This window comes from Fundulus heteroclitus, chromosome 3 (genome assembly GCF_011125445.2).
Source record: "Fundulus heteroclitus isolate FHET01 chromosome 3, MU-UCD_Fhet_4.1, whole genome shotgun sequence".
NCBI classification, from domain to species: Eukaryota; Metazoa; Chordata; class Actinopteri; order Cyprinodontiformes; family Fundulidae; genus Fundulus; species Fundulus heteroclitus.
In genome coordinates, this window is record NC_046363.1 from 21473463 (window position 1) to 21545551 (window position 72089).

Here is a 72089-nt window from a genome sequence, read left to right on the forward strand (position 1 = left end):
GCACGGGTATGCCCAATGGGGGAGAACATTTGTCATTCATCACAGGCGCTGGTGACAGCAAGCAAAGGAGTTTCTACCTCTATTTAAGGCTGTATATTCTTGCTGTGCCACTTAAGGTAACATAAAAACAACATGCAACGAGCAAGAGAGCTTCTGTCATGTATTTTCAAGCATAGAAAGATTCATTGGAGAAACACTGAAATGATGCTGTCAACCTAATTTTGAACATAAAATGCATTATTTTACTCAAAACTCTCTGGCTGTTGTAACGAATATCCTAAAAACACTTCTGGAAATAGTTTCTGAGCGGCCATAATTGACACCCGTGAATTATGACCAACAAGTGATAGTTTCACGGTTTGGATTGATGAGAAACACAACATGATGTACTTGACTTGCCTGACTGGTGAAAATAAGGAACAGGACGTGCTTTGTTTTAGTTGCATACGTTTAAGGGTCAAACGGGTAATGTTTCTGTATTTTCAGGGCTGGTTAGCATGCAGCACTGTTCGCGCGTTCAGTGAGTCTCTACACATTTAGAGGTTGCTGAGGAGCCAGCCAAAAACAAGCTTGGCTTACCTTTGACTGTTCACGCTGCGTCTTTACTTGTAGCTGCTGATATTCTGTGTCGTTATCCTAGGGTCAGACATGAACAGTGGAAAAGCAACACGGGTGTAGTTGCTTAATGTCAGCTTTCATCTGCAAGCCCACCACATGATCTGCAGCCCTGCCTGGTCTGCTTGTGTCTTCAATAGTTGGCCATGCAACTAGTAGTCCACAATAATTTATTAGTTTTGAATGCAGCTCAAAGCAATATGTGTTACAAGGTTTTAAAAAAAAAAAAAAAAAAAGAAAAACATTGTAAGCTGTCCAACTTGCAGAAGCTCGCGTTCAAATCAGGAATGAGAGAAAGTCTGTAGGCCACCTGTTTCTCACTCACTTCAGCTGCCCTCTTGGCATAATGCAGGCTTGTTCATGGCAGATTAACACCAGGACACATGAGGTGGCACTGCCAGCTGAACTTCAAAACAAGAGCGGGGGAACTGCCATTAATACACTTTGTGGCATCCTGTGCATTTAAATCACATGATCCCTCTGTGTAAAATGGTGATTTCCCACTTTGTCCGGAGAAATGCTCGGTCACGACGTTTAAGCACCCGGCGTGGGCACCGAAAATTCCCATCTGGTTGGGTAAGAAATTCTTACACTGCATTGGTGGTGTGTGTCATGTTCGGGCAACAGCATGCCTACGCTGTGCTGTTCTGTCAAAACCGTGAAGTAGCACCACGGATCTTGTCACAGAGCTGTTTCACAGCCTGGCCTGGACCCAAACCAGTCACACAACATGAAACTGGGCAGCTCATTCCTTATTTTAAAACCTGTGAATTATACTGTAACTCTCCCGCCCTCTTTTCTGACCCCGGTGACTTCTCAAACTTTTCCGAGCTTAAATATCAGAAACATAACATCACAATCATTTGATCATGCAGGGATTAACATCTTTAACAAGACAGAATGAGAAAAGAGATGTCTTCAAGTGGAGCGTTTCTAAACATTAGGCCATGATTCTATACTTTCATTTAAAACAACACTGAGGTTATAAAGTCTGTTGAATACAAATGTTAGACTTGCTAAGTTTGACAGAAATTATTTTCTCATATCTAATTTGTTGCTTAAAGCACTTGATAGCGCATATAATGATTTGTATCCTTGAACTTCTAGAGCAAATCATTTACCAGATTACTCCTTTCTTTCTTCAATCAATCAACAAAATATTGTTTTAACCAAGTAAAGCTCTTAGCATTAGATTTCATGTTTTGACACATACCGCATTCTCACTTCGGTGAACAGTGCCGTGCAAAGCTAATAATTCCCCTTGAACATTTTCATGTCGTAGGATTACAACCAACTTCAACACATCTTACGGGATTTCGTGTGATTGACGAACACAAAGCAGCTGTAAAGTAGAAGGAAAATTCTATAATTCACATCAACACCACCATGTTTTAAAGTTTAGATGTTGTGTTCAGTAGAATGGGCAGTGTTGGCTTTCTGCCACACAGGGTTTTGCATGTAGACCATAACCGTCTTTCATAAAATTGTTATGAATAGAAATGCATGCCGCACTGTTTAGAATTTCCTTTGTAGAACAAAAACATAATAATAATAATAGTGTTGAAAACAGAATATAATGTGTCCATTTCACAATTATGCATTATTGTGTTAGATTGAAAGGGCGTGAATACGGGAAGACAAGGAAACACGGTAGCTCCACCAATCACAAGCCTCGAGTTTGTTGCTTTTCCAACGCGCTCTGACCTGCTGCCCACTCGCCCCACCACATGGCCTGATCCCCGCACAGATGTTTCCCTCTGGGATTACCCCGTGATACGGCATGTAGTACAACAGACCGTGATCCCCTTTTAGCAGAGATGGCTCCCGAGGGCCTTTTCAGGGGCCCCTCATTTTTATTTTCTCACTATGAAGTGATAATGGGATGATTTTTAAGTTTTCTTCTGATGTTCTCCTATAGCAGTTATCCCTTAGGCTCTGTAATACCCCCACTGTCAGACTGGTCAGCATTAAATGCATATTTGTTGAAATTGTTATTCAGAGGTTATAATTTGGTGTAGGTTGGATTATTTTTTAAATACTGAGGTTATAAGGTGTCTCATTCGAGCCATTACTGCTGCCTTTCTGTGTTTCCCTGATGAGTGCTACCCAAGTTTCTGCCTTGTTCTGCCATAAGACAAATCTCAGCGGTCCACAGTCATAAACCACTAATTGCAACATTTCAGAAGATCTAAGCTTAAGCTGGAAAGGGTCTTTCGATGTGAACTTGGGGGGAAAAAGACCAAATAACGAGCCCTCGGGGTGTCATTTTGCCTCACATTGCAGTGGAGCAACACTTAAACACACGTCTAGTCCAACTAAGCTGCAGAGTGGCAGCGTAGATTTTTATGGGCTCTGCTTTTGGGCAGTGTGAAGGGGGAAGACACATAAAAGGGCAAGGTTAGATGAATCCAGGAAGCGATTCGGCATCCCGGGGATGCAAATCCTCCTCCGATGGGGACTTGTCCCTCCGTGGAGGAGGGCACAGAGTCACTGTGCTTCCTCAGTATCACCTATCAGTCAGGTCAATCAGTGGCTGAGATAAACCAACGACTAAAGCTGGAGGGCCTTTGAACCCAGCAGGCAGGAAACTCCCCGGGGTCTCTTATCTCATTAAACTTGAAAAGGATATTAATCCTGGAAAAGCTACGTTTGCAACATGGATGACAACAGGAGGAGACTGGCAGTTTTATCAAAACAGTCAGTTCAGTGGTAAAAACGCGGACTTTATCAATTCCTTTTAGTCATGGATTCCCTCACAAGAAAATAGTTAAAGCAAAAGCAATAAAACTGATTCATGCCTGTTTGAAGCTTTTAACACATTGTTTCATTTTAATTAGAAATTCTACTGTGCTTTATGTGGATTTCCTGTAAGGAGCAACACAAAATACTACAAAGTTATATAAAAAACACAGTTTTTCAAAACTACTTTTACAACTAAATATTCAAAAGTATGCTGTGAGATTTTTTTTACCCAGACCCCTTTATTATGATACCCTAAATAAAATCTGATGCTGCCAACAACAATTAGAAGTCATATTGTTAGTAAACGGAGTGCAATGGTGGTTAGTAAAAGCTGTTTATAAATATAGCTGTTCTTTGAAGGCCTTGGCGGTTTGTAAGAGATCAGTAGTGAACAAACAGCTTCATGAAGACCAAGGAAAAAAGCAGCCATGAGCATTTGAACACCTAACGCACCGCAGTTCATTTCATCAGCTGAAAACTACAAGAATGGGTCAAAATGCAGACCTTCAATAACATGGCTGCCCACTAAACTGGAAGACCAGGTTTAAGTTAGAATAGATGTCAAGAGGCCCCTGCTAACACTGGGGGAGCATCAGAGATCTTCAGCTCAGGAGGGAGAATGAAATGACTGGAAAGCTGTTAGTTGGACCCTAGGCTATTTATGGAAGAAAGTAAAAAAGAAAGCCATTGCTAAAAGAAAACCACAAAAAAAGTCCCATTTATAGTTTGGCACAGACCACAGAGAACACAGCAAAACATGTGAAAGAAGGTCCTCTGTTCACAAGAGAAACGTTCACTTTTTAGCCGGTATGCAAAATGCTGTTTGGTAAAAACAAAAAAATAACTTTGCACGTCACCTTAAGCACACAGTTCAAACAGCACGAGGCTGCTACAACCAAGTTTCACCGTGGAGAGACTTTTGTTCAACAGCAACTAAAAAGATGACAAGTTAGATGGAGATAAATACAGAGCAAAACTGTTAGAAGCACAAATGTTATGAGACTGGGGTGTTCATCTTCCAGCCAGACAGCAACTTTAAGATACAGCCCCGGGCTAACGTCGAGTGATTTAGATCGAAGCATATTCAAAGTGACCCACTCAAAGTAAATCTCAATCCAACCGAGAATCTGCAGCAGTACTTGGAAAAAAAATTAGTTTTGAGATGCTCTGCGTCTAATCTGATGGAGGTTGGGCTATTTTGTAACAAAGAATGGACAAAAAAAAAAATCCATTCCACAGATGTGAAAAGTTGGCAGAGACTTACCCCTGAAGAGTCGCAGGTATAACTGCAGCAAAACAATTGACTCAGAGATGTCATGACTCTCTTGTTGTTTGTGTTTTGTGCTGATTTAGATTTTCTATTTCGTGCCTTCTCAGTTCCCTACCTTAGTCCCCCCCGAGCTGTTTGATATTATTTTGATCAATACTCACCTGATTTTCATCCAGTTGATTTCTCAGTTATATTTTAGTTCCTAGTTTGTTTGGGGCTCGCTGGATTCTTCCATTGTTCCCCCGTTCACCTCCATGATTCCTTCTTGTAAGTTTCTTGTTTGCCATTAAAATGTCATTGTGTCATGGCTCTGCCTCATTGTTGCCACACTTTGGGCAACACGGCATGACAAAAGAGTCTAGACGCAAAAACGTAGCACACTTTTCTGATATTTGTTTGAAAAATTCTTTGAAATCTTATATTATTTCCTTCCTCTTCACAATTATGCGCTGCTTTGTGTCAGTCTATCGCATAAACTGCCAACGCGCTGAAGGTTGCGGTCATAATGTTGACAAAACGTTTAATAATTCGAAGAAGTATGCATAATTCGGAGAAGGCTTAGCAATTGTGGATCACGTTGTTTTTTAAGAATGAAATGGGTGTTTATGTGTCCAGAAGATAAAGGATTTGTTTTAATAGTGAAAGGCAGACATGAAAAAAGAAATCCAGTCCCCACAAACCAAACACAAAATCATTAACCACTGTCTTTCAGAGAAATGTATTTCACTCAAGCACAGCTAAAAGGGTCTCCCGTTTTACTAACAGAGCGGTACAATCCCACACCTCGATTACGGTTAGCCCATGGAAAGAAAAACAGCGAGTTTCTACAGCTAGATGCCAGACTCGCATGAATCCTGACAGGCACCGAAAGAGAGCTGGAAAATTTCCTCTATGTTCTCTGTCATACTCAACTTTGGTGGGCGACGCTCAGAAAAGTTCACCTGACAAATGACTTCCTAATTTACCTTAAATTGTGAGGTTTGCGCACATTTATACGTGTCACCCTCCAACATAAGCAAGACGACGACAGGCTAAACTAAACGGATGTGCTAAAAGCTACCATCAAGTTAATCCCTTCAAATTAGCTACACAGATTTCATAAAAAAAGACTTTCCCTCTAGAAGAAGATGGGTGAAAGTAGAAAGTGCTGCATGATACAAATTAACCTAGAAATGACTTCTCTTTTTAAAGAGTTAAATGTTTTTGCCATCAGGAAGATTTTCAAAACGTTTCCTTGTTTCAGACTCCAGAAAAACTAACACATTCAGGCCCAAAAGTAACCTCTCTGATGTGTACCTCGCTCCTCATCCAGTGACTACAAGAAAATATCTTTATTAAAATTAAATAATGCCATCTGACTGGCATTAATCTGAACTTTTCAGAGCACCCTAGACAGAGTTCAGACTTTAATCACACAAAGGAGTAGTCGAGGGAGCCAAAGATAAGGGTCATGGTAAAGAGGCCTGCCAACCTGAAACACGTGGAGGTAATCGCCAAAAATCAAGCATCAAAAGCCAATGGGGATCAGTACAAAGTTGTTGCCCATCCCCTTTAACAGACAGTCTTACATGCATAATATTTTGTAAGCATGCTTTTAAAGAATAGAGGATACGCTTTAAAAAGTTACAACATCAATCCTTCCATTGACTGTACTCACTAATAAATGCAGGGTGGCAGTGACAGGTTAATTGGGGGTCTGGTGTCTATACCCAGGGGTCAGAACAAACATCCTGCACACATTCACTTTAATTTAGAAAGATCAATTAACATAATAGACACGTTTTCTTCCTATAGGAGGAAGCTGGTGAACATGGAAGGAACCTACGAATGCATGGAGAGAGCATGCAAACCACATGCAGAAAGACCCCAGGGTGGGATTTCAACTGTTGTGCCATTACGCACGGTTTTACGTTGTTTAATGTTTAATAAATAACTCTAGGTCTGTTAGGTATTGTCTATATTAGCCCAAACAGCTGATATTAGGACAATAGTTGAATGGAGGATTTGAGCGCTGGCATTGCTTTAACAGCAAACTCTACACACATATAGAATAAAGGAGTGACAACTTCTCTTCAAGATCAGGACTTTATTAACAGAAACAAATGAACATCCAACCCCAACAGGGATAAGCATGTAGGAAAATGGATAGATGGAAATGAACATCCAGAGAACATCATTATAGAATGCTGTTTATCTCAATTAACACTATAGTTCAATCAACAAGTCCTCTCTGCTTGGTTAGTGAACCCTAACTAAACTACAAAGCAAAATGAAGATAAAAAAGAAGTTATGTGCACACAGAAATAGTCAAAAAAGGATAGAATAGAATAGTTGAAAACCATCATCAGAAGTTCCAAATAAAGTAAAAAAACAAAGCAACTGAGCTTGTTTTTCGTAGTTGAAGAAGTTTCGCTTTCTCTCCGGGAAGCTTTCTCAATTCAAAAAGTCTCGATAATGTGGAGTAACACATTACTCTTCGTTACCATGCTGTTTATTTTTGACCTTCATTATGCCTTTCTGAAGGCAAAACCATGTATTTATTTCTAAAATATGTCACAGTATTTTAAATTACGACCCTCAACATTGTTTGAGGGTCGTAATTTTTTCCCCTACATTTAATGTAGGGGTCATTTTTTAAATTAAATAAACATAAATAAATAATTTTTTGTGCAAGCCATATTCTCTAATGGCGGGGGACAAATGGGCGTATACTGTATGTCTTTGTAACCTTTTTGTTTTCCATGTGACTTCACACTTGTCTCTAATCAGTTACTTAAAGATTCTCCTCAGGGCTGCAACTCTCTGCACAAGTGGCCAATCAGCTCTTTTTGTGCCATTCTTCATCCAATCAGATAAATTCATGATACGTGTCAATCAAAGTCACACCCCTGGCAGCTAGGCTGCACAAATGTCAATCGGGCGTATGAATGGAAACGGAAAAGTCAAACAACAGCAGCAACAATGAAGACAGAAGAGAATAGCGACAGTGAAAGAAAATTCTGTCATTTATGTACAAAACAATAATTTCACAAGGTTTTCACTGGAGGAAAACAAGTGGAGAAAGGAATTTGGAGCCAACCGACCGGACCTAAAGATCAAGCAGCAGCCAAATGTCCCTGAACAGACTTATGTCCAAGTATAGTTTATTGTTGTGCTCTAAACCTCGACCTCAAGTGCGCCTCCAAAACATTTTTGTCACCAGCCGCCACTTTGTTCTGACATAATGAATCAGATGAGTTTATGTGTATAGGTACTTAAAAATATCAACACACAGACCATGAGGCTTTTTTTTTTTTATCCTAAACCAAACGGAAATGTTTTTGTCATTGGAGCTATTAAATTTCAAGTTCTGCCAAAGCAACATCCCAAAATAAAAGTCCTTTATGACTTTTGGTTTTGGTGTGTCCACTTCTGGGTGGACACACCAAAACCTAACCAGCCCCACCCATCCCCCGGCTGGCCAGTCCCTACGAAATTTTCTAGAGGTTCCCCTGTCAGGACCTAATACTGTGTTTAACCTGGTGAAAAATAAGGATTGATGAATAACCGTAGAAACTAAAAAAATGCACATCATCTCAGCTTTTCCCGCTCACCAGCTCTATCGACAGGTGCTTTGACTCCCCACCTGACTGAATGACGCGGTGTTTAAACAGCTGGTCTGAGTAAACTGGGGAACTTGGGTCAGGATGACCACAGCTGTTAGGTGAATTTATTGAGTCTACTTTAGCAAATACTTTCTCTTAGTATTTGTCGTTTTACTATTTAAACTAACTCTGACTTCTTTGTATTTCCTAGTTCTCACTGATGCAATCTGAGGAAACTTTAGACGTGTGTCAGAAACTACTTGTTTATACAGTTTAGCCCAAATCAGTAACCAGTGAAAAGTTTATAGCATTTCAACAAAGTAGAAACTGGACCCAGGGATGTCACCTCTTTCTGCCAGGACTTGATAACCACTCAGAAAAAAAAAACACTGTACATGTTTTCTTTTTGTTGTAAAATAGAACACCTTAACACAAAATGTTATTCAAATTAAAAATGTATGATTGTCATTCCATATACATTACACGGTGGAAAACAGATAATTACATTTATAGAATAAAAAGATATCTGATATTTTTTTTCTCTGTGTCTCACACTGTCTAATTTAATTTCAGAAAGTGAGAAAAAAAGGCTGTGTCTCTTTCTGCAGTGAGATTAAATGTGTGGTTTAAACTGTGACAATGCTATTAAATTGATAAATTAAAATTATATCAAAACCAGGGCTAAAAATAATGGATGTGTGTAATTTACTGAAATATACAGGCCAAAATTAGAAATGTGAATATACAGTCATGTTTAACAAATTAGAATATTATTTTAAACTTAATTTATTTTAGTTCACTTAGTAAAATTGAGTTACACACAGACTGATGCTTTAAAGCCTTTATTTCAGTTAATCATGATGATTTTGTTTTCGATTACAGCTAATGGAAACATGCCATTTAAGAATAGAATATTACATCAGACCAATAAAAACAAAAACGCTTTTCATACAGAAATATGGAATGTTGTTCAATACTTGCATAAAGGCTGTAGTTTTTAAAAGGTGCTTTTAATTGGACTAAAAAGCTTCATCAGGACACATATTCTAATGTTTATGAACATGATTGTGTTGTGTTAAATATAAATACCTTAAATAATTAGTTATATAACGAAAATACTAAGATTTAGCAACATGTTCAGATTTGCAAATGACCCATTGCTGCTGAGTTCACAAAATCTTCTTTTGCATTTAACCAACCCGAAGGCATAGAAATCTTGCACATAAATTATATGAGGATTATTCTTGTCTTATCCGGTAAATCAACTGAGCTTTGATTCACTCTGTCAAAATCAAAGTTCTGTAACATTTTAAAATGTGGAAAATCTTCACACAGGGATCTTTGTCTTGAAAAAAGAGATTTTCAAGACAATTGCAAACAGTGAAGGAAGCACAAAAAGAAACACATGTTCAGGTTAATTTGTCCCACAGTTCAAGACCAGGAAGTTGTTGAAGGATGAACATTTCTAGAATAGTTGAGCTCTCTCTGCCTCTGGAGGCCAGCGATCTGTTACCTTCTGACAATCTTTCTGGACATAATCACCAGTTTTGGTCATGTTGGGGGGGGGGGGGGGGGGGGGGGGTTCTCTGTGACCTGTATGCGAAGCTCTATTGATTTATCGGGTGAGCTGAGATTGCATTGCAGAGTTATTCCACAACCTTCACCTTTATTATGTACAGAGCACTCTTCATCTTGTTTTCTGAAGTTTATTTTTTACTTGGAGGTCCTTCCCTTATCCTTATATGATATTAGTCAGAGGGTCATCAAATAAGTCCCAAATTGTCAAATACTTGTCATTTTCAAGCGACAGACAGACAGTCACCTGATGCATTTCTTTCTGTGTCATATTATTTTAAATCTTTATGTTACAGAAATATACAGGGCAAGTAAAACAAAAATGTTTTTAAGTAAGAGTTTTGCAACTACATTTTGTACTGATGAACCTGGTGACCTTGGGAATTTTTAAAATACTTAGAACAGGGCAACAAAACCAATCAATCGCAACAATCACATGAAAATAAACTTGTGTGCATTGTACTAAAAATGGGGAGAAATTATCCTCAAAGACCTTATAAGTTAATATTGTATAGTTGGACAAACAAAAGATCCATGGGAACCTAGAAGGTGGGATTCTGTGGCATGAATCATGACGAAGGCTTAAAAACACCTCAGGAAACAATTGTATGACATCTGTAGCCTTATGGTAATACTTTGAGAATATATATATATATATATATATATATATATATATATATATATATATGAAAAATAGTTTGAGCCCAGCTAATAGATCTCGTTGCAAAGCGCGATAACCAGAAAAACTATTAAAAGGGGTTATGTCAGAAAAAAGCGAATCCCAAAAAAGCGACTTCTCATTAAAAAAAACAAGCTCAAAAAACTGCAACCGCTGACTCAAAACAGTTGCAAGTGACAGTAGAAAAAAACAAGTCGCAACACTGAAGCTTACATACACACATAAACACTCCTCATGGGTTGTATGATGATGTTTTCCTTCCAAGTAAACAGCCTACCTTTACAGACGTTTCAGTCACTGATATCAGGTCAGGACACTGAAGTGTTGGCTCCTTACCACAGTCAAAATGTACAGATCACATGGGTATTTTTGGTCAGTTTCCACAGTAAAGTCCTCTTGTTTACCAGATCGTATCCAACCTTGACATTTTTCTGCAATCATCCGGGGGTAAGGAAAATCAATGGAAAAAACTCCCTCTATTTAGTCACAGTCATCATTTCGCGAGTAAATCCAGCAGATACAGCAAGTAAACCATACAAGCTTTACTGCTTAATATTGGTCCGAATCTAATATGGCCGCAGCACACGCGTGCTGGCACTGAAGCGAAGTAGGGTCCACCCATCCCCCTCCCCTTTTGTTGCAACCTGTATGTCAGACGGCCATGGCAGAAAGCTACATGCACCGCAACAGGCAGAGGGCGACGCCCAAGTGGAATAGTGCGTTAGATGCTCTGAACAGTGTCAGTCCGGCAGGATCTCATGCTCCCCTAGACGAGAAGCCACCGTGGGCGGCTGCCCATGTCGCCCATATCAGAAACCCCCACTGCGCCACAGGCAAGAGTAATCATTGCTCTCACCTGTTTCTGCCACACCTTTCTCCACACTTCCCTCAGTACACAAGCTCCCTGGTTTTCACTGCTAATCACTGGGTTTTGTTCTGGTGTTCTGCCATCTGGCTTGTGTCCCTGCCCTGTTCTACATTTGTGCTCTTCATGTTGTAAGTTGTTTTGGTTCCGTTATTAAAGTTCCTGTGTTTGCCAGTCTGTCTGGGTTTGGGTCCTTCACTAAACTAACAAACTGTGACAGAATTAATCTACAGTAAAATCATGGATGCTGAAAGTGTGGGACAACAACCACATTTCAAAAGTAAGTATGCAGTATGCACATGAAAAGCCATTATGTTTTTTTTCTATGACTTCTGCTGTTTTAAGGTGAAATAATTCAAATGTTCAAAATGCTATTGTCAAAATGAGCAGTTTTAAAAATCTAAACTCTGATTTCACATAGATTTTCAAACATTTCCCCCAAACAAAAACATACAAATAACAACAAACACAACCAATCATAGGTTTCATTCAAACAGCAGTTCCAAAGGAGAATTTGCTCCACAAATTGCAATTCAAAGCAACTAGTCTCGGCGTGGAGAGCATTGCTCACATCTCAAAATGCCAGCCAGAGAAAAAAAGTGTCAAATTCCTTAACTTATTTTCTTTTTAAAGTTGAAAGACGGACACAAAAACCACCTTTTACCTAAACCGTAGCATGGATGGACATTCCTATGCTATTTATACCTGCATTAAATAATTTGCATGTTACAAATGAAAGTGGCACCAACAATGAACCAGACTGGTGAAGCTCTGTAATTATCTTCCTGGTATCTTGTCTAACTTCCATTATGTCATACAAGGAAGCAGTGTGTTGGAGCGTTGCTTTAAAACACATCCACTGGTGTTCCTACATTTAGCCCTCATTTTGGGAATTATCCTATCAGAAGCTTAAAAAGTCATGGCAACATCTGGGCTTCCCCAAGCAGCTTAGACAAAATAATATTAGTATATATAGATATAGATATATATATAGATAGATAGATAGATAGATAGATAGATAGATAGATAGATAGATAGATAGATAGATAGATAGATAGATAGATAGATAGATAGATAGATAGATAGATAGATAGATAGATGGACGGACGGACGGACGGACGGACGGACGGACGGACGGACGGACGGACGGACGGATTGATTGATATTCTGACTTTCAAGAAAGTAATGACATAATTATCTTAAATCTCTCATTCATAGGGCATTTAGCGAGCAAAAACATTTTTAGTTATCCTAGTTATTGTAAAACAGTCCCTCTGGGGTGTTGTGGTTTAAGGCTATTACTTTATTTCGGGGGACCAGGTTTTAGGTCATGGTCACGTCAGGAAGACCATCCAGTGTAAACACTGCCAAGTCTGTGTGAAAGTTGTGAGGATTTGCTGTGGTGACCCCTGAATAAAGAAGCAGCTGAAATGACTCTCTCTAATTGATATGAAACAGGAAAGTATGAATTAGATGTCAGATAATGAAGAAATATTTCCTCTTTTTATTGTGTAATGTAAATAAATGGTTGTAGCTGTATATAAGTTATAAGAATATTTATTAAAATCTACACGTTTTGAAAAACACTTTCAGACGCAGAATGTTTTTTTTCTCTCTCCATGCCACCAACCATTCTGCAGTCTTGCGCGTCACTCTGAACGTTGCACAAAATGAACCTTTTATGGCTGTAAGTGATGGAAGTCAGATCTCTCCTAGAATTTGAAGCAAGTAAGTTGGCTGAAGTCTTTCTTACTTCTTTACACCTCTTTTTAAAAAAATGCTTGTTTGCTTTTACAACTGACTCCATGGGCAGCTTGGGGAGGGGCAGTGCAGATGGATTTGGGCTTCGTTATTTTTTTATTTTTTTCCTCTGCCTTTGTAACAGCTCATTTAAAATCATGAGAGCCTGAAGCCCAAGACAGATGGAGCCTACTTTAGAAAGAGTCAGTGTCTAATTCATGTGACATACTTCCTAATGTGAAGTAACCGTACACCTTTGTGAAAACGCTTTGGGCACTCTCGTGGAAAAAAAAAGTTTTCCAGATCAGTTGCCCATATTTGGATATTAGTGACATTTAAATTAACATCCTCAACGACTGGACCTGGATCAGTAGGAGATATTTAGACACTTTTTTTGCGGTATCATTGAATTTTTCCAGATTTGAGTTTGTGCATGAGTAACACTGAATATTGACTGAACTTCACAAACTAAGCTCACTGTGAAATTGCTTAAGCTAGGTTTTAAAGTATTCATGCAAAGTCGTAGATCACGCGATCGCAGCGCACCTTATCTGCACTGCTCCTATGCTTTCACACGAGGCCTCGCCCGCTCACATCAAAAGAAAAAGTTTTAAAACCCCTTAAGCTCCCTCCGAAGGGTCACATTTAGATCCTCCTGAAAATAAACAGCTGGGTCATAGAAGCTATTGTGGGAAAAGCAAGTTGATACGCCGATTCAAACAGTCCGTCTCAGTTGTTTATTCGAATTCATCCTGGATGCCACTTAGGATTCTAGTTTTTTTATTACACTCGTTAAGAAGCTGTCTGCTTGCTTTATTTTGTCAGTTTGTTTGATTTTATGTAGCATCATAGGAAGAAATAATCAAGGAAGCAAGGATCTCAGAGGTAATTTAACTTTATTTAAAAAAAAAACAAAGGTTGATCACGCAAGGCAACAAAGAGGAAAACAAAATGCAAACTGCTATGAACAGACCACAGAACCCCCCTCTTTACCTCCATTCACCCAGCCACCCACCCACTGGCAGCAAAGGGGGGGGGGGGGGTTCTCATTATAACCAAATCAAAGGAGCAGGAGAACAAGACTCTCATTGTTCTGATTGTGTTTACTTACACTAAAAACATTAAAACCGGACAATCCAACTGTACAGCAGAAGACGGACAGTTTTGATTTTTCACATGAATCCAAACACGGAACCTCACTGGATTATTTATTTTCTTTTTCTTTTCTTTTTTTTTTTTTTCTTTTTTATACATTTAGTTGACAGTACTAATAACAAAACGGGAAGGCTCATGACTATGCAATACACGGGACAGAGCACTTTAAGACGGACTATACATGTTGCAATGGGCACTTTCTGAGGAAAAAGGTTCCATCCATGTTCTTTTTTTTTTTTTTTTAATCTTAAGTAACATCAACCCCTGTGTGTTGAGGTAAGCATGCCGCCAGGGAATACGAAGGAAGCGATTCCCTTTAAAAAAAAAAAAAAAAAAAAAAAAAAAAAAAAGGAGTCCCTTAACCATATCCCCACTCACTTTGTAATTCGTCTTGACAGTAAATCAATTCTCGAGCCTGGCCCCTTGGACTCCTCCGACACTAGGTCCTCCTCTCCCAGCATTCCTGCACACATGAATCAACTCCTGGCTTCTTGAAGGCATTTCCTGCCCGACCCTCTCTCTTTCTCCCTGTCTGACTCCTCTGCTGAAAGCTGGGCAGGGACTCCGTTAAGCTTTGATTTTGGACCCAGCGAGGAGGAGGAGGAGGAGGAGGAGGAGGGAAGGGAGAAAAGGAGAAGAACTCGACTTAACTCAGGGCCCTGGTTTCTGGGGTCGCTCCAAGAGGGGAATGGATGGAGACCAGGGGTGTGTTAAAGGAGATGCGTGCACACCCAAGCAGGGATTTAGTGCTTTATCCTTCGAATCGTAATGCAAGTTTCTGCCCTGTTAGGATTTAAGTGTTCATTCTCTCTAAAGACAGATATTCGACATTTCCGTTGTGAGAAAGACTGAACGGTGAACGTTATCACAGATTTTCATGAAAAAAAAAAACAAGATTTAATTTCCAGAAAAAAGAGCAAAGACTGATAATATTTGAATATTTTATGGGGGAAAAAAAATGTACAGGACGGGAACATACGGAGGCTCGTTGAAGCTGTACACCTGTTAATGCTTTCCTCTACAAATCCTCTTTTTGACGCTAAAATCCACAGTGTATGTACATACAAGTTTTGTCAGTTCAGCAGACTCCTGGTGAGCGAAGCGGCTCTTAGAAAGAAAGATCTAAATCGTCTTCATATTTACAACCGAGAAAACGTACATATTTTACAGAGATCACGACACGAAGACCACAAACAGAGAGTCTTAACAGTATAGCGTGAGTGCGGCCCGCGGCCGAGTGAGAGGAGGTCGCGTGTTGAGACAGAGCTGGTCTACCGTGCAACGTCTGACGTGTGTGCATGCCGTGTGTGTGTGTGTGTAGACGCTTGTGATCGTTGCGAGCGGGGGGTGATCTCATCCCCTTCCCCTCAGATCATGGCTCTTATCACCAGTCTCCCTTTGACCTGGTGGAGATAGATGCTCTGTTCGGACTCCAGGCGCCGATTGGTCAGAGCCTCGTCCTCGCTGTCGGCCGGCTCCTCTTTGACCTTGATGACCCCGCAGTGAGCGTCTGGGAGCTCGCTGCTGGAGCTGCCGCTGCTGCTGCTGCTGCTCAGCGTGTGCTTCCGGATGACGCCTCCAGGGGGCAGCCTGTCCTCCTGCATGCTCTCTGACTCCTCTCTGGGCTGCAGCTCCTCCTGCTCCTCCTCTGATTCCTGCAGGTGTGCGCTGGGCTGACGTAACTGCTCGATGGACTTGGACAACAGCTGCAAAACACATCGGCTCGACGTTAATGGCGACATCCTGCATCCGAACGCGCATAGATAAATGCGCCTTTCAAAGCTACCCTGTTCAGAAATCAAAACAAAATCTGATCTCTCACAGGCCGTGTAACCGCATAAAGAACTAGCCAAACATATACCTTATACAATTTTTTATACCCACAGATGCTTTTTTCTCATTTGGTGACTTTATAACCACTTGAGACTTTTAATAATGTTTTATTGAGATATTGTAGTAGATGACAGGAGGTGAGATGTAGCTTTCTTTTTCAGTTTTTCAAAAAAAACAAAAAAATATGGCATATATTTGTATTTACTTTGGCAGGCTTAAAGACAATTAGCCCAATTAACTGTGTTCAGAAGTCGCCTGATTAGTAAATAATGTTGTGTCCCATGGGTCTACAGTTTAATACAATGGCTTTGTGTCTGAGAGTTATCAAACTTTCAGTGATATTAACTGGATCATAAACGTAGATTAGCATCAGTCCCTTGCTTAGTACTAATCAGAATAAACCGGTAAATGAGATAAATTAAGCTTTTTTTGTATGTTTTTTTTGTTTTATGTTAAGGATTAGATTTCACCATTACTGCCGCCATTGTTCTCCTTTGCTTTTAATACATTAGCAGCCTTAACACATTATTCCTCATGAAAATGAGCTCAAGCAGAATAACTATAACACGCAAGCCCTGTCATAATAATAGGGAGAGACTTCAGTTTTAGATCCAGCCGTGTTTTTTATTTGATATATTATCACCAGAAAGTAGAGGTTAGAAACTCAAGTTTGATGGGGGACTCTAGGCAAAGATATAAGCCAATGTTGTGTGTCTTAATGCTTCTATATGGATTTACCTGTGTTGTATTATAACTAAGATCAATTAGGAAAGCATGTTCTTGAATTTGTATTTGTCTATAAGGTTGCATTGATTCGATTGTTTTAATTTTACATAAATTGGATCTTGTTGTCTTTTAAAGTGCTTTGAGAGGACAATTGTCGTTGATTGGTGCCATATGAACATACAGAATCTAATTGAATTGAGCTTTTGGAGCTATTCTGAGATTATTTACACCCCACAAGGGGGCTCCAAAAACCGGCTGTGTTCTTCCTGTCAGCTGGTAACCAACAGCATTACTATCTACAGAATCTAGGCCTTTTATAAATACCCTTTCATCAATAAGAATTAGCCTCTTTATCATTGCATTAGTGAAAACCTTTAACAGCTCCTCCTAAAACCCCTAAGCTCCTGTAAGTTTCCATTACCGCCCTTCTCCACCACTACGGTTGCTAGCGTTGGAAAAATAGGAGCAAGTGAAGGATGTTTAAAAACAACCGTAGAAAAGCCACTGCTCGGAAATTAATTAGGGCAATGTTTCAGAGCTGCCTCTCAATAAACACTAAGGGCTCATCCCTGATTAGTGGCCATTTATAACCTCTACTTAAAGAGGATTTACTTGCAATCTCATTGGCCTGAGTGATCAGAGCCGGCCCCGTTGACATGGCTCCAAATACGCTGTTCCTATTATTTTCAAATGAGTCGGCTTCACGGGGAGCGTTTTTTTTCTATTCACACCTCACCGTGTTTTTCATGCACCAAGAAACGGTGACATTTTAAAATCTCTATTGTGCTGCTCAGCGAGTGCTTTTTTTTTTTTTTTTTTTTTAATATATATATATTTTTAGGTATGAGTTCCTCAGTGGGTCCCATGGCTCTGTCAGGACCCAACGCTGGGACACATCAGCATGTGAGCTCACACAATGCTGCCTTTCACGCCGTCGGCCACCTCACACCAGAATAATGACGGTCTGTGTAAAGTCAGGTCGCCGCGGCCAACTCGCAGAAACACAAATATTGCCACAGAGGAACAAAATGCATTCTGGGCTTTTTTTTTTTTTTTTTTTTTTTTTCATGGGAACTAAGATGAATTAAATTTCACAGCGTTAGCATGTGAGCAGAACAGACGCCACGAGCTACAATAACAGAATTATTGCAGAGGAAGGATTTCTTCCTCATTTGAAGTCGGGCAGAAGTCCTTTGGTTTGCAGAAATAACAGCAGGATTTCGGGGGTAGAAAAGACCGTGAGCCAGGTCTGCAAAGTCGAGCTGCACAGACTCTCTCACAAAAACCTAAAAATAGAACCGCATTTGTGTCCTTAAAGCGATTAAGTCAAACTTCCTGCACAACAAAAAAAAGACCCGCGACCGCATGGGAACCAAAAAAAGAATGCTGAATGTTAAGAGACGCATTCTGGAAGTCGTGAGTCTTGATGTTTTACCTTATTTATGTGGACCTGCTGCTGGTACTGTTTCTGTTTCTCCAGGAAATGCTGGTGCTGCTGCTGGATGACGAGTTGGGCCAGTGTGTTCTGAGGCAGAGGCGCCGACTGGGTTCTGTTCAGGGGTCTGTGTTTCGGTAGTTTAGGGCGACTGCTGGGGGGCCGATCCTTCATGGCCAATGGGGACTGGGTTTGGGAGGACATGGAGCCTTGAGAAGAAAAGCACTTTGGTTAAGTTCTTCCAAAAATCATGTACCAAACACAGGTGCATCCCAATAAATACAATATTACCACCAATAAAAAACCCAAACCTCGGTTTATCAGAAAATTAGAAGATCACATTTGAGCAAATAAAAAAAATTGATATATTTGTATAACACAGATGTTATATTGTGTACCACACTTGTTGTTTGTCCAGCAGACAGTCTCTGACACCATCTACACAGAGGATCAGCCACAAAAAGGGCATTGCTAAATAGGCTGGCAGCTCATGGAGCGAGTGTATGTGTGTGTGTATATATATATATATATATATATATATATATATATATATATATATATATATATATATATATATATATATATATGTGTGTGTGTGTGTGTGTGTGTGTGTATATATGTGTGTATATAACCAGGAACTACACATGACATCATCTGCCTACTCCGATTTCTTTTGTATTTTTTATCCTTATTTTTTTCTCATTTTATTTTTGATCCACTGTATATAGGAAGATACACTGTATATAATTGATGCACCCTTTCCTACTCCTGACTATTGACTGACTATTGAGCTGATGTGAAAAGTGAATTTCTCCAATGTGAGATCAATAAAGACTATCTTATCTTATCTTATCTTATCTTATCTTATCTTATCTTATCGAAGGAAATTGATGAGAAACTGAGTGGAAGGAAAAAGTGTGGTAGAAAAAAAGTGCACAAACACCAGGGACAACCACTGGCTTTAAAGGGTTATGTAGCACAGCTCAGTCAAGACTTTGAGTTAAATATCCCAAGATGTTGACGGTGGCAGGATTTAGACCTTCAAGAGCAAACATTGTCTGATCTGCTGAATGGCGGTATTAAAGAATCCTTAACACTTCAGCAGAACCACAGGTTAATCGTCCCAATGCCACAATACATTGATGCAGTAGCCGCAGCCAACTATTTAGTGTATATGCTGTGCATGACATGGAAAATTGTTTTCTAGGCAACACTAAAATGTTTATATTGTTTGCTTTTATCCTTTTGGTCTGATCTAATATTCAAATTTATCTGACAAACTGTATCCTGGGGACCCAACAGCATCAAGCCCCTAAACGTTAAAAAGAGCTAAAGCTTCAAGCACAAGAATGTGTGTGTAACGAATTCATTTCACTTTCTGAATTGTTGATGACACCCTAATTTATGAAAAGGCACTGGGAAGGCATATATACAGAGATTAACGGGTAGGGTCACCAAGGCCAAGGCGTAAAGCAACTTCATGCTCACTGAAATCAGGTAACAGCCTTACCTGACGAGATGATCTTCTGCTGCCTGATTTGCTCCTTCTGGAGGAGGTGTTGGAGCAGAGCCTGGTGACTGGGGCTGACCTTTGACTCCAGGGCCGTCTGAAATGGCACAGGGCCCAGCAGGTGCCCAGGTAACCCATGTTTGATTTCCGTCGATCTGTCTTTTAACCCCATGGCAGCCTAAAGGCAGAGAGTAACACGTAAGTAAACTTTTATTTATTTTTATTTTTTCCAAAGTCTCATGTCTCATATATACAAAATTTATATATATATATATATATATATATATATATATATATATATATATATATATATATATATATATATATATATATATATATATATATATATATATATATATATATATATATATATATATATATATATAGTGGAATGTACCACTAAGCAAAGGATGATGTATCGCGTGTCATGGTATCAGGAGGTGCACTTGAGAGCAGTGGGGCTTTTTAAAAGCTGTGATTAATGAGGTAACAGGGGAGGATAAGAGCATGCCTGACACAAGACACTGCAGCACAATATTTATCTAAGCCCAATAAAATCATTTGGGGCCACAGGTCGGCGACCCGCGGTCATAAAGAGAGTCCAGAAAGCCACTGATGGCAGCTTTTGAAGCTCCCACACTGAGATGAAAACCTCGCATTCACAAACTGGCCACAGTGTTGCTACGCGGTGAAATATCAGGTAGGAGGGTCTGCGACATGTGTACTCACGCTAATTGGTGCGGATGCGGCGGAGAGCCCCAAGGAGATGTTGGGTAAGGACGGAGATGTGTACAAGCTCAGCATGGACACGGAGCCCTCGGGTCGAAACAATCTTGGCTGGGAAGGCCACCTCTGCAGCAAACAGGCAGAACAGAGCAAGAGAGACAGATCTGAGTGGATAGACAGATACAGATTGCACTGAGGGCAGTTTCAAAAAGGACACGTAAGTGGCATGAATATAAACGCGCTGTGACAGGGGAAAGTCCACTTTGCTGCAGAAGGAATAAAGGTAAGAGTCTGTTTGATAGCAGTGAAATTAAAAGCCTCTGCAGGTCTCTAAACCTAAAGTCTTCAGCCCCCCGGTTGGCTAACGTCTGCTCCCCAGTCTCCACCTTCAGGCTACTCTCCCAGAGAACATCAGCACTAGGGCATACTTCCTGTACCCAGCAGAGCAAGAGGAGCAGCATGTGGTTTTGGAACAGCCATGTTTATCCTCCCAACCCCTACCAGTACTCAGTGACCTGTATGTGGATATCCGGCCCATATTTGACCCAAGGGACCCTTTCCCTCTGAAAAGGGATACCTAATGTAACGGTGCACAAACACTCCTTGCTTTTGCAACAGGCATGGGGTCCACGAGGAGCCCCACAGTCCACCGATGACTTTCATGAGAGCCTCGACCCGGGCCTATACAACAGCAGTCCTGCGTGTTTATGTTGTTAGTGTGTGGGTGTCTTTTTGGCTACCAGCGCCTGGGATATCAATTAAAATCCCCCAGTTTGCTTGTCTCCCCAGGCCCCAACCTTCAGCCTGGTGTCTGTCAGGGCGTCTCTCTTTTCTCTGTGTCACTGGAGGTCCCTGGGAGAGTAAACAGCAACGTGAAGGCAAACACAGCTGCTCTGTTAGGATCGCTCGGAGATGTGTCATATCTGCCACAAACTATAACGGCAAGCTTTGTGAGCTCGGTCGACGGCGAGTTCTGGTCCGTAACTTAGCCATGAGTCAGAGCAACTTACAGAAAAGCAGTCTGGACACTAATAGAAACCCCCATGAAACGCCAAAGAGAGCCCGGTAACCAAGCCAGCGTTTTGATTTCGCCAATTGCAAAAATTTAAAGAAGGAAGACGGATAAAATTCCACGCAGGTCCTATTCATTCAATACTAGTTATCTATAAATTATACGCATAGGACAAATCTATCAGTAAAATTCTGTTTTAACTCCAATATTTAATTTGAGTGTATTTATTCAGTGGGGAAAAAGTCCCAAGAATATTAAAAAAACACTATTGCTGTAAACGTTAGTTACCCTAAACGTCCCTTTGTGATAAAAGTTGCAAATATGTTCCATTTATACATAACTTTCACAAGTTGATCATTTCTAGGAACCTCTATTGAGCAATCCGTGGCTGACCGTTTGCCTGGGGTGTAAATACCATATGACTCATGGGGCCCCTCTTTTTACGGCAATGGCCGCTTGGCTGGACAGAGATCCATATTTTTTTTTGTTGCCTTGTAAAGTGAGAAGGATAGTCAAGGAAGTCAAAGAATCTCTAAAGCTCACTGTCTGAGAATTGCAGCAAAGTGGAGCATCTTGGGGTCACCCAGTGTCCATAACAGCCATTACATCATCGTCTACATGCTAATGTGTTGCAACGGTGCCAAAAGAATGTCTCGTCTGTCCTGCCATCACAAACATAAACATGGGGAATTTGTCTTAACTGGAAGAAAATGTGTTGGTCAGATGGGACTGAGATTTGTAAAAAAAAAAAAAAAAATAAGAAAAATAGGATAAATAAAAGACACTACAGGTTTGTTTGACTTATATATATATATATATATATATATATATATATATATATATATATATATATATATATATATATATATATATATATATATATGTATATATATATATAAATGTGGGTGAAATTGCCCTATGTCCGCTCTTAGGTATGGTGGAGGATATGTGGTGCTGTGGGCCTATTTCTCTTCCATAGTCTCCGGTACCCTTATCAGGGGACATAACATCATGGACTCTGAAATATCAGCATATATATAAAAAACAATTTGGCGAACTCTTCCAGAAAATGGACAATGGTGGTCATTCAGTAGGATAAAGATCCCAAACGCATGGCCAAATCGATACCGAAGCTGTTCAAAAACACAAAATCAACCTTCTTTTACGGTCATCTCAGAACTAAATCATGGAGCCGAAAAAAAAAAAAAAAACAGACCAAATGATCTAAAGAGACAGCGCAATGAGGAATCATCCAATATCCGTCCTTCAGTATGCGTGAACCGTGTCAAACGTTATAGGGCGATGACTAAGTGTTGTCCTGCAGGCGAGAAGAAGCTAAGTATTAACACCAGGAGCGCCAATAATTGTGCCACAGGTAACTATGTCATAAATGTTGTTTTCCTCACCGAATAAAGGTATTCAGATAAGATGTGTTTTTTTTCCTGCAGTTTCAGTGTGAAATTATGCTACTGAATTTGATTTTGTAAAGTGCCTTGAGATGACATGTTTCATGAATTGGCGCTATATAAATAAAATTGAATTGAATTTAATTGAATTTAATTGAATTGAATTGCACCAAATGCTGATTTCAATGCTTTTCACGCGTCTTCAACACTGATGCCTATAAATGTGGCCGGGACTGTACTCAAGTTTCTGCAGCGGCAACTGTTAGTAGTTAATTTCCTACATAGTTTCGAATTTATGAAGGTAAACAGGGAAAAATGAGGCGCGTGGGCTGAGCTGTCCCGCTTTAATGTCAGCATGGAGATCATTGTCAGCGGAGTGTAACAAGCAGAGGGCAACTGTTTGCTTTTATGGCTGTAATAACCTTATGGTTTATGCCCTGTTCAAACTAATTAACCAATCCTTGTGCGTACGATTTATATGTTTACCTCAGTTTTTGTTGTCGTAGGCAGAGAGGAGGGTCCGTTTTCAGCGCCCAAGGCACTGGAGGCCCCTATGGGAGAGCTGGGGCCAGACCCAGGGGCGCTGTTAGTTGGCGCTGAATCTATGAGACATCAAGGAGGCGAATAGTTTGCATCGTCACACTCTCGGGCAATGCTCAAACATCCAAAACGACTACATAAAAGTAACATTAAACTAACAAATATGAAGGGAAATAGAAAAAAAAACCACATTTGTTTATTTTCTGTGTCAGAGTTAGACATACCCATAAGCTCTAAAGCCCTCTTCTTGTAAGGAGTAATGATGTTTCCGTCTCTTCTCTTCAGCATCGGGCTGCTTCTCCTCTCCGCCACCTTCTGCTTCAGTCTGGATCGTACCTTCAGGTTCGGCTCAGATGCTGCGTGACAAAAAAAGGACAGGCATCCTACATAAGATTCAAATCGCCACAACTCGGCAAAGAAAATCCAACCACACAGTCAAACACGACCGTCTCATCGCGTCTTGTCGGAGTCGGGCCGTGCGATTCTTCACAGCCCCCCCACGGTTCAAAATCCAAAATCAAATGCTGGGCTGCCTACGAATTCAGTTTTCAGCTACATTTAAAAGAGTCGGGATTGGAGGCATTTCCACATCATCTGGACCAAATTAGGTTCGAGCAACACACACGGGCTCAAAGTGGAAGAGTCTGCTACCTGCTGCCCTGGTGACCACAGCCTGATACAGTAGCAACAGTTAAACTAACACAAAAACATGGCAGATGTGTCAGGCTTCCTCCACGTCCCCCGTCTCCCTAATGCAAACCAGAGGCAGGACCAAATGCGCCGTGTCCGAGCACACCGCTGGCGTAGCCGAGTCCCTCAGTGTTGACCCGTCACAATGCTAACACGGTATCTGTCACAACAGCACCACTGGTTTAGGAGTTTCCATCTGGTTTGAATGATGGCTCTAAAGAATCTGAGTAAATATTGGCACGTTGTCACGCTTTGGATAATCTAATTATTTTTAAAACCCCAACTTAACAGGGTTGAATTTCATTCAGTAGAAATTCAGTCCAAACTGCAGTTCTGCCCTCGTCACATAGAGCAGATTACTATTAACCAAAAATGTAAACAAAAAAAAAGCTGATAGGACTTTGTTTAAATCTTTAACAAAAATCTAAACTGGTCCATGCAGAGTTTCGCAAAAGTATTCAAAGCCCTTGAACTTATTTACATTTTCTCACATCATACCCACAAACGTGCATATGTATTGATTGGGAACATATATGATGGACTAGCACAAATCAGTGAGTAACTGTGGAATAAAAATAATCCAGTGTACAGAATCTGTACATTTAAAATTTTAATCTGTACTACAGATTAAAATTTAAAATGTCTGGCATGCGTTCATGTTCAGGTTGCTTTACTCTGACACCCCTAAATACAGTCCACTTCAACCAAGAAGTAAATGAAGCCCGGCTGTAATTTCATACCAAACAGTAGGGATCAAACGGCTTTATGAAGACCAAGGAACACAGCAGACCAGTGGGAACAAAATGGTGAAATTTAAAGGAAGGTTACGATATAAACCTTCAATATGATGTGTACTATAACAATACACATCATATTGAAGACACCATCCATGGCAGAAGCATGGTGTTGCCAGGGAGGTTCATCAGAGTTGATGGAACGATGGAGGGAGCTAAATACAGGGACACCCTGAAAAAGCACAGGGCTGCAAATACTTGAGATCTGGGCAGAGGTTCACCTTCCAGAAGGACAAGGACCCTCACAATGCAGGCAGAGCTGCCATGCGGCGGTTTTCGCTCAAAGCACATTCGTGTGTCATACGGGGCCAGTGAATGTTCAGACAGTGAATGTTCAGATCTAAATCTAATTGAGAAACTGTGGCAAGACTGGAAAAGTGAAGTTCACAGATGCTCTTCTATTTCATCTGGCTGCTTTAAGCGAGTTTGCAAAGAAGAGTGGGCAAGCGTTTCAAGTCTCTGGATACACAACGCTGGTAGAGAAAAACCTCAGTAGGAAAGAAAAAGCTGGCCCTACAAAGTATTGACTTAGGACTGGTGGAAGCATATGGTCTCCACGGTTGACTAATATTCAACATGTATCGTCCACCTTCCAAGCTCAAAATCAGGCTACTACGTACTTGTGCATCATAAAAACTCTCAACAAAATACGTTGAAGCTTCTGGCTGTACATTAAGTTAATGTAAAATAAGAAATTCCAAGAGGTATGAATGCTTTTGCAAGGATGTATTCTTTAAAGCTGATGATCACATGGATTAACAGAGGGTAGACATTTGTGTTTATGTCCAGACTCAGAGCTAAGTATTGAACCTGAACTGTATGAGCCACTAACACTTAATAGGTACAGTAACCTCACCAAAAAAAGGTCAGATTTTATATATTTGAAAGGGTAAATAGTGTAAAAAAAAAAATGATAGCAGGTTGAATTAAAAATATGAAATGAGTTTTTGTAAGACTGGATTCCCATATGAATCAAACAGAGAGCATTGGTGACCGCCTGGTGAACCGTGCTCCTGTCAATAGCGTGTCATTGGCTCGCTCCTCGAGAACAGGAGGCTTCCCAATGAACCCTTCCCCTAATAAAATCCCCACAGCTACTTTTACATACTCAAACAAACATGCAGAAGAGATAAGCTGGTATTTTTTTTTCTGACTGAAAGCCAGCGCACAGAGATGTATCACAGTTATGTAAACCCCTTCTGTTACACAATGGCCAACCTGTTTCAATCATTTAATTCAGATCAATAATTAAATAGGCCTTTCTCCTTTTGTACATCATACGGTTATACATAGGAAAGTGCAACTATGACGTGGGAACACTGCGGGGAGGAGGAGAGCGGTCGTGATGGCGGGGGTTTAGTTGGAGTGGGGGGGGGGGGGGGCAAAGCGAAGAGAGTGGGTCGCACGCTGCTATTTTTGGCTTTTGTCAAAAGCGGCAGAACCTTCTTCCCTAATACAGACCTCTAATCCTGTGGGTGTGAGGTAGAATAATAAAAAAATAAATAAATAAAAAAGAGAGCGAGCGCGAGGGCGGAAGAAAGGAGGCAGCGGAGATAAATGGAGAGAAAACGCTGTTGGGAGTCATATGAATTTGCTTCACGCCCTGCCGCCTTGATTGCTTTCTATTTTTACACGCTGCTGCCACCAAGCTTCGCATCCCAATTGGTCGCCACGGGAATGCCAGACAGCAGCGCATGAACAAACACTTTCTTACATGTCTCTATGGAGAAATAATCAAATAAAAATACATCGGCGCACGGCGGGTGCAACAGGAGGCTACGGCGAAGCGTGCGAGCTGAACACCTGGGTCACTTCTTCAATGAAACCTCATCCGACCTACGAACAATAGCACAATACGTGCCCATCATAAATCAGTGTCCTTATTAGTCAGGCGATCTGCGGTTAATCAGGAGCGCGACTCTCGTCACTGCTTTATTAGAGTCGGGATCTGGGCATATGGCTATGTGCAAAGCTAGTTTTCTGTGCAGCAGAACACCGGCTGAGCATTTTGCTGACATCGATTTTACAAACTAATGCTGAATAGGTTAAAAAAATAATGCTGCTCTTTATCTTTACTCACACAAGCATAATGACCAAAGTTTTTTTGGGGGGGTTTTGGGACATAAAACACTGAAAGTTAAGTCAAGTGCTCAACTCATTTTAAGACACATGTTTTTGTTTGTTTGCTAAGCCCATTAAGTCTGATCAACAAAAACATATGAGCCGACTGTTGCGTCTAAACAAGAACAACTTAGCCAAGAACCCGAGTAAAACCAGATTAGGAAGTATCTGTTTATCGATTACATAGTAGATTATTTGCTTGAATTTAAATAGGTGTACAGGAAACAGAATGACTGAGTTGCTAAAAAAAGAGGCGGTAATCCTAAAAAGAAAAAACTAAACCGGTGCAAATCAGTATAATGCTTGAAAGTTGTGTTTTTAAGAAGTATTCTACAATTCACGTGTTGGCTGACAAAATCTGAAAGATTTATGATCCTTTTTGTGTACTCTGTATTAACCTTTAATCTGAACGTTGCTTAAAAGTCCTTGTCTTTGTTAATTGTGTAAACTTTGCTATTTTTTTCTAGATGTTAAAAACACTAGATTCATTTAAATGCAGTAATAATTTGCAAAAAAGTTACCAATGTAAAAAGCACATAAACATATTGGCCACGGTGAATAGAGATATAACACTGCATTTTATCTCAATAATGCTGACTGATATCTACTTTACATACTGTTATATCCTATGATTGTATAGCAAACACCTTGGTGTCATGCAGCAATTGGATTCACTCCCAAATGATGCCTAATTCTGTTCATTTACACACCAAATAGATGAAACTGCTTCTATCATATGTGTTTGAATAACATAAACACTCTCTTTTAGTTTAGCACCTGTTTGACAGCAAAAATATGAACAATTAGTTATGTTTATAATGGCAGGGTTAGGGACTAACATTACGTGTCTTTTCAGAAATGTTGCATTAATTGCTTATGCTGATGTCACCCGAATTTAATTTTTTTAATGAATCCAGATTATTCACACCAATTATTTGGCCTACAGGCTGGTCTGGGCCATACAGCACAAATGATGACCAAAAAATTACTCATATCCTATAGAAAACTGAGGATATTGCTCTCACCAACTAAATAATAATTTACTTTACTGTCTACTGCCAATGTCAGAAACATTGGTGTTTTTTTTTTTACCAAAACCTTTCTTTGAAGCAATACCTCCAAAACTACCTCCTTCCACTTTCAAAAATCTCAAAAATAAGGCATCAGATTTTTTTAAATAAATTGTTTCACTGAATTTGTTTTATGGACTCTTAACCCCCTCTGTTTTGTATCACCCTTTTTGTATTTTCTCTCCACTTCAAATCAGTCTTACAGTATATTAACCTTTTAACCTCAAGGACTCTTATTTTAGCTTGTTTTATTTATATATCTGTTTATGTCTTAGATTTGCTTGTTCACCATTTAAGCGTTTCACCTAAGTTTGAAAAAAAACGTTAAAAGACACTGAATTAAATTGAACTTGATTGAATCCACTGAGAAGAGAAACCTTTTTATATCTTCAATAGTTCATTGTGTAATTGCATGAAAAAACACCCATCTATGAAAGTATCACATTGGCACAAGGACCCTGAAAATGTGTGAAAAACACGCCAACCTCCCGCCGCTCAACAGTTTAAAAACATATCTATACATACACCGATTTTTAGATATGCGTTTGTAATTTTTGACAGAAATAAATCTTGTGCTTTTGGGATGTACAGTTTCACCTTTGCAAGGACTATTTTGGAAAATCTTCCCCGCACCTGCTGAACACACACTTTTGGTAAGTGGGTCAAGACCAGAGTGGAGAGGGGTGGGGTGTGCGAGGAGATGCAGCTCTTACTGCTAAGCCACAACTATTCTTACCACAGACTACCACGTGCTATCAGACGACTCTATTCTAATTCCAGGAATTGAAACAAAGAGGATATATACAGAGTTAACATTTTAATCACTTGAAAGTCTTTAAACTGCTTTTTGGGTCCATGAGATAAACAGTGTCACGAGCGCTCTGCTTTTCTAAGGATTATGGATTATTGTAGGAAAATGGGGCCCTTAAGAGACGAGACCAAATCAAAGATCAAATGGTTAATATGTAATCTAGAGCACTCGCCGGCTACCAGGTCAGAGCATACCTACTAACGCTAAAAAGTTGGATTAAAATTGACTTTACCTAAATATTCATTAAAAAGTATCCGGATATTTTGTACGGTTTTAAGGTCATTTGTGGGATTTTAAGTGCTCCGTTTCGCGTGCAAACCTCGTCGTAAATCTCAGTCATACGGGAAGAGAATGTTCTCGGCAATCTGCCGCAGCGGGGAGTCTGACACGGAGCGTCCCTAGTCAGCCCTACTTTGTTTTCAGAGAGCTATCTTTCCTTAAACAAACAGTCCTGTCAGGGTTCATCCTGCCTGTGCCAGCTCCGAGTCTGCAGCACCTGCCAATCAGTTATCGGTGACAACCGATGGCTCAGGGAACAAGACCGCCTTTGTGTGCGTCCCCTCTCTCGCGTGCCAAACTCTCAGAGGACTTTAATAAAGATCGACAGGAAGTCGGGAGGGGAGGGGGGAGGAAGGACCTGAGCAGGAAATGACCACATATAGATCCAGGAATCTACAGAGTTAAAAGGGTTTTATCTGCACAGGAGGATAAGGCAGAGAAAGTTTTTTTTCTTAAAGTGTAAGACAAAATTCTTAAATTTTTACTTTTTCTCTTACAGTTTAACTGCAATCAAATCTCTTGTATTTGAGACAAAATGATTGTGAATCCCAGCTAGTTTTAAATGACGCATAGGTACTTCAGAGGAGAAACTCATCTGCAGTGGACGTACGAGGAAGGATTAAAGAGAACTCAAGTCCTAAAGATTATAATTACCTTTCTATGATTCCTTTCGGCTGCGCTGTGATATTATTTTACTCCATATAATTCCTCCGCTTGATCTCTAAACTGTGCACATACTCAAAATGACAGGCCTGCAGCTCGCTAACTCAACAAGCACGGTATTGTTTTCCTACGAAAATAACAGAGAGATAGAGGATGAAAGGACGTAATATAATTTGGTGACCTCATTGTCAAATTATTACACTTTTGCCTCTGCAAGCCACTCATAAAAAGAGAAATCAGAGACATTGAGAGAAAGGAATCCCCAGAGGACCCCCCCCCCCCCACCCCCTTCAGCTTTAAACTAACAAAACTGAGCTGCTGTCTAATGGAAACTTTGGGTTTAGATTTTCAAAATAGCGTTTAAGGGCCGCAACTGAGGAGGAATTATTGCGCCTAAATTATTCAATTCCGTTATGGGTCGAGTCAAAGATCCTTTGAGCTACGAGCTCATCATTAACACAGGGACATTAATACAGCCGCATATTAACGGCAGGCCAAGGGGAGCAACAAGATCTCCTGGCACAAGACTTCCCGTCAAAGTGGAGTCTACCTTACGAAACACTGTCCACTCGCGGTCTGTGTTTGACTTTGTCTCGCTCCAAGTTGGAGACATCTTATTTTGAAATTGGGAAAGGAAGTAGCTCTTGGAATAACAGATAATCGCTTCCAAATTGCTTATCAATCATTATTCAATGATCAAAATTTGAGAGGTGAATATGTGAACTTGATATACTAGGGTGTATCATACTGAGCCTAATGAGCGACGATGGATTTTATAGTTGCAACTTATGGTGTAAAAGCTTTTTTTATACATATCTATAGACACTATCTACATGTATGCTGTGGACATGTGTGCATTTCGATTTATTTGTGTTAATGTGTTCATGTGTCGATTAGCAGACCTGTCTTTCTCAAGGGGAAGTCGTCCTTGCTCTCTACAGGCGACGGCAGGGTGTACTGGCAGGTGGGGGATGTGCCGCCCAGTGGTGGAGAGCTTTGGTCCAGTGATGCGTGGTGAGAGGACCTGATGAAACACAAGAAAAGGTTTCAAAACAGCATAAAAATGTGCAAAAACTTTAAACTTTTCCTCGAAAAAGTGAGAGATTGGTCACTCACGTGTACCAGAGTTTGGGGTGTTGGATAAACGAGTGGTTGGCTCCGTTGGCGACTGGATCCTTTGCAGACTTGTTCAACAGAAACTCTTGGAGTTTCTGCTTCACCTCTGTGCTGGCCACTGCACCTGTGAGACCAAAAGACAGAACCAAAGGGATTGGGGTTACCCTAACATGCAATGGCCTGGATTTGCACCCTCGATGCTTTTCAGAAAAAATATTTTTTTCCTGCAACACTCCTGTGACTGAGTACGCTCTGGTCTCCTGAGGAAGGCAACTCGTGTAGGAAGATCTCCCCCTAGTGGTCGAAGGGCACAACAGTGTTGCTGCATACGTGATGCTGCAGAGTTTCTTTTCCATAAGGGGGTTAGAGTTGCAGCTTCAAATTACCTGACTTGGCAAAATCATAAATCTCGTCTATTATTAGCTATAAGGTAAAAACAGTAATGAAATGTTACACCTAGCGCTATTTTCATCAAGCTATTGGATGACATTTTTTTTTTTTTCTAAATTTGAGCTTTAAAGGTCACTCGAAGAGCTGGATGTCATCAGTTGCTGAATAAGAGCCACGCAGCCATCGTCACGATTACTTATCCGGAGGCCCTAGAGCCAGTCCAAGAATCGTGAGAGTCTGATTTGCTTTTGAGAAATCGTTTCTCAAACAGCAAGAGACATCAAAAATTAACAGTCTGTCCTCATTATGAATGGCAATAAAATTAGTCCAATTTTTTATTACTCAGAGCCGAGTTCTTGCGGGTTGCAAATGAGGTTCATTTTGAACCCTGCCGCTAATACTAATCGTGATTTACTTGAAAATATGAAGTGAATTTTAACGAGGCCGCCTTAAACACGAACCAAATTACTTGGCGGCAGCGTTTGGGACTGATTTTTACCAAAGGATGACCTTCAGAAAGGCAACACAACTAATGGTAAGAGTTGTATTTGCCAGCACTGCGAGTTGATACTAATTTGTTTTAGTAGACAGAAGAGTTTATGAGGGGGGGGGGGAAAGTGGACATTTGAAATGAAGCACCTCGTAAAAGGCAGGCTCACTGTCCAATCAAGTATGCCAGGAAAAGTTAACTCATGAGCCAAACAGTTTTATTAATGATGATTACAGAACACGTGCTTGTTGAAGTGGGAAAACTGAAGGGAACATTTAACTATACATTCTTCTATTAAAGATGATCGAAAAAGGCTCGTGTTTGCTTTTGCACAGAGCGTTTAGTTTTGTTTTATAAAAATGTCTCCCCTCACAGTCGGGGTTATTGCGACGGGGACGGTGCCGAGCTCTTACTCTCTCGGGAGCGCTCCTTGCCCCTGAGGCCCAGGCTGGAGACGTGCTGCTCTCGTCGATGCCGCTCCTGCTCTTTTTCCTGCTGGTTCTGTTGTTGCTGCTGCTGCTGCTGCTGCTGCTGCTGCTGCTCCAGACGGCGCTCCTTCTCGGCGAGTTCCTGCTGCTGCTTCATGGCCTGGAGCTCATGCTGGAGCTGGGGAAAAGCGGCGCTCACATCAGCGTGAATACAAGACGTTGCAGAATCAAAGAGGCTTCAGAGAGATTTGGCTGTTTCTGTTTTGCCGCAGCGACAAACATTTCAAGTGAATATATTTCTACACAATATACCGCGGAGCCTTGAGTCCTGCTGAGTTGTTTCCCCATCTGCTGCACTCTTTTATGCTGTCCTGAGGTGCACGTTTTTTTTGTTGTTTTTGTTTTTTGTTTTTTATCGCCTCTGCACTATGTCACGCTGTGCTGCGTTCTGTTGTTTCTGTTGTCATGCTGACCAGCGTGCAACCGCTCAGCGCGATGCTAACCTTGAGATGCTCCTGGAGCTGAGCCTGGTGCTGACGGGTCAGCTTCTCGTGCTGCTTCTGGAACTCGCTGATCAGTAACTGCTTCTGGATCTGCTGCTGTTTCTGGATGAGGAGCAGCTCCTGCTGGAGCTGCCTCTCCCACAGTCCGGGGTCCGAGCCTGGCCCCAGCATCCTCAGGTCCGTGCGCAGGTCCAAAGGGGACAGGGGCTCCACCGCCAATGGCACGTCTGGCTTAATGTCCACTGCGGTACAGAAATGGGACAAAATATAAGAGATCTGCAGGTTTTTTTTATTATTATTTTACCCGTGATTATTCGTAAACCACGATGAGAAGGAAAACATTCCTCTCTCATGATCCTAGAGAGCTTATAATAGCATCATTAAACAAACAGTAGCACATACGTCAGTCCAGGGACCAATGGGGGAGAGTGTGTGCGCTACAAGACTCCGCAGACGTGGTATGAAACGCCAAAGTGATCATTTAGAGTAGATAACATGAAGCCCGTTTTCTCACCGACAGAGCCAAAAAAAATTGCAAAGAAGTCCTTTTCCCTGTTTGTGACGGAACATCCTGTAGATATTTCCTCGCCTCATTAATGATTCATGAGGAAAAACAGGCGGCGAGCCGGCAGGAGTTGGTGAATTCATGTACCTGCATGCTCTTTACACGTCCGTCCTTCAGTGCAGACCGTGCGCATTTGGTAAGAAGTGGCTCTCTGTTAAAGGTAATTGCCTGATACAAAGTGACAGGGCATCCCCCTTTGGTCTCCAGTCTCTATATATAGCCTGTTCTGCAGAGAAAAAATCAATGGCCAGCATAGAACGCGGGGCACAGATTTACTTCATCTTCCTCCTCCACAGAGGATGATTAGTGATTGTTCGATATTTTCCTCGTCCTCTCTGTACTTTTTCATTTAATTCACACAACTGTTCCCATCTTGACTTCATCGGGCTGCTCCTGTACGCACTTATCTGCAGAATTAAGTCTTTAAATTAATTCTAAGATATCCACCCGGGAATCTGTGCCGCCTTATAAGTATTTACTGCTTGTGAACTTTTTTCCCCATCTTGTATCACTGAAAACGACAGTCTTAGCCATTTTGTATGAATCCGACACGTTTAAGCAACACAAAGTAGCGCGTAAATGAGAAACAGAAGGAAAACGGTGCATGGGTTTCTAAGTTTGTATTTAGGCCGACTCAATCAAAACATTGTAATAGGATGGATAACATCGTATTGTTATGTATCTCCGTGGTTGCTTCCATGACAGCGTCAATAAATGCCACGTTAGCATATGAGAAAATGATTGAACTTAATTACTGCGCACTTTTTAGCAGCAGAACTGCACTACATAATTTAATGGGTGAAGTGAAGACGGCTTTTTAACAGAGGCTGAGTTTACTTCAGAGCAGCTTCTGTGCAGGCCTGTGTGAGGACCTGACTGTACGCATGGACAGATTTAGAGCCACGACGAATGTGATCTTTGATTTAATTGCAGTTTCCTTTGTGTCTACTTTGTACAACCACGTTTTGCTTAATTTACAACTGCGAATCCTCTGGGGTAAGTCCGTTTGCACATCTAAAACTGAAACTTCTGCTTTTTTTTTTTTTTTTACACAGCATACCTCAACCTATCTCTGGTTGGATGGAGAGTGTCTGTGAATGGGAACGTTCAAGTCTTGCTGCAGAATCTCATTTGTGTTTAGGTCTGGACTTGGACTAGACCACACACCAACACATGGATGTGCTTCAGTCTAAACCATCACACTGTTGCTCAGGCGGTGTCCATGCAGACGGAAGCTCTGCTGGAAGCCGAAGCGTTCTCTGGAAGAGGAAACGCGTCCCCAGAGTAGAACGCAAACCCCACTATCCTTCGCCAGACTCAGGTCTTTTGCAGCCACTAAAACATTTTCTTCCTGGATTGCTCGGTATTTAGCTCCATCCGTCTTTCCTCTATACTCTGACCAGCTTCCATGTCCCACCACCATGTTTCAACCTGAGGAGGGCGGACTGGAGGTGCTGTGTAGGACAATAAAAAAACATGGTTTCTTCCTTTGAGGAACATCTATCTAAGACTGCAAGTATTATTTAGCAAATTGTTTAATCTGTGTACTATTTTTGATTAAGAGATTAATAATCAAACAGCAACACGTACAGAGCTTGAGGCAGGTGAAGCTTAAACTGTGCCACTTGAGGAGTTTTAGATTGAGTATATTCACAGACAAAGAGGGTTTTAGTCTTAAATGCAAAATGTATATATTGTTTGTGCCGTCCCGGCTTAATTACTGCTCTGAGTGGGTCGTTCTTTAGGGAAATTACATATTTTAGAGTCTGTAGACTCCAGTTAACGATTCAATTACTAAATCAGTTGACAATGTTTAATCTGACTGTTTCAGCGCTAGACTGGACTGTTGAAATCACGGGTTTACTTGTTTCAATAAGAAGGGCCTGGCCCGTCCCTCACAGGCTGCCAGTCAGGTCTGGGTTTTATTTTAAAATGTTAGTGTGATTCTACAGAGCTTTACATTGACAGTCTCCTTCGTATATTTCTGATTTGATACAAATACACACCTGTCCAAACCTTTTAGCGCCCCCTCCACTGTTGCCCCACAGACTGAGTTGCATTGCCCATCTTCCGACGGAGTTTGGACTCGGTAGATACTTTTAAAAAAACAGCTAAATACATTTTATTTTGTTAGATTTCAGCTTTTGTGATGTGCGCTGTTCTCTGTCGTACACTGCTCTGTATTTCGCGGGGTGCACCCTTCTCGTGAGGCGGTTTGTGACACTTGTCTGTGAAAATGTGCTATATAAATAGACTTTTACTTGCTTGTTTACTACGTGTTTTCTGGCAAGCATACGCTTCTGCAATTAGGCCAAAAAAGTTGTTGTTTTTTGCTCCAGTCTTTTCTAACAAACCTCTGTTGCCTACACAGAACATGCGTATTTATACTGAGATTAACTCTCAGAGAAGGTGGGCTCACTATGCCAATTAGGTCACTTCTGATGGCAGGTAGTTGACTGGAAGTTTATACAGGGGTATTAAAGTAATCTAATTAAGGGGGCGACAGCAACACTTTTATTTATTTAGAAAACGGTGTATCATTTACCATCCACCTAATAATTACCAGCTGTTCTGTGTTGGTCTATCATGTAAAATCACAGCGACACAGGTGCTGTAACGCGACAAGAGACATGAATGCTTTTCCAAGGCAGTGCGGGTTTCTGCAGTGACCGAATCTAGTGGATAAAGGTTAGGTAGCGGGTTCTGGTGCGAGGTTCAGAGAATCATGCGAGAAAGCCTGGGCTGCATACTGTCTCCTCCATTGTGAAGCCGGGCAAGTATTAAAACCTACTTAAAATTCCAGCGGCTGGTTGGAGATGCGTGGAGCCCTTTTAATCTCAATCTTCAATCTTCTCAAGGGGTCACACCGGAGGGAACATCCGCCGTGCCGTTACCTCACCTGTTGCTGGAGGGACTAAGCCTGAATAACTTGTTACACATATGTCCCCCTATGAAGGCCCTGTACTAAATCTAGACCTGGAAACTAAAAATAAAACGGCGCTTGTGAAAAAAAAGGACAAAGTCCACAGCGGCCCTGAGTGCAGAAGCAGTGCCCTCCTGCTCCCTGGCGTTGCGAAGCTCGCTGGTGCTCATTTGTTTTGTCATGTTTTTATTTCTTATGGTTTTTTTGTTTTTTGTTTTTTGCTTGTATTTTTTTTTAGTCCTGCCAGCCCTTCCAACGTGAATGCGGCGGTGACGATTAAAAATAGAAACATAAAAGCAAGTGGCGCAATCCCAGTCTGTGACACCCCTCCCCACACACACACACACACACACACACGCTCTCCCCAGTATCCGCCACCCTAACTTGCCGCTGCCATGGCAACCCCGGCGACGTAATTATGTCTCCCTGTTCTGCGGATATCAAGTCTCGCTGCATGTCATCTCCTGCCTACAGTGTGCGATGTGACATGTTGACTATTATATCAGCTTTTTTTTCAGCTCTTATATAAGAAAGGAGTCCCTAGCCGGTAAGACGGAACGAGAGGAGACGTTAGAAAAGCCTCCAACGAGCCTCCGAAATCAATGGGGGAGAGAGACTTAAAACGTGTTCAAAAGAAGTGAAGACAAAACAGAAGGGACTCCGGCGCTGTCATTTTTTCTCTCTTTTTTTTTTTTTTTTTCCTCTCTGTGTTCTAAAAACAACTTCAATCGGTTGACAGAGAAGGGCAACAACATGGCAGACGCACTGAACAGGCACCTGTAGAACAGGCACTTCTCTCCTGACAGGGAATATTAATCTTAGCTTGTAAGTACTTGACAAAGGAGCTTTTTGTACCGGCTGCTGTGAACCTGTGAACCACGGCACGGCTCGGCGTGTCAGACAGCCTTAGTGCTGCTTTTACCTAATAGAGCCAAATATAGCTTTCTCTCCCCCCTCCCTGCCCTGAATTAATAAAAGAAAGAAGAAAAAGCTTAAAAATCCCCGCTGAGAGGTCTAATTAATCTTATATTTGGTTCTGCATCCTGGCTGTGACTGGCAATAAGGATCTCCACTTTGATCGGCACGTCAAGCTGAGCTTCCATCAGAAAAATCTCCGTTTGGTGGTTTTAGCAGGGTGGGAAAGCTCCGGTGGCCTCGTGTGCATGTTTTTCTATTTACTATCTGCTCCGTGTTCACTGTGTTGACAGGAATGATGACAGTGATAAAGAAACAAAACGAGGGCCCTTAAGGTAAGTCAGCACTGTAGCAACAATAAAGCCTTTATCTTTAAAATGTGTGATTTTTTTAACCTCTCTTCTCATGACTGACACAGAAACAAGGGTACTAGTATCCTTCTTTGAGCTTCTTTTCAAGCCGCGCAACACGTCAGACCTACCATGCCTCCAACTAGCAGCTGTTTTTTTATATGTATATATATATATATATATATATATATATATATATATATATATATATATATATATATATATATATTCAAACGGCACCCTGAAAGGAGTTGAACTGAAATCTGGTGTTGCTATATTACAAAAATACTCTACAGGCAGAGGAGAATGCGGAACTAGCAGAAGCCGGGGCTAAATTTAAATGTTTTTCTGAGCAGAGTCTTAATATAGACGACATGCAAAAGAGTGTCACAGTTGTGAGGCCGCCCCGCTCGATTTAACGCAGGCATAAATAAGACCCAGTGTCACATTTCCGTAACTTTTAGCTCTTTTATGAAATCCTCGCTGCACCAAAAAAAAAAAAGTCAGCGTCTTCTGGGACAGTGTCTGGGACTTGACCCCCCCTGCAGGGAACATTTAACACCGAGTGCCTCTCGATTCGTGGAAAGTGCGCAGAAGGACCTGTAGGCATTGGTAAACAAGAGATTTATGAATGACAGCTCCCAAATTTGTTTTTAGCACAGTGGGAGCAACAAGCACCCTGCGCCGTGCCCAAATGCCTCTCCCTGCAGAGGTCCTGCCAAGGAGGGTGTATAGGGTGACTCATTGCGTGTGACCACACTCCCAGTGCAACCTCGCGCCACCAGTGTCCCCAAAGTGTTTATTCCTATAACCAATCTTCCTCTCATTAGCCCTGGTGGTGCTTAGAGTGACAATCGCAGCCTTAATTTAAGATGTTGGATGGCTGCCTTTTTGTGCCTCAGATCACATTAGCAGGTTCCCATCCAAGAAAAAAAAAAACAACAACACACATCACAAGAGATCATTATGGCTACTACTGCACACGGGCGTGCTGGAAGGCAACATTTCACGTTAACAAGTTTATATGTAGCTCAAGCATCACTGTGCCTCTCTGCACAAGACTAAATAATAGCAGGTCCTCTAAAAACGGCAAAGAACAAATAGGTTAAAGTAATTTGAGCTCTTGAATCTACTTTAGGAGAGTTTTTTTTTTTTCAGTTTTAGCCACAGACATTTCCAAGAAATCAATTTTAGAGAATAATTTATGTAATTAAAGCAGTGGAATTTCAATATTAGACTGAGATGCGCAATTCAGGCATTTTCTGGCCAATGCCGGTTTCCGATAATTTTTTGGTCTAATTTACATTAATGTCATTAATGAGGACGGCTATATTGCATCAATGGATGGTCCTGATTTTATAAAATATTAGCAGAAGATTTAGACGACTGTCCTCCTTTATGCTTCAATGTATAACCTTTATCTCATTTTTATTATATTCAAAAGTCAGAAAGAGCTGCAGTTCTTTGGTCCACAGTTCTTAGTTTTAATGCATTTAAAAAAACGGGGAAGGAAATAAACTGAATTTCTTAGTTTTTGACCTACAGATCAAGGCAAGGCAAGGCAAGTTTATTTATAAAGCACTTTTCAGTAATTAGACGATTCAAAGTGCTGATCCTTAATTATAACCAACCAAGTGAAAAAATTGGCTGATTCCAATGTCTGGTTGATCGATTTGTGAATCTCTTTAACACTAAGTAAAACAAGCATTGCCTCTAACGCGTGCCTACAAAAGGTAAAACGTAAATATGTAACTTTGAACTCGCATGTTTTTGCAGCCAGATTACAATATTACATAAAAGTAAATACACTGCAAGCTGTTAAGCAATCTCACTTTCCTCAGTTTTTCAAAGGAGAACAATTTACAGTAAAGCTTATCTGTATTACTACTGTGTATTTTTAGGTATTTTGGATTAAGAGCAGCCTCTCTAAGCCGAACTTGTGCTAATTTTCAGTTTTGGCCGCAAAAAAAAGGCAAGAAAAGACTTTGTTAAACTGTAAACATGCATGTATGAGAGCATTTAAACAGCAACAGAGAAGGGGCTGCTTATCTAAATTCCCCCGTCTGCCATTATAAATAGAAACAGAGATACAGAAGATGTTTGAGGGCAAAAAATATAAGCCGATGCTTGGGACTGCAATGTGGCGCTGGATCTCTCATTAAGTGCCTTGTTATTTTGAGCAGCTGGTATGTCTAAAGCAGGAAACAGATCTTTATTTTTAAGACTGCAGGCTCGTCCTTGCAGCTGAGCCAGGGCTGTGGTTAGGGAGGCTGTCTGCTAACAAAGAGGGCCAAGCTGAGCCACCATGGGCCTTTGGCTGAAGGAAGCCAAGCGCTCGGTTGTCTCCTGTCCTGCTGTTACCTCTAATCGCTTACACAACAATAACACAAAGCACAATGCACGCTAAAACACGAGGACAAATCAGAACCAAGCGGAAGACGGATGATGGGAAGTGCTTTTTGCCAGAGATTTTTCGGACACACCTTTACTTTTGTAGCAGTTTTTGTAAAGGTTGGGGTCAGAAATCTGCAAGTATGGAACTACATAAGACAATCAATAACTGTAATATATATATATTTTTTTAAAGTCCTATCGTTACAAGCTAAAACAAAAGTTAAACCAGCTTAGTTAGCTTAAAGGTTGCATACTCAACCCATAGTCTGGGTCACAGGTGTCTTCCACTGTTTCTTGTGGGCCGGAAGCTGAAAAGTTTGGGATCCGCTGCTCTGCTTTACGCGCAACACTGGCTTCAGTCTGCACCTTCAGTAAATTCCTAATCAGTGTTATAATAAAACGGATCATTTCTCCTTTTTCTGAACGCTACAAACCACAGAAGTCCCGTCAACAGGAGCAAAAAAAAAAAAAAGGTCCCCGGGCGTTAACAGTTGTGAACCGTGCTATTCTAAGGATGAATTTTACAACAACAGGAAGAGGAATGCAGAAACGTATTCTTAGCAGCTCTTTTGTCCTCCCGAGTCTCTGCTCCTAAATTAGGTAGATTTCAGGAAGCGCTGACATGACAACCTGTCCTCTTGCATGCTGTTATATGTACCATCTCTTCTCCAGCAAAACACTTCAAACGTACACTGCCTGAATAGATCCGGGACGCGGGTGAGTGGACCTGAAGGGTGCTGCATTGTTCTTCTCTGAAAGGTCCCTTTTTGGTGATATTTGTATGACATTTCAAGCAAAAGAGAAAACTCATTAGGTTCTCCCTGTTTGGAAACCCACCTGAGGATGGCCTTCCTTTTTTTTTCTCCCTTCTAATAGAACCTTAATGGTCCTGATGCTAATCAAAAATGAAATCGTGATTAAGCCCGTCTTTTCTCACAGAGGAAAAGAGGAGGGATGAGAAACTGGGCTTCAGACAAAGAAACCGCAAATAACCTACTTGACCGGCACAGGAGCGTACTCACATGCTCCTGTCATGACTGAACGACATAAAGAGAGAATAATGACAGCCATCTGATGTATTTCTCGCGGCGAACAAAACAGCCAACTCTCTCAGCTCCCCCACAGAGCCGTACTTTGGAGCAGATAACACAAGTCGCCGTCGTGTGGTTTATTCTAAAGTGGAAAGAACAAATTAAAAACGGGAGCAAACGGCAGAATCCTCTATAAATATCTGTTCCGAGGCGCTGTTATATCAGGAGCATGCGAGATGGAACGATAACGCGCACAGACGCCTAATCTTAGCAGGCTAATGCCATAAGCCGAAAATAACTAATAACCTAAGAATAGCTGACCCACAGAATAAGCAAGGAGCCTGAATGCAAAGTGCTCACACTCTATGGTTCTTGTTGGGTTCACAATATAGCCTGATGGGCAGATAACCTGCCCTGTGAGCGGCCATTGAATGTGTCATCACTCTCTCAGTCCTGTATTGTCTTAAATCCCTCCTATGCACTTTTATTTCTCCCTTTTAAAGCAAAAGACATTTACAGACAGCTACAAAAATCTACATTTACTTACCGCATCGTTCTATTTCTGTTGTTTTTAATCAAGTTACGCAACTGCAGGGTAATATTTTCAACTCTTGTCACAATTTGCATAGACGCTTTTTAGAGTTTTGTTTTCTGAGCAGGCACACAAAGAAAGAAGAAGTGGGAAGGGAAAGAAAAGAAAAAAAACAAAAAAAACAAATGAAGTGTGACTCATGTCGCTCTTGAGTCAATACAGTAAATAGATGTTACTCATTCTGATGTCAGCCCTGTGCTCTTCGATTCAATCTCTAACGCCCAAAATAGAAGAGCTGAAGAGTTGGTTGGTGAATGTCCAGAGAGAGAGAGAGAGAGATCTCTCGGCTTTCGGTATTTCTGCAACTTTTTCCTTCCTGTTCCCTGACATGGAAGCTCGCAAAAGCCCAACATCCCCCCCTGTCATGTTCGCACTGAGTCATTTCAGTGAGCTGCATGCAAAGGCAACAGAGTTAACTCCATTTCTCATTTCAGTCAACAAGGACACACACAAAAAAAACAGTCACTTATCTTTAGGCAGACCCCTCCACTCAGAAATACAATGTACACAACAACGTATATCAGAGGAAATACCTGCGGTTCAGGACAAAAACAAAAAGTTTCTGCTCCAAGTGGGCTGAGGTGTCTCACACAGGGGTGGGGAGGGAAAAAAAGCGCACAAGAGTTGAGAGGCAAAAAAGATGGAGCGAGGTGTGCGCATGAGAAGCGCAGAAGGGTGGACGGGATTTTTTTTTTTTTTTTTTTTTTTTTTTTTTTTTTTTTTTTGGGAAGGGTGGGAGAGGGAGAAAGAAAAAAAAGCAAAAAGAGGAGGAAAGACAGAGAGATTATTCCTTCAGGAGAAGCGGAGGCGGCGGAGCGTGAGATCACCTGAGTTGTTCATGTTGTGCATCTTGCTCTGGTTGGGGAGCTGCTGGTGTCCGACGCGCCCCTCTGTTGTGGAGAAACTTGACTCGCCCTCGTAAATCGTCTGCAGCATACTCCACTCAGCGCTCGGGTCTCATCGCCAGCCTTGCGTTTCCTGTCACCGAGAGCCACCCCTCAGCCGCTCGCAGGGAGGAGGGAGGAGGGGGACCACGACGATGGGCGACTCTCTCCTTTCCTCTGCCTCCTCCTCCGAGGAACTACTCTGACTGTAGAGCCCTAACGCACACTCACACACGCACTACACACAAAAACTACACTCGGCAGAGCTGCTACTCTCCCGGGAGTCCTGCTTCAAGTCTGGTCCAAACACCAACACAGCGTTTGGAGGAAGATGGCAGCAGGTCCTGCTTCTTCTTTTCTCTCTTTTTTTTTTATCTGCCTAGGCCCCCCCGTCTGTGTTTTCTTCCCCGCTCTCCCCGGCTATGTTGTTCGGGCGGAGAGGAGAATGGAGTGGGAGCCGAGTTGCGCGGAAAGCTGTGCGCTCTGAGCACCTCGCCGAGGCAGCAAATGCGAGCCGGGGAGGGAGATAGAGCTTCATTTGCATGTGAATCAACAACTGCGGGGCTCACAGGTGACAGAAATAGAACAATGGCCAGCCCTGGCTAAAAATAGGTCAGGCGAGGCGCAGGGATTGGAGCAGCATTGATGCGTTTAAAAATACCACACCAAACACAGCTGTCTTCTTCAGCTCCTGCCAGAAGGCATGTCTCCTGACTCGCTGCTCTGCAGATGGAGGCTCGAATCCTCGCTCTCCATCTCTCCTCTCTGATTTGTTGAACCAGTGTGTCTCTCACTCTATTTATGTCTCGGTTCTGTTCTCTCAGGTGCAGGGGGTAGGATGAGCCTCTTGTTGCCCCCCCTGATGTTTCCAAAAGAATAAAGGCACCCTAACCTTACATGTGCGTGCCAGGTCACAGGTACAGTATGCGATTCACAACCAAATCTGGATTCTCTAATCCGATCCACGTCTTTCGTTTTTGTGGAAATGTGTAGGTGTGCATATTTACAATAAAACTGATTTCTGTTCTTCTTTATGTTTTAGTTTTACTAAAATGTCTTCATTGAGAACAGACCAGAGCTGGAAGTCAAATCCCTTGGTGAATGAACCAACTTGGCAATTCAGTCTGATTCATTTTTATTTTTTTTTAACAAATTATAGTAATATGAGCCATTTGTTAAGACACTCAATGAACCAAATGTCCCTTTAAGATGCAAAGAGTAGCCTGGCGTTGCTGGCTCTGGGTGTGCACCAGGTTCAGTGTGTATCCAGGGCAGTACTGAGACTCGGGAAGCATGCTTTCTGCTCACCAAAGAGGCCAGGTGTAAGATGGCATTACGGCATCATTGTAATTACATAAACCCTTCAGACTGTGTCGAGAACACCTCTTTAGGACGTCAAATCCTATCCCCCTCGAAAACATCCTTGACACTCTTTAATGTTGGATTAAAAGGCGAAATATTCTACCCACATTTATATCCAGGGGAAAAAAAAAAACTTTTGAGCTGTTGTTGCTTTTCTCTGCGTCGATACCACGAAACCCAAGAGCCGCAGCTGACACCATCTGACTCGGTCCGTTAAAAAGCCAAGTCAAATGTTCGACCTGACCACCGATGCAGGGCTGGGTTTTGTGGCCAAGCAGCCTGCGCCTTTAAATTTTTCATCTTCCTTCATAATTTGACCTGTCCCCCTGCCAGGGGCGTGGAGCCAGCACGGCTATTTTTAGGTCCGGGGCTCTGACGACTGGAATACGAGAGACACACAGAGAGAAGGAGTTTTTTTTACTGTGTTGTTTCAGCTGGACAAACATTTAACCCCCTCAAATCCTTTTATCGCTGCGCAGCCATTAAGCCAAGAAGGAAATACGCAGCTTGAGGGCTTTCTGCAGGCACAGAATAACCCCCGAGGCTAATGTATGATACGGGCTGAGTGATTGCTTGCATCACATAAACAAGCGCTACACCGGCTATGTTTGGTCCACAGGGGCGTTGATTGTTTCGGCGGTCAGATGTAAGATATAAGAATACCAGAGCAGGACTACAACCATTATTGTGATGGTGAATATTAAGGCGTCACCTCAGAGTTAAACAGATCTGACAAACTCCTGATCTCCATGAATTACTTTGGGCTCTCGTCCCGGCCGGGTTGGCGAGAGTGATAACGAGCCCTCAAGTCCACGGTAAAGACCGCTAAAGACCCAGAGCTCCATCTGTCACATTAGCCGTCAGAGCAGGCCCGCTCTGACCCTGGGCTGGCCTCCCCTTTACACGGAGGCCGGACTGCTCAAGAAGAGGCACAAGGCCGCCGCAGTGATCTGAAGAACTACTACCGTGACGCAGTGTTGTAGTCAAGTCACTATGCCTCGAGTCCGAGTCCAGGTTCGAGTCTCCAGTGTTCAAGTCCGAGTCATTAAAAAAAATCCGAGTCGAGTCCGAGTTCCGCACTAAAGTAAGCATAGCCTACATGTGTTTAAACTGAAAAAATAAATCCACCCTCCACCACATTGCACTAATAATTTAGATATTAAAATCATACACCAAATAATATTCTAATGACATATTAAAATTATAGCCTAATGATATAAAAAAAATTGAGTCTTTTTCTCAATTTTCGAGTCAGAATGATCTGAATGTAGGAGTTTGAGTCCAAGTTCAAGTCATCAGTGTTCAAGTCCAAGTCAAGTCACGAGTCTAAATTTAGCTAATGTCTCGGACTCGAGTACTACAACACTGCCGTGACGGCAGTTTCTATTTCTGTTTGCGCACAAGTGGGCTTTTAGTCCGATGTCGTAAGGTATCAGGTCATGCCACGTTTTTGCAGAATTTGAATTAAAAAAAACGCAACCCGTTTCATGCCATTACAGTGTTATGGTTTAGCGTTCTCCTTAGAGAGTTGTCAGAGAAAGGGTTGCTGTGATCTGAGTTTTCTCCATCTGTGTGAAGCACAGAGTAACTCAGTAACGCCATCTCGGCTAGAAAGATGAAGAGCTGAGCATTTTGTGATTTCTCCATCGCAGCTCAAGTTACGGTATACAGTATGTTCCGAGCTCGGGAACATATATCATATATGCTTGAAAACATCAAAAGTGACGGGGACTTAAATAAATAAATAGAAATTTATTGATCTCACAATGGAGAAATTCACTTCTGCATCTTAACCCATCCCCTTGGGGAGCAGTGGGCTGCCACTGTGCGGTGCCTGGGGAGCAATCAGGGGTTAAGGGTCTTGCTCAGGGACCCAGAGTGCTGTGACTGGGGATCGAACCAGGTTCTTGCAACCTTCTCTGAGTGCAAGCGTGCTGCTCTAACCACTCGGCCACGACTCCTCCCAACAGAGAGTAATAAAGTGTTTTTGGGATTATGTTTGACGTAATTTACATATTTTTGATATGTGGGTCCCCGCGACCCCATGAGGGACTAAGCGGGTTAGAAAATGGATGGATGGATGGATGGATGGATGGATGGATGGATGGATGGATGGATGGATGATATTTGGGTGTCTGGCATAAGCCGGTTACTGGTATCAGGGTAGCCCAAGGTTTTAAGAAGTTATCGTTTTCAAAAACGCTAAATGTTTCCATCAGCCGATTAATCTGTATAAAAGGAAAATAGTTTCTACTAATTAAAGTCCTTTAGTGCAAAAAAAGAGGTAGAATCCTTATTGTGCTTTCACAACGATTGAGATCAGGGCAAATATACTGGATCGCTTGCTGTTGGTCGCTTGACTCTTTCCATACATAGACAGTGACAACGGTGTCGCAGTTTCAACTCAACATAACAGAACTGGATTTTATCGAGCAAGTGACAAGGATTTATTTACTGTGGAAAGCCTAACAACGGCGTTGGCTACCCTGGGCGCCCCAGATCCTCCAGAGACACACCGGGTTCGGCGAGAGCCACCACCTGTAGCCTTTTGTGGATCACGATCGCTTCCAGTGAGACTTCTGTCTTTCCAGGCCGGAGCATTAGGAGCCACTGGCCAGCGTAGAGGGACGCATCTCCCCCACAACACAGATCTCAATCCAGGACACAAAATACAGGCTTTTCAGTGAGTAAATCCATAACTTATCAATAGAAATATAGCCAAATAAGGGAAACATAAAAAAAAATCTGCTTAAATAAATGGACAAGGAACACTCTTAATGCAACATAAATTGACTGTAAAGTTCAGATTTTTGAACCCTAGCAAATCTAGTTTCACGTCCACAGTGCGTTTTGTTCGCTCTCACTTCGCTGTATTCGGCCTTCCAAAGTTTCTTTACATTTTCCAGTCTATTCCCTTGTAAAGTCCTGCTTCCTTTATTAAACCTTTCTCAATTCTATGTGGGACCATAAGCGTCCCAGGCTGCACCTTTCTCTTCTGTCTCTGGCCTGTGACCGAGGTGGACTAACATGTCTAACGTCAGGCTGTACTATTGAGCAGCTTAGCTTTGTGCTGCTACTTGCTATTTTTCCACCAGTAATACACTGTTTTTGGTACATTAAAGGAACTTTACTTGATTCTGCTTAAATTCAAAGCGTAAGTGAAGAGAACAGTTTAATTTGAACTGTAAGCCCTGCCCCCAACTGTTTTTTTTTTTCGTCAATGAGAAACCCTCCTCACACCTCAAGCTCGTGCACAATCCTCCGGAGGAACGAAGCTTGATCAAGGTACTTTTCTTCGTTTTCTTTTACATAAATGGTTACGTCTTTGGTAAATGTTATTTTCCTCTGTGAATGGTCAACACTTACATGGATGCCATGTTGTGCATGTTGTGCATGTTGTCCATGTTGTGCACACACTGGAGGAGCTGCTGTTTAGCAACGGCTCCACATCTCGTTGTGCCACTGGCGGAGAAAGCCGTCCCGGGTTGTCCCCAGTTCGCTGCTTATTCGTACTAAAAATCAATTGGTTGATTGTTATTATGAAATTACATCTTTTAACTCACAATACATTGCCTAAAAAGCATTTTTCTTAACCAGACAAAAATTAATTCAGGTATAGTTCCTTTTAATGTTACCCTTGACATCTTATCTTTACTCATCTAAACCAAAACAACTCTTAAAAGACGCAAAAAAGTAATTTTCCCTCATACACTACCTTAAATCAGGCACCTGAGACTTCACGTTTGTCATCGATCTGGGGAAATAACAGATTCAAACCAGGAAGAGCAAATGTGGGGTTTAAAATATGGCTAAATCAAGGTCTGAATGAAATTGGGGACCTTTATAATGAAGGAGTTTTAATGTCTTTTAGTGAGCAATTACAGTCTGCCCAGACAACATTTTTTAAACTATTTACAGATTAGAAGTTTTATCACTGCTTTACTGGAATCTGCTTCTGAGCCCCCACTCTCTGCCACAGATAATACAGCCATTCACTATCATCAGCGTAGAGGCCTGCTTTTCAGATTTTACAATATTTTACTTTTCGGCTCAAAATAGTCTTTCGTATTTATAAGCATGGAAAACTGATCTTCAGACAGAAATCTGTGATGATGAATGGAATAACTCATTCCTACTGAAACAAATGGGAACTATCCACACAAGGTTTAGATTACTGCAATACAAATGGTTATCTAGAACCTTTCACTCCTGGAAAACGTCACCGTTTCAATTGAAATATTCCTGATGTTTGTGTTAAATGGGATACAGATAAGGGTATTCTTCTCTATAATATACAGTGGACTGCAAAACTAATTTTGTCCTGAAAGCTTTAAAGCAGGGGTGTCCAAACTTTCCTTAACATGGGCTAAAATAGTCTAGTCAAAAGTACTTCACCGTCACAATTTATCAAAAAAAAACATAAAATTACCAAAAAAAAACATTCAATTGTGATTTTTCTTTTACCTGCTCCACAATATATGTGCATCCCGTATTTTAATTGAATTAGTCAGTTTTTTCATAGGAAGGAAATTATGAAAATAGATCTCAAACTGTGATTTAGCACATTTGCCAGTGTAAAATTTGGTCATCCAGTTTTCAAACTGTTTTGGGCTCGATTTAAGATTTTTTTAATTATTATTATTTGTCTAGTCGCAGCAATGAGAACAGGATTCGGGTCAGTCTTTTTTTTTTTTTACTTTGTTTTAACAAATAAATTAAAAGCAGTGTTTGGTGCACCAAAGTCTGCATTTAAAGTCATCGGAGAGTTGTGATCCCATTTACTATGAAATGAAAGAGAAATGTAGTGATGAAAATATAAATACATTGTGTTGTACCTAATATTTTCAATTAAAAGAAGATTTTAACTTGCCAGCAGTGATTTTTCCCTCATTAAAAACCGGTGCTGGTGGGCCAAATTGTTCTTGAACCGGAGTTGATGGCCGCAAAAAATCAGTCCATGTGCTGCTAATGGGCGTCCGGGCCGCACTTTGGACACCTCCGAGATGCACTACATCTTTCTCTTGTTTACAGGGAAGAAATATAGGGCTGTTTGGAAATATCTCTGGTCACTAAGAGCACCAACAGTCCATAGAAAAACTGAAAGAGGCTGTGCATCACTTTAATGACAATAACGCTGTTTTATGCCGGTGCAAATTCTCAGTTATCCGGGTCATCGCAACAGTAAACAGGCTTAAATCGGAGGCAGCCGGTCTCCTCCGACCCAACTGCAGGTTTCCAAAGACGTATTTTTTTGTTGTTGTTGTTTGTTTTGTTTTTTTTACAGTTACCTGAACACAGGAAAAAAAAAAGGTTTCTCCACTTTTATTAGTTACAAAGAATTAATTTCAACTACCAACAAGACAAGTGTCTTCTTGAAAAGCCCCAGCCATGGCCAACTGCGTGTTCCTAAAAAACAACTCACTTCTCTTAGCTGTGATTAACCTACACTTTTTGTATTTATAACTAGCTTCCTGAGGCTGATGAGGGATTGCGGGATTGGAAATAGCTCTGCCCAATAAGCAGGGCGCAGTAAACCTGCAATGTGGCAAGCCCATTATAGCTCCTACTGCGTCACAGGCGGCCTTTGTCTGCCTTTAGTCCTACTAAAGCGTTGAACGTCAGCGTCCCTGCTGGAGAGCCGCTCTGCTCGGCGCTCCGGGGGCCAGGCCCTCACTGTCTATCACCTCCCTTGTACCCAACATAAACTATGAGAGCGTCTGTGCAGTTGTCTGCGTACTCGCGTGTCGGGCTACCCTCAAAGCCAAGCAGCGACATGCTTTTAAGGGTATTGGAGATGAAGAGAGACGGGATCAAAAACAGGGAATTCCTCCCAAAATCCATGGCAATTAAAGCCCTTCAAAGTATCAAAGTAAGTAATGGAAATAAATTATAGGTTTCTTCTGTCTTTGTCACAGTTAAATGCTTCATATCATCAAACTAATTTTCTATTCAAAGCAGTTTTCAAATGATTTTTTTATTTCATTTATAAAGGGAAACACCTATCTGACCCAACCTGTCACTATACGGAGAAAGTAATTACCCCCTAAAGATAATTGCTTGTGCCACCCCTCGCAGCAACAGTTGCCATTAGGCGTTTGTGAAATTGGAAATGAGTCTTTTACATCCCTGTGAAGGAATTATGACTCCACCCACTTTGCAGAATTGCTTTAGTCCAGGCACATCAGGGGGGGTTTAAGCATGAACCACATGTTTCAAGGTCACACCACAGGATAAAAACCTTCATTTTCTTTTGCATCAATTTAAAGGTGGATTTGCAGGTGTGCTTCGTATCATTGGGTCACAAACAGATGGTGGGACATTCTCCACCAGGCGTTTCTGCTAGGTTGCAAAATTTGTGGTTCTCTCAATTACAGCAAACCCCCTCCCTCGAGTTCTGAAGCCGCAGCGCAGCCCCGGACCATGACACTGCCGCCACTAATATTTCTCTGTTGGCGTTCGGCCAAACATAGCAGGCCACACAACCACTATGAACTTTTGTCTCTTTTACTCCACAGAACATTTGCACCAATGTTTTGGGGATCATTAAAACATTTGCGGTCAAATGTGAGACAAGCCTTCATGTTCTGAAACAAGTGAGGACCGCAGAGCTAACGATGTTGTTCTGGGTTCTTTTGTGGCCTCCTCGATGAGTTCCTGATGCGCTCTTTTATTCATTGTGTTGGGCCAGTCATACCTAGGAAGGCTCCCCACCACTCCATGTCTTCTCCGGTTGGGGATGATGGCTCTCGCTGGGGTTCACTGGAGTCCCAAATCCTTGCTACAAATGGCTTTGTAACACTTTTCGCACCGACGTGAATATTTTTAGATTAGGACATGATGTGTTCCCTTTTGAGATCGTATACCCTAGTTTATGTTTCCAGGTTCTGAAAGTAATTAGGCCTGGGAGTGGCAGGTGAAACGGAGCTCAGTTTTTAGAAAATGTGGTTAATCATAGTTAAACTATAATCACAGCTGACTTAGCAAGGAGGGCAAATATATTTTCGCAAAGGTTGTTTTTTTCCCCCCTTTATAAGTGGAGTCGTCGTTTGAAAAAAAAAAAAATTCCGTATTTCAGATCATCTTTGTCAAATATGAAAATTAGTTTGACAATGTGAAACTTATAGGCGTGAGGAAAAAAGCTAAACAAAACAAATCTGTAAGGACTGTGATACTCATGATGTTTCTGTTGCTTTTAATCAACTCTAAAAAAAAAAACTATGCTAGTAAGAGACAGATACTTCCTCTTGTGTTTCCCACAAACTGCTCAAAACCTGGCTAACTGCTTTTCTCTCCCTGCCAAACGTGCCCACTCACATTACAACAATTACTGCGCCCGATCCAAATCAAGTCCCAAAGTTCTCCGGCTTAATCACCATAGCGCTGCAGCCCTGTGACACATTGTGCATGATGAAACCCAGCAGGGAGGCAGACTGCGGATGAAGGAGGGGAGCAGTATCTAAAGCGTTGCGACAGATATGAGACGGGAGCAAAACGCCACGCCTTCCCCGCTCGGCCCGACCCGGAGAGTATTTCGTTCCCTCTTAAAAGAGCGTGACCTGTGCGTGGGAGGGGATGAATCAGGAGTGTTTTGTTGTCTTTGGGTTTAATGAACTTAAAAGCTGTTCGTCTCTATAGGGCTGCAGTTGAGCAGGTTTCATCATGCCGCCTTGGGAGTAGAGTGGCGGATGTGACTCCGCGTAGGTGCCGGTTTCTCCATCCTAACCCGGTGGAACAAGTCCGCGATAATTGCAACTTCCCACGTGTCGCCGTGCACTCCACCCGCCCCCGCCCTTGTCTCCTGGGTTCTGTCTCTCCGGAGGCCGCCTCGCGGTTCCGAGGGCAACCCAGGTACAGAGGGGAAATCACCTTTCTGCACCAATTACATCAGTCCAGGGTGAGTCATTGTTAACGGCAGTGGGGGTCTTAGATCAATTTGTGGTGTGAAGTCATAGAGCCTGCGCAGCAAGCAGACCCCGACGTCCCCGTTAAGAGCCCAGAGTGAACGTTTGTCCCTTCAAACGGCCCTTTTCTCCTTATACCTTGTGGTAGGGGCCTCATAAAAGCACAAAAGGCACCATGGCCGTTGATTTGATGGTAAAATCTAATTAGGCTGTACATCTGGGTGAGTTATGTGAGCATGTTTCCCCCCACTAATGATTTAGGTGCTCTTGCTTTTATTGGGTTATTCCGTCTGGCATCCTGTGGAATTTCCTGCTGGACGTTCAGCGGTGGTTCGGGTTGCACTTAACAGGTTGGATCAAATAACATGAAAAAGCTCTAAAACGCGTTAAAATGCAGCTTTAGGATTGAATTGAGATACATTTTCAGCAAAGTTTTGCCATTCGCCGTCGGACACGGGCAACATTCTGTGTTTCCGGCGAGGGCACCATATCAGCACAGAGATAAATCGATGCACATCCACAAAACCTAAACAATTAAACAATAACAGTGCTCGAAAGGCAACCCCCCCCCTACACACACACACACACACACACACAATTTCAAAGCGTCCGTTTATTGTGAACTGACCTTGAGTCAGTTTGCTTTCTAACTTTGAGGTCCTCGATCAAATGCCTTCATCTGCTGCCGTGGGCTTCCTAAAAATAGACGTGTGGCACAAAAGCAGACTGGAAACAGAGGCCGGCTCTCAGTATTTCTACTGATCAATGGGCTCATCTCTGCTGGAAATTATCGATTCGCTGTTTGTGCGTGGAGCTGTTGTACAACGCAGGCGTTGCTCATGAACAACTCTGTTGATGGCCCACTTTGTCCATGCTGTCCTGCTTTGGGTTTTATTCCAAAAGAGATCATCGATGCTTCTCTTTCACTTTAATTATTTGACCCAGAAGCCTTTCCATTAGTCAGACCTTTTCGGGAGGTACATTTTAATGTCAGCTGGTACGTTTTAGCTTATAGTACTTTCACCCTGAATCGAGAGGTGCTCGATTGTGAAGAAAATTTAAAACAAAATCCTGAGGACAGGTATTGGTCCAGACTGAAATTATGTCTGGTTTCCAGGATCACACAAGTTTGGAAGCCGATTGTGTTTAATGCAACTAAAGGCAACATTTTTATGCTGTTCCGTATGTTCTTTAGCAGGCTTTTTCTGTTTTACATCCCAGAGTTTTCCACCTTATAAGTATTTAGACGTGAAATTTCATAGAGATGTATGTCAATCAACCAAAATACTCAACATGTACTCCAAATGATTGGGTGTGATGTGTGTGGGATTAAAACATGAAATTAAAATTCCCGCCACGTTTCATGAGCGTCACATGATCTCCATTAGTGTGATTGTGTCCTGTGGTGTCTCACCAAAGCTGGGTGGATGTCGCTCAGATTTCACTCTGGTCTGCTTGTTGATGAAAGCAACTTGTATTTCGTCCTCACTCAGCATGGGCTGGGGTGAAATTTATCTAGAGGAAGAAAAATACAGTATGACGGTAATTCCACAAGATTTTATAGCAAAATTGGGTTTTATATATATAATGGCTTTCATTTAGCAGTGTCAGTGGATAGGGTTCAGCAACAGGTGGGGGAGAAGCAGGTCCACACTAATCTATACTTTAAACAGCCTGAACAATTTTTCTCATTCCTGCGTTACCTCTGGCATGTTATTAAAATGTCTTTAAAGTGATAGAGAGATTTATACCTCGAAATGCCTTGACACCGGTAACTGGCCCATGCCTAGTCACCGCCTCAGGTTCTGCAGGATAACACTGGTGTAATTAGGTCTCTGGTTGTCATTTTTTTAAGAGGAATCTCATATAACTTATATATACATTTTATCATGTATATGAATAAAATGTCTTCATAAAACTCGCATTTCTTCTTCAACAGGATCTTTGCCTGTAGAGGTGTTTGCTGAGGTACAAGGCTAGTTAGTCTTTAATCATGAACAGTTGATCGAGAACAGATTAAACTTAACAAAAGGTTAAGTTTTTTTACTTGTTTCGTAAAAAATTGTGCCTTTCTGTAAATTTTGCTTTTAAAGGGGCCTTGTCATGTACTATGATTTTACCAATTTCTACACCAGTCGCTCTCCGGTTGCATGCAAAGGTTTTCCATTTACACTACCACGCCCTGTTGGCTTATTACATACTATTTCTGTGTTTTAAACTTTGTTTTTTCTCCATTTGTAAGTAAACAAAGTGCTTTTTTGTATATTTACCAAAACAAGATCACATGACAGTAAGTACGATACTGTACATGCGCACAATGAATAAGCATGGAGAAGCAATGAAGCCTACAGACATATAGACAACGTTATAATGAGGTAATAATGAAAAAAAGATAAATCCAATAAGTATATGTTCAATCTTACCTGTGAAAGGTAATGCCAGTAGGTCTAGTTTGTACTGTCAAACGGTTGGTAGAAATCCACTCAGCACATGAATGAGACATCTTTTCCTAATCGCTCCACTATGCCACATCTGATACGGTGGCAACCATTCGATTCAGTGCTGAATGAGGTGTCTACGCATAAGATGTCTGTGATGGAGCCGAGCGAGTGAGCAACACCCAGCGGAGGAGCAAAAAGAAAGAGGTATAGTAAGCCTTACCCTGTAGATCGGGTTGGTCACTTTAGTGCGAGACACTGCAGGGCGGTCTACTGGTTATTACAGTAGCTGTGTTAATTGTCACCATCTTGTTTTCTGATAGTTCTGCAGTTTAAACAATTCATAAACAATGTTTATGCCTGCTGATCGGTGCAAAGGTTGTTGATTTTTCTGGCTCAAGAAGGACTAAGTAAACACTATCAGGACGAACGCTTGCCATTTGTTGTTTTATTTGAAGATTAATTCATGTTTTTTGTGTCTTCTTTTTATGGTTAAAAATACATGTCTAGGCCCCTGTAAAGAATAATGTTTTATTTGTGCTCCCGCATGCAGCTGTACGTCTAAAGAAGAGCACAGACTCAGCTGTGCAGGTCAGAGCCAAGCTGGAAGCCACAGTGACCAACGCAGTGGAGCTCCACTGTTCATTGCTTACCGTTTTATCATTGGGAAAGTCGATGTTTATGGTGGGAAACGCCTAAGCCATCCACATACTGTGTAATGAAAGCAAAAAGTCGAATAGGACTTGAACGCGTCACACTGTGCTCAACGTTACGAAACCTCAACAGCAATTCCTGCCTGTCTGAAGACACCCGATTGTACAAAGCAGAATCGCATCAAAAAGGTTAGACGGAGATATCAGTCCAACCATGAATGGATAGCAAGTTATGAGTGTTAATGCAATTTCTCGGAACTCTGAGTTTTTATTTCAATGGAAACTGAAAATACAAATTGATTAGCGATCAATTGCACGGTAAGGAGCAGAAAGCTCTCGCACTGACATCCCTGAAAAGCCTCGAGAAATGAACTGAAGCAGCTGCGTCATACAAACACAAGGCCTCAACGGACGCATGTGACTTTTAGTGTAACTCCGCCAAACTTAGCTGACCTTAGAAAATAGCACATGGATCAGAAACTAAACAAAGGTTGACTGTTCGGATGCATTTTCCCTGATTCATTCTGCTAGTTAAAAATCGGTTATGATTTGATAATCACAGCATCATCTTGCCTCGGAGCTGCCATCTGAACAATCAAGACAGAATAAATGTTTTTTTTTTTATCATCATGATAGCGAGATTAGGTTTCTTCATTCTATTTTTTTTTTTAAATTTGGCATCGACATTTCAGACACGATAAAGTTCATTTTAAACCGTTACATCACTACACGTCAGGAAAGGTAGATCTGTTAAATAAGCTGTTAAGATTGCATCCAGTCTGAATTCATCAATGGCATTTAAAGATGCAAAACAAAAGTTCATTCATGGATTTAAAAGGACCTTGGGAGAAAAAAGAAACAACAAAGCAAAAAAAAAAAAAAAAAAGAAAACGGGCCAAGAGGAAATCGAGTTTGCTATGGGAAGGGCGGACTGGCGCTTATTGTCCGAGCCACTTCCACCTACGCCATCGCTCCTTTACTTTGACCGCAGAACGCCGATCTCCTCCTGTGGTGCCTCAGAGGTCTCTGAAGCAACAATGCCTCTGAAAAATAGCTCTTCCTCTGATTATTAAGGCGGCCTGATGCATGCCGGGAAATGTCCCACAGTGCTCCGGCCACCTCTGTTACAATGTTAATGTCTGAACGGCTCCATATGCATACAAGCTGGAGGGTATTTTTAAACCCCTTGCTGGGGTGACCTTGATTTTTTCCGGATCTTTTTATGGCATCATACCCCGACATGTTTTCCCAGCAGAGACAGACTAATTCACTATAACACGCATATTTAAAAGCTTATGTGCAGTCTGAGAAACGCTCTGCTAAGATATGTTCTATTTTTAACTAATCCACATAAGCCCCCATTTCCTGCCTATAAATAGTTCAGGGGTCATCTCACCCTTTCAGGAGGAAAATAACTGTAGAGCCACATTTGCTTCAAAGGCTGAATTATTTCTGTCCTAATCTCCCTGTGTGTGTTAAATCTCCTTGCCCCTACATTTCACTGTTGCATCCTGAGTAGCGCGCTGGCACGTCTACGCCGAGGTTTGCATCATTAACAGGGTTACAACAATAAATCTTGCTCGAACTATCAGTTCTGTTGCTTTGTGAGTTTCATCGGCTCAACTGTGCCAGGAAAATGTTCCTGTAAATAAAGCAGGGACTTGTGGTAGATAGGCCGGAGCGGTGTAAAACTTCTACCTTCAGCAACAGTGCACCCTGCAGGTTGATTAGAAGCAGGAACAAAAGGGGGGAAAAAATACAGATTTAATACTGTAGACCAGGGGTGTCAAACTCATTTTGGTTGAGTGGCCGCATACAGCTTAATCTGATCTCAAGAGGGCCACATGAGTAAACTCATTGCAAGTTTAAATAGAACTAATAAATGTGGACTTGTTGATTTTTATATTAAGCTAATTTCACTTTTACACAATATATTATGAATAACCTCAGCGTTTTTAAGAAAAGTATAATACTTTTACTCAGTTAAACATTTACTTGTGCATTATGCATAAGAACTGATCACAGTGATTGTGCAATGTTGAAAAACATTTATTCACATTTTTTGGAACTTAAAAACACTGTCCTGTATGACAAAATACATCAAACAGATAAAAATTAAGAAATGATTTGAATTTTTCCACACCTGAAGCTTAATCTGCTAATTAAAACACAGCGCCCCTCGTGGATAATATAGGAACTGCATATTTTCTATTAAACAAAGTACATGTTTTTTTTCAATAATTGTTTTATCATTCTCTTCCTTTTATCTTGTCCACTTGTGAAAGTCAAATCTGATAAGCTCTTTGTGGCATCTTATTGCCACATTGCCAGACAGGACACTGAAAAAAAAAAAAAAAAAAATTTTTTTTTTTTTTTATAATGATAATGCATTTAGCCACAGGGCCGGACTAAATTGTTCGGCGGGCCGGATCCGGCCCACGGGCCGTATGTTTGACACCCCTGCTGTAGACCTTCCTTGGCAAGCTACGAGAAACGGCAGCGAACAGCAAGGTTTGTGGTAAAGATCCTAACTAGAGAGGATGTTTCATAAGCACTGATAACACTAATGGCCAGATATTACAGACATACATTTACAATGCCTTGAAAAACTATTCCCACACATTGAACTTTTACATACAGCTGGTCAAAGTCAGTTTATCATATTGGTATTTTATGTAGACTAACACAACGCAGAGAGTAGCTGTGAAGCAGAGTGCTTTTATTCCTATATTTTAACCATGTAAAGCACTTTGGATTGTCTCTGTACTGAATTGTGCTATATAAATAAATTTGCCTTGCCTTGAAACTGAAAGAGGGTTTCCAATTGGATTTAAGTCTGGACCTCCAAACACAACTATCTAAATCCTTTCATTGTAGCTCTGGCTGTATGTTCAGTGTCATCATTTATCTGGGAGGCGAACCTCTGGCCCAGTAGCTTTTTTATTGTCTATTTAGCTCCACCCATCTATTTTCTCTATCTCTGCTGATGATAAAACCATCCCCACAGCATGATACTGCCACCACCGTGACTCCCAGTAGGGATGTTGTGGTCATGGGCGACGTGGAGCGTTAGTTTTGCATCATGTCGCTGTCCCTCCTGCACGTTTTGTGGGAAACTGCCAACAGCTCTCCGCGTGGCTTTTTTTCAACAACGGCTTTCTTCTGGCGTTGTTACATAAACCCCAGATTCATGATGTAATGGGTGACGCTGGTGAACCCGACATTCAACCAAACACAGAGTTTAAAATGATTTAAAAAGGTTTATTGAAGGGGATGAGTAGTGGTGGGTGAGGCAGGCAAGCAGAGCCAGTCTCAACAGATGGCTGATGGTGCAGGCAGGCAGGGACGAGCAGGAGACCAGAAGATGCAGATAGCGACAGACCAGAACGGGCGACGCGGACCGAGAAACCACCAGAACGGGCCGAGCAAGCGGCCGGAACTCACGGAGAAACAGGCAGACTTGTGCAGCACGCAGACACAGGCAACCTTCATCACAGAAGGAAACAGTCCAGCTGGCTGAGCACACAGGAACTGGTAGAGTCAAAGCACATCAAACGAGGCAAGATGAGATGAGACGTTGTGGCCGTGAGTGGATGACTGAGGCAGGGGAACTGGTGACCACAGTTGACAGTAATTACAGGCAGCATGTGGAGTTGATCTGGACTGACTGGAGTTTGGTGACTGAGGTGTGGACAGAGCTGATTGGGATAGTGGCTGATTCAAGTCCAGAAAAGTCCAAAATAAACAAACAAAACCCAAATCATGACAGATGAAGTGCATCGCTAACAACCGCCCCACCCGTCGAGAGATTGTCCCATTTTCACTGTGGGTCTCTGTAGGTCCTCTACAGTTGCAATGGGGTTCTTGGCTGCTTTCTGTCCATTGCTCTCCTTCCCCAGCCGCTGAGTTTAGGCAGATCCCATGGCATGGTGATGATGGACTGAATCATCCATAATCAAACCTCGGGATAGTTTTTCATAACCCAACCCATCTTTTAATATTTACACATCACAAACAAAAGTATAAAAACATGTGCATTAGTTCCAAAATAATCTATCCTCTCCTCTCAATCAGCTCTTCCACAAAATCCCTGACCAGTCCAATCAGTTCCTTGGTCTTCATCAATGCTCACTACCAAACCTCTGAATCCTTCAAAGAACAGGTGCATTTACACCAGTTTTCTCCGTTTGCTATTTGTTAGGTGACTTCTGAAGGAAACTGTTTGTACTGAACTTTATTCAGGGGTATTAGAACAACGAGGATCGAATACAAATGCACGCCACATTTTGCAAATATTTAGTTGCAAAACAATTTAAGAACCATGCATCATTCTACTTAAACTTAACAGTCATGCACCAGTGTGTGTCGTTCTCTCACGTAAAATACAGTTTAAGCCCGGCTAGTTGCAGAGTCAGTTGCCTACCAAGCTTTCTTCCCTCTGTTATTATGAAACGTGTGGAAAGCGCCGGCACGAAAACTAAAACTGTTACAACTATATGACCCCTAACAATATGTGTTTAAGACTCAAAGATGTTGAACGCGGCACGAGGATTCCCACTATTATATCGGCACTTTAAACTTAAGAAGTGGGAGACAGAGAAAAAAAAACTTCAAGCACCCGTACATGCTTTATTGTTTCTTTGGCCTCCTTCTGAACGCATTCATTCATGTCATCGTGTCCTTTAAAATACATCCAAAGGAGGAGAATAGAGCTCCCTTTTCAAGGTGACTGTCATCTTTTCCCTTGTAAGAGATTAAATATTTTTGTTCAAACATGTCTTTTTAGAGCTCTTTTTGTTTTTTGTTCAACTTTGAAGTAAAGTAGAAAAGATTGTAGGTGAGGTTTCAAGGAGTTTTTTTTTTATTTTTTCTCTTTTTAACCTCAAACAGAAATTCCTTGCTGCTTTGGAAGCAGATGGGCTGGTAAAACCCTTTCACACCTATCTGGACCTTAATGTGGACTCCGCTCTCGGACACGCAGTCAGCGCGTCCAATCTCTGTGTAATTCCTGGATCCGTTTGTTCTGCACATTTCACGCTGAGTGGGCAGGGGTCGCAGCCATGACCTCTTGCTGTCCCATAACTTAAGAGATGAGTCGGGAGGAGAGGCGAGCGCCGTCAGATGAAAGGCAACAACAAAAGAGCTTAGCAAGATCCGCAGCAGAGCAGTCTCTGTAAAGGAGTGACAACTAATGGGCTTGTGAAGTCGGGAGGTTTGTCTGTTTTTGCCATCAAGCTTTCCCAGTGTGGAGGCAAATGGCAGACCAACACCACATTTATCACTTTCACCGATTTCACCTTGCGAATTTTGCAGAGCTGGATCCAAACAAGGCAGATGAACCTCTTTGCTTAAGCAACTGCACACCAAGATTACAAAAATGAAGTGAGCAAAATAACAACTCCTAATAATGACGGACGAAATCAGAAGAATAAAAAAACAATAAGCCGCAAAATAAGTAGCACACGAACAGAAATCACGTAATTTATCCAAAGCACTTGAGGTAGAAGCCTCCAAAAACCTATTTTCCATTCACACAAGAGTCTTCACAAAGATTTGAATGATTCATTCTCCCAACTCCATTCGAACAGGGAAATGCAACCCAACCCCCCCCCCCCCTCCTCCCCCCACCCAGAGAGAGCAGAGGTCGGATGAACAACAGCGAGAACACCAGGATAAAAAACCCATCGAGGTTTCTGTGTGTCAGCTGCAAAGGCAGCCAGATGCTTTCCCTTAAGCCACAATTCTCCTTTCTACTATCTAAAATATTCCTCACACATACACCCACCTACCCACACAATTCACCACCAATCCAGGATCAAGCTCCTTTTTTTTTTTTTTTTTTTTTTGCCGTGCATGAGAGCTGAATGTCCCGCAGTGCAGCTGGACTGAATATATTTGGTAAATGCAAATAAGACTGAAACCACAAAGAGAGGGGAAAAACATGTCGGAGTTAGATTCGCTGCACCTTGGCTACATGCAGTTTGTCTGCACCGTGTCTGTGGAACAGCAACGCTCATGCCGTTTAGCAGGAGCTCCAGCCATGAGCAGCTAAATAAATAAAGGTGTGAACAAGACTGTGTTTCATTTTCAAGACTGCACGCCAAGATGAAGCCCAGAACTACTCTCCGCAGGATTCTGTTTAACTTAAAAAAAAAGATGCAGCACACATAGGAGAGCCTGATCAAAACCAGGACTTTGGGAAAATGTGAAGCGTGAATGTCATTCTTTACAATGGCAGGGAAGAAGTTTTGTTATGAAAGGATCCAATAATGCAAATGATTGGTGAGTTTTGGACGATTCTGACAACGGCACCATAACTGTAGGAGGTTTGAAGCTACTCAGCATCATGGTGGAGATCATAGAGCACCGCTCAAATGCATTAATATCTCCTCACGTCCCTCTGACATGGAGGGAGAATGTCAAACGGTTTTCTTAATTACACACAAATGTATTTTTCAGAACCTTTCCATTATAGCTCTGGCTTGGTGTCCAAAGTGAACCTGAGCATCAGCGTCTTCCACATCCTCTGACAGGTTTCCTTCCAATCCTCTCAAGTATTCAGCTCCATCCATCCATCCATCGTCGTATCAACTCCAACCAGCTTCCCTCTCCCTGCTGAAGGAAAGCTGGCCCACAGCATGATGCTGCCACGGCTTTTCACCACGGGACATGGTCTGTACGGATTAGTGTGCATGGTTGGTTTTCGACCACACATGTAGCCCAGAAAGTTCAGTTTTGGTCTCTTCTGATCAGAAAACCACTTTTTTCAGGAGTTTGTTGTGTCCCCTGCATGGATTGAACTTCATATGGCGTTCCTGTCACGATAGGATTGAGGAGAGGATTGGTGAGAGCAAAACTATTAGTTGTCCTGTAAGATTCCCCCACCTGAGCTGTGGATCTCTGCAGCTCCTCCAGAGTTTCCATGGGTCACTTGGCTGCCTCTCTGATTAACCTATAATGTATTCTAATATCAAATAACAGTTGTCCTTTATTAACTAATAAGCAGACATTTGAAGGCAGTGGGTTGGATTGGGTTTTATTCAGGGATCTCAGAGTAAAGAAGGCTAAATGCAAACACACTCCACACAAAAACCCATTTTTATGGTACATGAAATTGAAAACAATTTGTTCTTTTCCTAATACGTCCACATTTATGTTGCACTCTGCATGGGTTCCAGATAAGATAAAACACATTAACGTTTGGGATAGTAAAGTGGCAAAACTGTTTGACAGTTCAAGAGGTATCAATACATTTGTAAGGCACTATTCAAGTTTTTATTGATCTATTCCAGCAGGTTAACTATTGAGACATTGAAAGTCTTCCCAAAACGTCCTAATTTTAATAACACTCCCTCAGGATATAACACTCTCTGTAGACTCTAATTCTATGATAATCTCCATAGGTCACAATAAGCAAACTCTCAGTCACCTTTATATGCAGCAAAGTGCAAGGATCAAACAAAGCAACGACACACAACTGAACACAGACCAGGACTGTCGTCTGAGCACTGACAGCAACACCCTTCCACAAAAAAAAAAAAAAAATATTCACTGACCCAAACCCATTTTTTCCAGTCTAAGAGAAATGTCAAGTCCAGACCTAGAAGTCATCTCTTTGAAGGGAACACAGCAGCCAAATATAGCTCCTGGCCTCCACGCCTCCTGACATACATCAAGCTCCACAGGCTCTGCGAGCAGCGGTTAAATTTGGAAGAGTGCCATGCAGTCACTTACTATTAAACATCATAACTATACAAAGAAAATTATACCCAGGCAGCGGAGTATGCGCTGTTGCCTGGTAACCTAATGCCATGTTGGGGATTCATCTTGTTTTGAAACAGAAAACACTTACAGGCAAAAGCCAATAATAGATTGTGGAGCCCGTAAAGAATAGAACGGAAAAAGTTCAAGGGTGCCAACGAGGAGGGCCGGCATACAGCAGAGAGAGGAACACGGGGAGAAAAGCATGTTTCAGAAAGAAAATCTCCCATCTTAGATGTACCCCCCTTAGTACTTCTGGAGATGACGCCACGGGGGAAATTATACCGTTATTCATTTATCAATATGAGATGAGTCACAAAAATGAGGGCTTATTTTTAAAACGAGTACAAGGTACAATCTATCAAAGCGCAGAAAATCATTTGGATATTACAGAAATAAACAAATTGCCTCTGGCCAAGAAGATGTGAATCATTTCTGTTGGGATCCGGTGAATGGTGGAAATAAAAAAAAATGTAGGAACCTAAAGTCGACGATTGGAGGGAAGGAGGGTTGTTTAAAAGGTGTCCAAAAAAAAAAAAGTCAGTGCCGTAGATTTGGTAAAAACAAAAGGACGTTTAGCTCCATCCATCTTCCTTTCAACTCCAACCAGGGACCCTAATAAATCCCAGTGTGGAATTATTTTCCCACTGAATGAATGGACACAAATTAAGCCTAATGAGAGATTATGCCACTACAAAAAAATAAGATTTTTTTTTATCCTTTGTTACGCATATTTACCATGAGTGCCAAGAGGATGCTGTAATCCTGCACAGCTTCAGAATGTTTCAAGAACCGATTCGTTTTTTTGGCCATTATCGTCCAAGGACCATGTGAATCTGCCGTGCAAATACCACCTTCGGTAAACTGGATGGACTCTCCATGCCCCTGATGCAAATAGCCCCTTTGTGCTGTAGAGGCTGACAGAGAGTGCTGGGGGTATATCTTTGTAATGATAATAAAAAAAAATAAAAAATTAGAACCATTGTGAGTAAAGACCATGTTGTTTTTGTTATACGCAACAAAAACAAAATCGCATCTTTCCTCACATGAAGCAACTCTAGCTGGAAGTGTGATTGCTGCTATAATTAGGCGGTAGGCTGACTTTAAAGAGCTCCTTCAAGTCAAACACTGGGAGAAAGAAAAACATCTACTGTGACAGAGGAGGTTCCCCCCCCCCCACCTCTCCCCCTACTTTCATCACTTAAGTTAGAAATATGCCGAGCACCAACTTTTAGACAACAATATCCACCCGCCATAGCTGGCATGTATGAGACAGCAGGGACATCATGCAGCCGGCTGGCTCTGCGAACGCTTCTCGCCAGTTCAATAGACTTATCAGGTCCTGTGAATAATTCACAGATGCCTGCCAAAATTTGTTCCATCGAAAACATTTTGTCTCATTAACACATTCCTTGGTACTACGAAATTATGTGTCAGGCTGAGTGTAAGGTGCTGATAAAATGACTTTCTCTCCATGACACAGCTCAGATGGTACCTGCCCCCTCAAGCCATCTGAGCAGTGCAGACATCTGTGAGCCGCAACCTGCCAAGAACATGTAAAAAATATCAAAAAAAGAAACGTTCTGAAATTGGAAAGACGGCCGGAGGGTCATTTTGGACAAACTGCGGCGAAAAGCCTCCGTGTCAAGAAGGAGCCGCGCTGTGGCCGTCCAAAAGGAGAGCGTGCAGTGCCAGGTCCTGGATGCACGGGGTTTTTTTTTTTTTTTTTCTACGACCGCTCTGAGGAGACAGAGACGCTGACACGAAAGAGCACCTGTTACCAGACGGCCGTTTGACAACGAGCCGGATTTGTGTGAGAAAGGTTTTTTTTTTTTTTTTCTTGACGTGACAAAGTGTCCATCAAGACAGGAAGATGTCAAAATGTCGTCCTGTGAAATTCATCACAACAGCTACAGCTTACTTGTTTCAATCCAGAAAAAAACAAAAAAACATTTATATTACTACTGTGGAAAAATGCTTTCTGAACTATCATTTTCTTTTGATCAGCCATACCAGTATGTGATCTTTTAAAGGGGGTATTCACCAATCTTTTTTAAGGCTTTTTTATTGTTTTATTCATATTCAATACACCACCGGCACAAACAGAACTAAAAATAAGTAAATTCTTCTTGAAATGAGTGTATTTGTACTTTATTTAAGCAGGTAAACAAGATTATCTGCCAATGGAATAAGATTTTTGCACTTAAAATAGGAATAACTCATCTCCATCACCTTATTTCAAGTGCAGGATGTCTAATTATCTTATTTTAGGGGTAAAAATACTAATTCCATTGGCAGATGATCTTACTTACCTGCTCAAATCAAGGAAAAATGCACTAATTTCAAGAAAATGTTACTGATTTTTAATTCTGTTTTTGCAGTGCAACAAACCCTTTTCAGAAGAGTTGACTCTCTGTGAAATATACAGGTATAAAAAAGGCTCTTGGATAAAAAGAGTCAAACAGTCGTGGATCTACGCATGAAAGAAATATGTAGCAAAGAATCTACTTTGAACTCGATCTTTTAGCTCCTTTGTTGTCCAAAAAAAAAGACCCCTTTTGTTCAGGGATACCTGCGAAAATGCAAACGATAACATCCTCTAAACAGGGGTTCCCAAAGTGGCCCCCACAAAACATTTAAAGTGGCATTTCAGCACCAACAGGGTTATCTCCAATATGAACTATTGGCTTAACCCTTCACATACCGTAGATAATAAATTGACAAGTAATGTAAAAAGATGTTCTCCTTTATGGTCTTTAGAGCGTACGGCAATCAAAATGACTTTAAAACTGAAGACGTCTCCTTCCCGCTGGATCGGAAAATATCGTTGCACACATTGGAGTGCGACTGTTGGGGCGATCCACAACTTTCACAAGTTAGTACACCCCTTCATGACATCCCCCTAATCATGTTATGAACCACCTCTGCACCCCTACAGAATGAAAAAGTTTGCCCGATCTTTGCAAAGTAGCTCCAAAGCTTTCTCTGGACAACTACTGCTGCATCGTGAATTGTCTCCTCGGGATGAGCTGATTGTTTGAGGCAGGACTTCTGTCCCGGTCTCTAGTCTTTTGAGCCTGTACCAGGTTTTTTTCCATCAGTACTCTGTATTTAGATCCAGGCGTGTTATCATTCTAATCTGAACAACTTTGTGTGCCCTGCTAAAGACAAAACATTCCCACAGCACGACACGTCCACCACCGTGCTTCAGTATGGAGAGGGTAACGACCCGTCCTGTTTTGTTTTTTTTTGCCAGATGCACGTAGAAACGTTCCATTTTTGCATCTTCTCACCAAAGCGCCTCCTTCCAAATGTTTGCTGTGTCCTTTAAATGGACTATAGCAAAGTGCAGTACTTTTCATGTCTCTCCTTCCCTTCCTCCATAAACTCCACATTAGTGCGGGGCAAGACTTCTTGTTCTGTCGACAGATTCTCCCACCCAGAGGCTTTTAATTTCTACAGCTTCTCCAGAGATACCATCCTGGTTGCTTCTGCGCTCCCCTGTCTGTCAGATTTGGTGCAGAGCTCATGCCTTGGTAGGTCTGCAGTTGTTTTCTGACAATGCGTTGAACAGTGCTCCATGTGTAACCACCGAGGCCTTCACAGAGCAGCTGGATTTATACCGGGTTCATTATAAAAAAAATAAAAAAAAACGGGTATATTTTCGCTAATTAGGTGACTTCTAATAAGCAGGGGGGTTGACGTTGACTTTATCGGAGGTTATTATGTTATATCAGGGTGACAACAAATGCAAGCCAGATATTTAAATGTAAGGATTTCAAAAACCACGTATTATTTTCCATCCATTGCACAATCGTGCATGACTTTGTGTAGTTCTATCTCATCAAATCAAGTTTTGTGGTTGTAAAGAAATGTTAAGAAGTTCAAGAGGAAGGGCAGGATTTAAAAGACACTGTAGGCTTGTGATAAACAGTGTTGATCTTCCGTTTGAAAAAGCTATTGGAAAGACCAAACACGAGAAGAACGCCACATGTTTGGGAAGCAAGCTGTCAGTGGAGATAAGCATCGACTGAAACTTGCACAGGCACTATAAATAGCCGCGTTATGCAGGTTTATGACAACTGCGTGATGCATCCAGGCTAATTGACAACCTTTTCCAATAAACGCTTCTCACGCTTCACTTCCCCAGTGATGAGATCATACGTTCGCAAGCAGGTCTATTTATAGACGAGAGCGGCCGCGCTACAATAGCCCCCCCTCATCCATTAGCAGTAAAAAAGCAGCGATGATGAGGCCGATAAGTGTTCAGACGCACGACATTTCCTGTGCTGCGGGTGTGGGAGGAATGCCTCGGACTGTGCCGGTCTAATAGAGACGGTTCCGGTGCGTTTTTACCGGCGGACTCACACTGGAGAGTGAAAGAACCACCTGTTAGTCCGCAGAACCAATGTTCAAGGCAAATATCAATGCGCTGATATATATAAATATATATCATAAAGCTATCTTTGAGACTGGTAACACAAGAAGATCAGGCATAATAAAAGCTGCATGCTATTATATATATATATATATATATATATATATATATATATATATATATATATATATATATATATATATATATATATATATATATAAACACTTGTAACACGTCAGTCTCTTTTTGTGAACACACTTTAACCACACCTGTCGCGTTGAATTTGTCGTCACATTAAAGATGAAAGAGCAGCGCATGGAGTGCTGACGGTCTACCTTGAGGAGGACTGGATGTGAGATGCCCGTCTGAAGCAGCTATAAATAGCTTTCGCTGGACGTCAGTTCGAAAATCCCAGGCTTGTTGAGGCAGACAGACAGACAGACAGACAGACAGACAGACAGACAGACAGACAGACAGACAGACAGACAGACAGACAGACAGACAGACAGACAGACAGACAGACAGACAGACAGACAGACAGAGTGCTGTCTTCATCACTTCATGGTCTTCTGGAGGCCCCCCCGGACCCCTTTCCTCAGCACAGAGACAGTACATCTGTAAATAACTTTTACTAGTGTTACATTGCCCTGGCACCATATATTGTAAACGTTTTAAATGACTAAAATTGGACTGCACACTACATTCCAAACTTTTTCGGTTACAAATGTACAATATATTTATATGTAAAAACGTTGCATGAAAATCAATTTATGAAAACAATATCGATCCAATCAATAATAAGCTACTGTTCGCATTTATTGCATAACCTGAAGTTGGAAATATGAGCAGCTGCAGTGACGCGCCTTCTAAAAATAGCCCAGTCTCCAAAGGACCGTTAAAGTGGTGACACCGCCACCTAGTGGTCGTATGGGAAATCGTCATCTAGGGGAAGCTTTTTCTTTTGATTGTTTTATCATTCAGTAAATTACCTCAGTATACGTCATTCTTTGCAGTCCTTTTATACTCCCTTAGGTAAATTGCTGTTTAGACGTGTGGGAAAATAGAAAACCAAGTACACTTTCCCTTTTATACCTCAATATCAGTAGTACAAACTGTGAATTATATTCTGTGAAATTAAATACAATTAAAAGTTAAAAACTTGGTGGATTTACAAACAGTATCACCTGTAAATATTCAAATATAATTTAAAACAAAAACTGTGGATAGTTTAGTAGATAGTTTATGAAAGCCTTCAGTTAGACTAATGTTAAGCAGCATTGTGTTTCAGGTAGAATAGTGAATAGATAGTTGCAATATTTAGATCAAAGAATGTAAAATATTAAGAAGATTTAAATACATTTTCTAAACTATCAACTGACATAATGATACATCTTTGTGGGTTTCCAAAAGGAAAGGCTTTGAAATATAAAATTTTCTTTATTCTTAATCATTTCTTTTTATGACAAGAAATAAAAGATGAGGACTGGTGCCACAACTTCATCAATTTTCAAACTGTGTATGCTTTATTTATTTAGCTTGTGTGATTCTGTTACCTGCGATAGACTGGTGACCTGTCCAGGGTGTACCCCGCCTCTTTTGAAAACACATTAAAAACAGCAATAGGCCATCTCCATACCACAATGCTACCCTGGTCCCTGACGTTCAAGAAAGTCCAAATCTCCTCAAATTGTCCTCTAGTTATATGGCTATGTGTTTCCAAGATAACTCAGGGACTTGTCTCTTATATCCACACATTTATTGAGGGTACATCCATCTTCCTCCAAGGCAGGGACACCATCCTACCAACCAGCAGCAGTCCAAGGTCAACTAAAATAGAATACTTTGAGTCAGTGCCCCCCCAGTATAGATATCTGAAGAGCCACACTATAGATTCATATTTTAGTGCAGTAGCACAAGCTTCCTCAAAATATGTAGAAAAAAATCTAATCTCTAATATAAATAACAGAGTACAAAAATGTAACGTTAATAAAGAATTTTTTTTTAATACAAGGGCTAGTGGCACGTTTATTTGTAAACCCTCAAACAAGCCCTCAGAGACACATAATAATGTAGCAGTTTTTAAATTTGGATTGTACTTTTTTAATTAAGGTGTTCAAAGTTTCTGAAAAATTCTAAATAATAATTCATGATTTACTGTTTTATGGGGACACAAACATGGCCCAACATGGAGACGCACTTCTGGCCAGAGAAGGACCAACGTTTGATTTTGGCGAGGCGAGGGCAGTGCAGCCAAGAGGGGCGATACTGGGATCACAAGTCTCCAAACCAATCTTTAGATGATCATCTTTAGATGAAAATAACCAACTGGTTATTTTGGAGGCATTTCAGCAAAAAAAAACAAATAAATAAATAAATAAATAAATAAAAACATTTTGAATCCTACCGTCTTAAATGTAAAGATTTTGAATTTTCTGCACAAAACACAGACGTTCATCAGAATTGCGAGTTTTGGACAGATGAGACTCAGGTTGAGCTGTAACCAAATGAACCCCCTGTGTGTGTTTGACTTGAAACAATGGTTGGAAATGGAAAAGCCCATTATGCTCGCTGTTGAGGTGAAAGGTCTGTGGCACTGTGGGAAAAACCAGAAGATTTGAGAAAGAAATCTGATGAACTCTGTCAGGAAACTGAAAGCGGACCATCATCATTCGGTCATTCAGAAAGGTGATGTTCCAAAGCACGTGAGCAAACCAACACAGACATGCTTCAAAAGACACAAAATCACCTCACTTGGACATCCTAGACCCCAGAAATCCTAAAAAAAAAACTTGTGAGGTGAGCTCCAGAGAAGACAGTGTAATGTATTTGTGCAAAATGTTTTCAACAAACCCATCAGGAGACAAGGACTTGATAATTACGTGACGCCTGGCTCTTCATGAATTTTCTTGGAAGAGCGATGGGAAACCGATAGCTGAGAATCTCCCCCCGCCTTCACGCCGTCCCACGGCAGCTGGTGCTGACGCGGCGAGTGACACCGCTTTCATCCCAGGATCCCGGCAGTCCAGCTGCGTTCTATCTCTCATCCTGACATCTGGACAGACGTCAAAGACAGAGCCCAACATCAGTGGCATCGCAAAAGCACCATCCTTCATGCACATCTGTGTGGTTGCCTCGCTGAGACTTTCTGCAGCTGTCATCTCGGAAACAAAGGGCCGTGTCATTTTTCAGCGGGGCGTTTGCGTCGAGAATGCTGGGAGCCATTTAGGCATGATAAATGATAAAACTTCCTGAAGACGTCTTTTTCCGTCCTCCTTTCATGCTGATTTGCACCAGATATGAAATGCACGCCCTATAATTACTGTTTTAACCAAATAAATGTGTTCTATAAAGAAAAATACAACTTTTTCAATTGTATTTCCACCTTATTGCAGTAAATCTGGACTTGTCTTGTTCTGTTACCCCCTTCCTTTATCACACACTCAGACCTGTAAACTGCAGTTTACAGGTCAGAGTTCAGTTTCAAAGCAGGGCTGGAAAAGACCAAAGGTATGTACGTGAGCATCTGTTTTCGTCATCTGTGCCTTTCGCGCCCCTGTTTCTCCTCCTCCTAATTTAATTTGTGGGAACACGGCTCCGTCACAGCCACCGCTGGTGAGAAAGCATTTGTGCCGGGCTCGCTGTGGCTTTTCTGGGGTTTAGTGATAGATCCAGGGGGGGATTACCTCCAGCAAAGGTGACCAGGGTGTGAGCAACGTTATCCGCATAGCTCCAAAATTACTCTCCCCCTCCTCTTTTCTTTATTTCTATGTCCAACACACTGAAATACGAGACCAGCCAAAAGAAGCCGGTGAACATGCCCCACATTCTTTCCCAATCCTGCTAATCACTAAATAATGAAGTTCTTTGCAAACACGCTTTACGATTTCCAAAATGTCTGCGAAACCGTTGTTGATGCATTTCTAAAATAAGCACCTGAACACAGGGGCTTTGCAAAAATATTCACACCCCTTGACCGTTTCTGCATTCTGTCATGTTATGACCACAAACATTAATCTATTGTACTGGGATTTTAGAATAAAAATATTAGGCTCCGCCCATTTTGCCATCAAATCTGACCAGCTTCCCTGTTGCTGCTATAGAATAGCATGCCCATGCCATGCTACTGTCCTTACCATGTTTTACAGTGAGGATGATAAGTTGACATACAGTAAGTTTTCATACACATAAGGCTTGATGCCTAAAAAGTTCAATTTTCATCCTGATTGTCTTGTTCCCCTACATGGCTTGTGTTGACCTACAAATAGGACTCTGTATGTCTGTCTCGCTTCTTCTCAGAAAGGTCAGATTTGCGTCATGCGCGGCTCGTGGTTGTCCTGTCAACGGATTCTCTCACCTGAGTGGTGAATCCCTGCAGCCTCTGTAGAGTATTCATGACCCACTGCTTCCGTAGTGACTGTTCCCCCTCGCCTGGCCTTTTAACTTAGGCGGATGAGACCACCTAAACCATTGCGTGTGTCCAGTTTTGGCATGATCTTTCCATTTTGGGTGATGCTCTGTGAGATGTTTAGAAAAATAAAACTGCATCAAACGTCTGAACTTCCTTGACCCTGACCTGTGTGTGGGGTTTTTTTTCTTCTTCATCATGGTTTGCAACTTTGAGGCCTAAATTAGGCGCATACGGAATTTAGTTAAGCTGGTGAAATTGCATTTAATTTATGCAATGCTGTGGGTTGGTTTACCCCATAAAATCCTCAAAAAGGTATACAGAATGCTGTTGTTTTAACATGACAAAATGTGTTCAATTCAAGGGATATGAATACATTTGCAAGGTGCTGGGGGTAGATTTGTACTGTGAAAGAACCCGGCCAAAGGTCTGCATGAAAAGGAATAACAATTACTCCACAGAGCCAATATTCAAATGTGTTACATGTTAATAAGTGAGTCTGCTGAATAATACTGGCTTGTCTTTGAGAATGAAACATTTAGTCACACGACACCATAAACAGTTTATTATTCAAGCTTTGGTGGGCACCCTTCCATTATCTAACTCCTGCTCATTCTGCCTGTCGTGTTTTTCATTGAGTGCAGGAAATAACTGAATATTTTTTTTTATTATTTCAATGATGTAGCTGCAACATTCCAACAATTATTTAAATGCTTCTGATTAGACACCCTGACATCCAGGACCGTTGTGCAACCTTGTGCGGTTCTCA

At 41.5% G+C, this 72089-nt stretch overlaps 1 protein-coding gene across 6 annotated transcripts; it reads right to left on the bottom strand.

The window, feature by feature from the left end:
* Positions 1 to 15152: 15152 nt before the first annotated feature.
* Positions 15153 to 42964, bottom strand: hdac9b (histone deacetylase 9b). 6 transcript variants are annotated; one of them, XM_036132723.1, is made up of 11 exons: positions 42366 to 42964; positions 32769 to 33010; positions 32251 to 32443; positions 30964 to 31081; positions 30744 to 30865; positions 23638 to 23769; positions 23360 to 23475; positions 20459 to 20581; positions 19730 to 19907; positions 18220 to 18428; positions 15153 to 15931 (listed from the first exon to the last, which is right to left on the bottom strand). In XM_036132723.1, exons 1-11 carry the CDS (start codon positions 42472 to 42474, stop codon positions 15593 to 15595), a joined length of 1881 nt encoding a protein of 626 aa, XP_035988616.1. In that variant the 5' UTR covers positions 42475 to 42964; the 3' UTR covers positions 15153 to 15592. The 6 variants fall into 6 exon arrangements, with proteins under 6 accessions (XP_035988616.1, XP_035988613.1, XP_035988610.1 ...); XM_036132720.1 differs by having other exon boundaries at positions 30958 to 31081; positions 42366 to 42963; XM_036132717.1 differs by having other exon boundaries at positions 30964 to 31090; positions 42366 to 42963.
* Between the last annotated feature and the right edge of the window lie 29125 nt (positions 42965 to 72089).

Coding starts and splice junctions, on each gene's coding strand:
- hdac9b (XM_036132712.1), bottom strand. CDS start 42,474: ATGCTGCAGACGATTTACGAGGGCGAGTCAAGTTTCTCCACAACAGAG. Junction 32,444..32,768: donor AGCTCCAGGAGCATCTCAAG/GTTAGCATCGCG, acceptor GCTTTTCCCCAG/CTCCAGCATGAGCTCCAGGC. Junction 30,866..30,957: donor CACCCCAAACTCTGGTACAC/GTGAGTGACCAA, acceptor GTGTTTCATCAG/GTCCTCTCACCACGCATCAC.